At 33.2% G+C, this 71,832-nt stretch overlaps 6 protein-coding genes and 1 long non-coding RNA gene across 11 annotated transcripts; 5 read left to right on the plus strand and 2 right to left on the minus strand.

Annotated features, from left to right (window-relative positions):
* Positions 1–23,089: 23,089 nt before the first annotated feature.
* Positions 23,090–28,021, plus strand: LOC105782709 (casein kinase 1-like protein HD16). The gene is made up of 16 exons (XM_012607632.2): positions 23,090–23,786; positions 24,186–24,296; positions 24,384–24,457; positions 24,571–24,640; positions 24,739–24,794; positions 24,884–24,955; positions 25,189–25,283; positions 25,372–25,438; positions 25,585–25,714; positions 25,793–26,011; positions 26,119–26,261; positions 26,343–26,517; positions 26,621–26,711; positions 26,803–26,960; positions 27,057–27,245; positions 27,332–28,021. Exons 1-16 carry the CDS (start codon positions 23,700–23,702, stop codon positions 27,389–27,391), a joined length of 1,797 nt encoding a protein of 598 aa, XP_012463086.1. The 5' UTR covers positions 23,090–23,699; the 3' UTR covers positions 27,392–28,021.
* Positions 28,022–28,858: 837 nt separating this feature from the next.
* LOC105782711 (protein SAWADEE HOMEODOMAIN HOMOLOG 2) lies at positions 28,859–32,432 on the minus strand. Of its 4 annotated transcripts, XM_052626263.1 has the most exons (10): positions 31,870–32,431; positions 31,488–31,595; positions 31,004–31,089; positions 30,860–30,905; positions 30,579–30,762; positions 30,003–30,084; positions 29,868–29,919; positions 29,489–29,632; positions 29,283–29,402; positions 28,859–29,185 (listed from the first exon to the last, which is right to left on the minus strand). In XM_052626263.1, exons 3-10 carry the CDS (start codon positions 31,078–31,080, stop codon positions 29,144–29,146), a joined length of 747 nt encoding a protein of 248 aa, XP_052482223.1. In that variant the 5' UTR covers positions 31,081–31,089; positions 31,488–31,595; positions 31,870–32,431; the 3' UTR covers positions 28,859–29,143. The 4 variants fall into 4 exon arrangements, with proteins under 4 accessions (XP_052482223.1, XP_052482222.1, XP_012463090.1 ...); XM_052626262.1 differs by lacking the exon at positions 31,488–31,595 and having other exon boundaries at positions 28,859–29,178; positions 31,870–32,432; XM_012607636.2 differs by lacking the exon at positions 31,488–31,595.
* Positions 32,433–34,216: 1,784 nt separating this feature from the next.
* LOC105782003 (auxin-responsive protein IAA26) lies at positions 34,217–34,644 on the plus strand. The gene is made up of 2 exons (XM_012606509.2): positions 34,217–34,454; positions 34,535–34,644. The coding sequence occupies exons 1-2, from the start codon at positions 34,217–34,219 to the stop codon at positions 34,642–34,644; spliced, it is 348 nt and encodes a 115-aa protein (XP_012461963.2).
* Positions 34,645–34,737: 93 nt separating this feature from the next.
* Positions 34,738–35,207, plus strand: LOC128035905 (uncharacterized). Its single transcript, XR_008192470.1, has 2 exons — positions 34,738–34,806; positions 34,942–35,207. It is a non-coding gene; the product is annotated as an uncharacterized LOC128035905 (long non-coding RNA).
* Positions 35,208–36,352: 1,145 nt separating this feature from the next.
* On the plus strand, positions 36,353–37,938 carry LOC105782451 (mitochondrial import inner membrane translocase subunit TIM17-2). 2 transcript variants are annotated; one of them, XM_012607193.2, is made up of 2 exons: positions 36,353–36,502; positions 36,991–37,938. In XM_012607193.2, exon 2 carries the CDS (start codon positions 37,055–37,057, stop codon positions 37,727–37,729), a length of 675 nt encoding a protein of 224 aa, XP_012462647.1. In that variant the 5' UTR covers positions 36,353–36,502; positions 36,991–37,054; the 3' UTR covers positions 37,730–37,938. The 2 variants fall into 2 exon arrangements, with proteins under 2 accessions (XP_012462647.1, XP_052482842.1); XM_052626882.1 differs by having other exon boundaries at positions 36,377–36,478.
* A 485-nt stretch (positions 37,939–38,423) lies between these two features.
* Positions 38,424–49,901, minus strand: LOC105782450 (uncharacterized). Its single transcript, XM_012607192.2, has 22 exons — positions 48,815–49,901; positions 48,419–48,534; positions 47,780–47,988; positions 47,341–47,460; positions 46,755–46,883; positions 46,535–46,660; positions 45,813–45,868; positions 45,628–45,727; positions 45,425–45,542; positions 44,972–45,181; positions 44,255–44,591; positions 43,443–43,536; positions 42,923–43,031; positions 41,740–42,011; positions 41,439–41,566; positions 41,070–41,304; positions 40,511–40,699; positions 40,123–40,412; positions 39,715–39,928; positions 39,375–39,617; positions 38,966–39,057; positions 38,424–38,891 (listed from the first exon to the last, which is right to left on the minus strand). The coding sequence occupies exons 1-22, from the start codon at positions 49,636–49,638 to the stop codon at positions 38,744–38,746; spliced, it is 4,359 nt and encodes a 1,452-aa protein (XP_012462646.1). The 5' UTR covers positions 49,639–49,901; the 3' UTR covers positions 38,424–38,743.
* Positions 49,902–68,945: 19,044 nt separating this feature from the next.
* LOC105783360 (uncharacterized) lies at positions 68,946–71,340 on the plus strand. Its single transcript, XM_052626910.1, has 3 exons — positions 68,946–69,146; positions 70,809–70,922; positions 71,012–71,340. Exons 1-3 carry the CDS (start codon positions 68,960–68,962, stop codon positions 71,092–71,094), a joined length of 384 nt encoding a protein of 127 aa, XP_052482870.1. The 5' UTR covers positions 68,946–68,959; the 3' UTR covers positions 71,095–71,340.
* The last annotated feature ends 492 nt before the right edge of the window (positions 71,341–71,832 follow it).

A 71,832-nucleotide genomic window follows, 5' to 3' on the forward strand; every position in this document is an offset into this window, starting at 1 on the left:
GCCGAGAGGAAAACCCCCAAAAGCCGCCATCCCCGTCCATTTTCGGTGACCCGAAGGACTCTGGCGACAACTCAAACGCTGCGTTCAGGTAAGTTTCGTTTATTACTTTAAGCCTATTAACCGTGAAAGAAAAGAAAGAGCGAAAACAGAATCGAATCGAAGGAAAAAAAAAGTCTAAAAATATCACCTTTAAACTGATTTTTTCTTTTCTATTTCTTCAATATTGTTTCCAAAAAAAACCGAACCCTTTTTACAAAGATTTTTGGTGGCTTTATAGCCGATTTTCCATGCGTTTTTCTAATCTATTTCTATTTGCTGATGTTTCCTTTCTGTCATTGCAGGTATGGACGCAAGTGGGTGGAGGTGACAGTGGCGGTGGTGGTGGTTCTTTGGCAGAAAGGTGTGGGCGAAGGCCAAAGGTCAGAAGACCCTAGGAGCGGCACTTAGGGTTCTTCTGTTTTCTGCTAGGTTTTTTGTTTTGGGTTTAGTGGGCTGCTGGACTATAATTTGGGCCTGTATTTTGAGTTTAATTGGGCCCCGGGCAGAATGGCCTGCAACAAGTAAAATAAATATTTTTATGAATTTACAATTATATTATAATATGTTTGTTATTTATTTAAGAAATTATTTGTAGATTGTCTGATATGTCTGGTAATGCCTCATAACCTTGTTTCGGCGACGGAATAGGGTTAGGGGGTGTTACATAGGGGTAAGCAACCCATACTTCTCCAACAATTTCTCTCTTAGCCGAACATTTTCTGTGTATCACCCTATCAAATAGTTGTCCGTCCTGTCTTAAATAAAACGAACCACCCATTTCCATTACTTACTTTCCTGTGTATTTTTTTTGTAAATTTAATATTTTTAAATATAAAAAGAGTCATTACAAAAAGTAAAATTGAATTTATATACATTGAAAGTATTGCATATATATTTCTTAAATAAATATGCTTAACTCGATCAAATAAAAATAATATAACTCCATGTGAAATTTGATATATTGACTTAATTTTTAATTTATTTTTATGATAATTATTTTGTTCATTGTGGAGTAAAAATAAAATCTACGAGTAGATTTAAGATGATGTCAAATATGTATATTAAATAACATGATCCTAGATAGAGGATTTTTTTATTAAATTATTATATGGGGCTTGTACTGGTTTAGGCCCTGAACTTGGCAATTGTGCTCATATCAATGCTTGAACTAGGCAATTATTCTCATATTGGGGATTGAACTTCTTTTTTGTCCAAGTCAGTCCATGAACTTGGCATTTGTTCTCATATTAGAGCATGTATTTTGTAATTGTTCCCACATTGGGCCTGAACTTTAGGGTTTTCAAGGAAATATGAGAGGTCAATTTAGATAAAAATAAAAGTTTATGTAGCACCCTTTACCGATTCGATCAACGAGTTCGGTTACAAGATGTAACATCATACTTACATGACTAAGACCACCAACGAAGTATTTTATAATCATACTTAACTTATTTCGAATATTATCGGCAACAATCGTATCATTTTTGACTAGCTGATTTGGCAAACTAAAACGTTGGAGTTATAAATTCCTAGTTTAAATTATTAACATGCAAACTTAAGAAAATATTAACAATAATGGCTTTACAATGTTTAAATGATTACTCATCATTGAATATAATATACCAGGTTGATCCGTAGTTACAATAATTTAGACATTAAGGTTCACCCTTTAGGTCACCCCATTATTTGCATGTTATAGATAAGAACACCAGTTTGCCTAAGCTTGAACGAATTCTGACTTGATCCCTCTTTAGCTCCTTATAGAAACCATTATACCTGAGAAACATAACAAAGGCTAAGTAAGTTCAAATGAGCTTAGTGAGTTACTAATATAACATACCACTTATAAATTTATAAATTAGAATTTCATGGTTCTGATATCCTATTTGACGTCACTTTCACAAGTGCAGTTTATACATCTTCGTGACATACTCTTGTCCTCCTTTGCATTGGTTCAACTTAAAAATTTATACGCTTTCTGTATTGACACAATATTCCATTTTTATTGTTTATGTTATCAGTTACCATGTGGAGTCTCCTCAACAGTTATTATCATTGCGGATTAACGTACGGTGGGTTGATTCCAAAAAACTCATGCACTAAGATTCACACTTAGCGAGTTTTTACATGCAGATTTACACATAAAGTCTTATCTACGTGGATTCGACCTTGGTGTAAACATACTTGTAGACCAATAGATATGATCATGAGTTTAATCGAATTTTGCTCACCCTAACTAAGGCTTTCTTTGGATGCAGAATCAGCCATGGTGAGATGGAATTTTGGAGGAATATTCTTTTTCCCTGCACTGTGTTGGTGTTTGGAGAAACAATGGTGAGGTGCAGTTGAAGATTTGAACCTCATTGCCAGCCTCATTTCCAACCGGAGGTAAAAGTTCCAGCTTAAACACAGCGGGCAGTCTAACTTTTGTTGCAGACAAAAATGCCCATATTTTCATTTATTATTTTACCATTTTATCCTTGAAAGTTGAAGTATTTTCTTTGCCAACCTTATTTGTTTTCAGATTTGGGAAAATCTTCACAGATGTTTTCTTTTTCATTGAGGTTAGATTCCCTCAATTCTATGCCAGAAATTTACTTCTCCTTACTTCCTCACCAAGAACAAAGATAAATCCTTTGAATCTAAGGTAACCCATCTAAATATTCTCCCAAGATTCAAACTTTTTCTATCTTTGCTTCTATCGTTCATTGATTTTAACTCAATGCTTCCACCAGTTGTTTGAATTATTATTTTCTGTTTACATGATTATCGTGCCTAGATCTGTTTTAAAAGTTTTATTTTATTTATCCCAACTGAAGAGTTGGAGTTATTCAGTTATCTATTGTATTGATTGGGTTCTTGTGATTTGCTGTGTTCTACTTGATTTTATTTCATCGTTTTTAGCTTGAAAGCTAGGATATTTGGGTGAATAAAGACTTGAATTTGAGCATTGAGCTTGGTTTTTAGATATGAAACAACATTGGGTTGCTTAGACCAAAGTTCAATCTGAAATATGAAAAAGAAATTTCGCTTGAATCCGATACATGTCACACCAAAAGTGTGCTGTTGTTACTTGGGACATGAATTTAAATTGCATGTTTTTACCATTTTTGTTTTATCGATTTGATTTTTTAATTCATCCATCAGACTGAATTTCCTGAATCTAGATTCTTTTTTATGTAGTGTAATTGTGGGAACTAAATTTGGTGAAATTTGCTCCATTTTTTGTTTATTTTAAGATGCAAACCAATAGAGCAAATTGGAACACAAAATCGAAAATCTAACAAGCTGTTCAATCTTCCTTATTTTCTTCTTACTGAAATGTCTTTATAAAGGATTTGGGTGTGAATATCAAATCTTCTGGAGTTGGTTCAGTTTCTTTTCTAAATTTTTATCAAGGGAAAAAGGAAATATAAGGTTACAATAGGGATTGTTAGCAATCACACTTAAAGGCTGATTGCATCCACAATATTATCATATCTTGGATGTATAAAATATATTTTCATGGCTATAATAGGTACTAATATAGTCATTAATTTAGTTTTCACATTTAGCAATTTAAGTTAACATTGCATCTCCTCAAGCTTTTGATACTATTATTACATTGGGCGTCACCTTTGCCTCAAACATGTAATGAACATTTCATGGGATTGAAATGGTATGTTCTGTCTGTTCTTTTTTCCATGCTTATGGTAAGTTATCTAACAAGTGGTTTTGTAAGTTTACCAGTCAGAAACTGCAAGTGTAAAAGTCCCAGAACTTGATTTGGAGCTAGCTAGTGGCACACTTGGTGGGTTGTTACAATGGTTGAAGGTTTGATTACCAAAATTAGTGAAAGTGAGTACTTTATTACTCATTTAGTATTTCCATGTGAAACTCTGTTTGATTGTTGATTCTGTTATTTATAGTTCTTTTTCCTTCATTGTTTCTTTTCTAAAGAATTGAAAAGTCTAAATCAGTCCTAATAAAGCATATATAGAGACTCAATTTTCTTTGAATTAGTATTTCATGGTATACTAACAAAACATGTTTATGGTAAATTATTATTTTACTATTTTAGCCTTAGATGTTGGTTAGAGCTCCCCCAAGGTTTTAAAACTAAAACTACAGGTGATGCAAGCAACTAATAACATAGTAACATACTATAAATGCATCCTTCAAGACTAAAGCTTTTCGATAGTAAAAAGATAAGGTTCCTGGTTAAAGCAAAGATATGAATCTTTCAAGTTTCAATCCATTTCCTCAAAATAACACTTCCCAAATTCTACATTTGCTCATAATCCTACAAGGTTGAATATTTCTAATTAAGGAGGGCAGCTGGCCTCAGTCTGAACCCCAGACTCCCCAATCCCAACAAATATCCATAAAACAATAATATAAAGTATGCAATAAAACATTTTAGGATTGAAACACTAAATCAACATATGAATCTCACATTAGAAACAAATTTAAGAGAGCTGAATAGTAAGTCTGAAAAGTATCAATTAAACTAGAATGATAAAAAGAGAGTATCTCACACATTCTAAACTCAAAAAAACAGTAAATAAATTCACTTCGAAGTCAACTCAACAATGAACGGCACTATTGCATGGAACTAAGCAAAAATATAACGAACCATCTAGGTGTTTGTAGCCCTAGTGTAAATCTGCTTTCTTGAATGGGCAGACACCAACCTAATCAATCCTCTTGCCATCAGTTCCCTAATAGCCTTCCTTGCAAGTGATCCATTTATCTGTGAAATGAATACAATACCATGTTAGGTATATTACCGGTAGTGTGGCTTTCATTTAATAGAGCTCAGGCAAGCATCTCCAAGCAGACACATACAAAAAAAGGGTACCATGACACGAGACCAACATACTACCCCATACAGTACAAACATTAATCAGACAACATTAGCCTATGAAAATAGCATTTCATATTGCCACTCAATGCTTTTAGCTACCCTATGAGGCGTCATTCTATTCCTACTAGCTATTAGAAGCCATTCAATAACCAAACACCAGGATAAATCCATGGCAAAAAATTCCCACCATCCAATTCCAAGTTTCAAAGTAAGGGACCCAATTGTGTCTATTCACGGAACAAGTAGCAACTAAAGCCTAATTTTAAGACAATGAGCAGTGCATGGCAACAAAAACATAATAAGTAAAAGTAAAACAACATAGAATTCCCATATCCGGACCTCCATTACCAGAAATAGCTATCTCCCCAATGATATTCGAATTGTCATGCACGAACCTAATAAAGGAACACTGCTGATCCAATTTAGTAAGACTAATGATCTCAGCAGCCTCTAATTTTATTACAAAATGATTGAATAAAAAAACAATACACAAACTTCATATTTCATTTCTTTAAAATTATGTATTTATATAAACAAAAATAACACATTAGTTAGAAAAACATTTTTATGTTCCAATTAATCGTATTTCGTTTCTATTAAATAAACCTGAAGACTACAACTATTGACTTAGGTTTCATATAGGTAAAGTTTTGCCTTCTAATTTTCGTTCTTCTAACTGGACCGGTATGCATTTCTAGCAGACATTGATCCAGACAAGAGAGAACAAATATCGAACTAAAATCTAACGGGAATGTTTAAAACTATACCTTGATAAACAGATTTTTTGTGATCGAAATTTCAAACCCATGGTCAGCTAAGGGAATGTTTAAAACTATACCTTGATAAACAGATTTTTTGTGATGATAGCGAAATTTTCCAGTGTCAAGCATATTTAAAACTCCATTTTCGGACTCCGAAACTTTCTCAAATAGGACCTGCAATTCTTTGATTACCTCAGAAGCACTTTGTTTACGACTTCGATTTTTGGGTTCATTTATGTCAGCCTTCTTTTGAACCTTGTCAATATGCGATGAATCTGCTTTCTTCCCATTCTCTGCATCACCTTCTTAACTGGAACAGCTATTCCCCTCGGATTTTCTCTTTTTTCTTTAATACAATTTGCACTAGATTTCTTTAGTGTTCATCTTATAGCTTTCAACCATTCGTGGTGTATTATTTTTATTTTTTTATGAAACTATATTATTATATCTAATTATATATTTATGGTTTTATGTCTGTTGACATTTAAAATCAAAATAATAATAGATGGTAAAGATACGAAATTTTGTGGAGGGAGATAGTTGTAACAACTCGGTTTTGACCCTAATCGGAATAGTGGTTTCGGGACCACAAATCCGAATTAGAAAAATATTTTAATATTATTTTTAGTGTCTATTATATGTTAAGTTATAGGTGTGAAAAATTCGTGTGGAAATTTAATCGTTTGAATGTTCAATTTGATAAAAAGGGTTTAATTGCGTAAAATAAAAATTTAGGGGTTAAATCTAAAAATACCTAATTATTGTTGTCTTTTAAAAATGGGGTCTTAAATGTCAATTAGACCATTTGAAATGATAGTGGGTGGCTATGGACAATTATATCCTTATGTTATATGAAATATAAATAGTTTACTAAAGGTTAATAAGGTAAATAAATAAAACAAACTAATATATGTTAATTAAAAACAAAACAAAGAAAAAAAATTCAAGGTTATCATCTTCATTAGCCGAAAGTAAACAAAAGAAAAAAAGAAAGAAAACCTAGCTACATTCGGTCATATAAAAGCTTGATTGAGGTTAGTTCTTTGTTCGGTTTTTAATAATTTTTACGTTTTTTAGATCGTTGCTTTGTGTTCTTCAAAACCCATGTTTTAATTTTGTAAATTGTTGATCATTTTGAAATGTGCCACTGATGAATGCTTAGACTTTGTGATAGTTGGTGAAAAATGAAAGATATGTGATAGATTGATATGTTTTGTATTGGAATTTTTAGTGAAATTGAGTAAATAGGGCTAAATTGTGAAATTAAATTTTTGGGAGACTAAAATGTGAAATAAATGCAATGTGTGGACTTGTATGAGAACCATGAATATTCGGCCCTTGTGTGGTATGGGCAAATTTTGTGTAAATTGTGTTTTATGCAATAGGGAGTAAATTGCAAAAAGTGTAAATATTAGGGGCAAAATAGTAATTTGCCAAATTATGTGTTTTTGGACTAAATTGAATGTGTTAATAAATAAATTATCTTATTTTGAATATATTTAGATCGAGAACCAAAGAAATCGGAGTTAGATAGGGGAAAAGCCAAATTAGTCGAATAATCGTCCGACTTCGATTTTCCATCGTCCGGGGTAAGTCTATTAGCAATTAAAAGTTATTAAGTTAATATTTATACAAAGTATATTAATCGTATTTTGTGTTGAGCTATAATTAAAAGTTTATTGATTGAATAAATTTTGAAGTATGGATGATATTTATATATATATATATATAGCATGTTCAAATATACAGTATAATCTTGTATAGATTTATGGGTTGAAATGAAGGTAAGAAATGTGTATAAGTATAGTAGATATTCGAATAAGAATATACATAAATATATATATATATATGTAAATCTTTTGTATTGAATTTAGGTAAGAAAGTTATATATGCATATGTTAAATTGAATATAAATATGTAAATACATGAACAAGTCTTGAATTTAGATAAAGGTGTGAGTAAGTATATATATATGTATATAATGCTCGAATATATATACATATATATAAAAGTTATTGAATTTAGTTAAAGTATGAATGTTGTATATGTATAAATTCTTGATTTTAATCAAAGGTATGTATAATATATATATATATATATATTAGGTTCGAACATATATATATAGGTATATACATGTATAAACTCTTGGATTTTATTAAAGATATGTAACCCATGATTGTATGTGTAGTTTGAATAGGTATGTATATGTGAGTTGTAATTTATATGTATATGCTATATTTGAATGAGCATGTTCACATATATGTATATGTTCTTGTAATGAATTTTAAGTTTGAGTGTTATATATATATATGCATAAATGAAGTTCGAATATGTATATATATATATGTACATTTATTGTATATTTGATGAGCTATAATTAAAAGTATATGAATTGAAATTAATTAAGTATGAATATTACATATATGCATATGTGTGAGGTTCGAATATATAGTTATGTGTATATATATAAGTTTTTGAAATAAATGTAAAGTATGGACTTTACATATGCATGTGTGTGGTTCGAATAGATACAAATACTTGAGTTGGATTAAAAGTATAAATTGTAAATGCTTGTATGATTTGAACATGGATTACCAATTTTCTTGTGATAAAGTTGAGGTTGTGAATTATACATAAATTTTATGAACGTGTGTTGCTATTAAGAAATATACGAGAAATCATCTTTGTATCTGTGAAATTGAAATTTTCAGGCTAAGCGCCTAGCAGGCTTAATGCCAATGAATTAATTCAGACTTTAAGTCTAGTAGGCTAAGTGCCGGTGATCTGAACCAGGTTATAAACCTAGCAGGCTATGTGTCGGTGATCTGAACCAGGTTATAAACCTAGCAGGCTATGTGCCGGTGATCTGAACCAGGTTATGAACCTAGCAGGCTATGTGCCGGTGATCTGAACCAGGTTATAAACCTAGCAGGCTATGTGCCGGTGATCTGAATCAGGCTATAAGCCTAGCAGGCTAAGTGCGGGTGAATACGTTAATTTAAGTGATTACAGGCATTTGATATATATATATAAATGATTTTGGATTATATATAATGAATAAGTATATGAATATTTATTTATACGTATTCGATGAGCTTATAAATGTTTTGATCTATGAGTTTAGTGAATAGGCACATATATTGGTTGATATGAAAATTGTTGAATATACATGTATGCAATCGGCACATGTGGATTAGAAGTATAAATGTGCATTTGATTCATGTAGTTGATAAGTAAAAATATAAGCTTTTGACATATGTATTTGAAAGATCATAGACATGCATTCAATGAAATGCAAATGATAAGTATATTTGGAAATTTCATATGCAATTAATGATTATGTATGTAACTTGATTTTAAGCATATAATGATTATACATATGTTAGTTTATATGTATTTTAAATATGCTATAAACTTACTAAGCTATAAAAGCTTACTTTGATTGTTTTTGTCCGTTTGTTTTATAGATTTTGGAGACGCGTTACGAACTCGGGGATCATCAGCATAATCTATCACACTATCGACTTCTTTTGGTATTTTGTTAAAAATTTGAACTCGATCTTATGGCATGTATAGGTTTGAGTATGATTTTGGTTAGATTTGGATTGTAAAATATAAATAGCCATGCGAAAATGGTTTAATTTCCATGTTTGTGATCAGTTTGCTTTTAAAAATGGTTGTGTTTGTTTGGTAATGCCTCGTAACCCTAATTCGGCGACGGATACGGGTTAGGGGTGTTACATTTTATTGGTATCAGAGCTACGATTTAGTCGATTCTCGGACTAATGTAATGTGTATGAGTCTAGCTATACATGCCATATTTTTATACTGAGATAGTGTGATGACTACTGACATCTAAAAATGTGTTTTCGTATAGTAATGGATCCCGAACGAGCCGTAGCCGATGATGTTGAGAGTATAGCGCCTGCTCCCGTACAAGGGACAGAACCGGTGGACTCTCGACCGATCTCGAGTAACCAGGAGGGAGAGGCTAAACAAGCCTTTTACCAAATGATGAATGACTGGTTTACTCAATATGCCTGAACTAATCCGGTTGCATAACAACCTCCACCCCCGACTAATCTATCTTTTGTTCATGTTATACCTTAAGTAAGTGATCCGATGAGATTACTTAAACCTCCTGTTGATAAAATTCGAAAACACGGAGCCGAAGAGTTTAGAGCTACTGATGATGATGATGCTGAGCGAGCTGAATTCTGGCTCGATAATACTATTCGAGCATTTGATGAGTTATCTTGCACCCCTGATGAGTGCTTGAAATTTGCCATATCTTTGCTACGGGACACTGCATATCACTGGTGGAATACACTAGTATCGGTGGTTCCGAAAGAGCGAGTGACTGGGAATTCTTTCGATCGAGTTCGTAAGAAATACATCAGTCAGAGATTCATTAATCAGAAACGTAAGGAATTTCTTGAATTGAAACAGGGTCAGATGACAGTGACAGAATATGAGCGGAAATTTGTGAGACTCAGTAGATATGCTCGAGAGTGTGTTTCGACTGAAGCTATTATGTGTAAAAGATTTGAAGATGGGCTGAACGAAGATATTAAACTATTAGTTGGCATACTTGAGATAAAAGAGTTCGTAGTACTTGTTGAACGAGCTTGTAAAGCCGAGGAGCTCGGGAAAGAGAAGAGAAAAGCTGACTATGAAGCTCGAGATTCCCGTAAACGATCATTTAGTAAATCGTTCCAGTCAGCCTCAAGGAAATCCAGAGAGGATCATAGCCATTCTAAAGCTACTGCAGGGTTTCCTAAGCATGATTGAGATCGACCCCCTGTGAGTTCACGAGTTACTTCAGTTGCTAGCGTTGGTAGCGTTCGACAAAATAGATCAGAGTTCAAGCATTGTGGGAAATGGCATCCTGGAGATTGCAGATTACATGATCGGTCTTGCTTTAAGTGTGGTTCAAAGGATCATTTCATTCGAGAGTGTCCGATGGTAGCTGAGCAAAACACTATGTAGAATACCAGACCGAGTAATGTGTCAGTACGAGGTAGACCGCCAAGGCATTTGGGTAATGTAAGTGGCAGTCAGAGAGGGACAAAGGACACGACAATTCGATCTGAGGCCCGTGCGCCTGCCAGAGCATATGCCATCCGTGCTCGAGAGGAGGCTTCTTCTTCAGATGTTATTACTGGTACTTTCACTCTTTATGATACTAATGTTATTGCGTTGATTGATCCTGGTTCGACTCATTCTTATGTGTGTGAGACCTTAGTATTCAATAAGGCTCTACCTGTTGAGCCTATTGAGTTTATAATTAAAGTATCGAACCCCCTGGGCCGGTGTGTTTTGGTTAACAAAGTGTGTAAGAATTGTCCCTTGATGATTCGAGATTCGTGCTTTCCCACTGATTTGATGTTGTTACCATTTGATGAGTTCGATATAATTCTGGGTATGGACTGGTTGACTTTTCACGATGCGGTGGTTAACTGCAAAAGAAAGACTATCGATTTAAGGTGCCTGAATGACGAGATTATTCAGATTGAATCTAATGATCTGAATGGTTTACCAGCAGTGATATCCTCGATGTTGGTTCAAAAGTATATGAAGAAAGGGAGTGAAGCTTATCTTACATATGTTCTTGATAGTAAAGTGACCGAAAAGAAAATTGAATCTCTGTCAGTTGTGTGTGAGTATTCAGATGTGTTTCCCGAAGAATTGCCGGGTTTGCCACCTATCCGAGAGGTAGAATTTGGAATTGAGCTAGTACCGGGGATGATTCCGATTTCAATAGCTCCGTACCGTATGGCACCAACTGAATTAAAAGAATTGAAGACACAATTGCAAGAATTGACAGATAGAGGTTTCGCATGACCGAGTTTTTCTCCCTGGAGTGCACCAGTTCTATTTGTGAAAAAGAAAGACGGAACGATGAGAATGTGTATTGATTACCGGCAGCTCAATAAGGTGACTATAAAGAATAAATATCCGTTGCCAAGTATTGATGATCTGTTCGATCAGCTAAAAGGGGCTATCAGTTGCGAGTTAAAGACTCTGATGTGCCAAAAATAGCTTTCCGAACGAGGTACGGACATTACGAGTTCCTGGTTATGCCTTTCGGACTTACTAATGCACCTGCTGTTTTCATGGATTTGATGAATTGGATCTTTAGACAGTATCTGGATCAGTTTGTGGTAGTATTTATAGATGACATTTTGATCTACTCGATTTAAACCGAGCATGCCGAACATCTGAGACTTGTGTTACAAACTTTGCGAGATAAACAGTTGTATGCAAAGTTTAGTAAATGTGAGTTCTGGTTACGTGAAGTTAGTTTTCTGGGCCATGTTGTATCAGCATCGGGTATTCGGGTTGATCCGAGTAAAATTTCAGCTATACTTGATTGGAAACCTCCGAAAAATGTGTCAGAAGTTCGAAGCTTTCTGGGGCTCGCTGGTTATTATAGACGGTTCGTGAAAGGGTTCTCTATGATTGCGACCCCGATGACAAAGTTATTACAAAAAGATGTTAAGTTCGAGTGGTCAGAAAAGTGTCAGAAAAGTTTTGATCAGTTGAAAGTTCTTTTGACCGAAGCTCTAGTCTTAGTTCAGCCAGAATCGGGGAAAGAGTTTGTGGTTTATAGTGATGCATCCTTAAATGGTTTGGGCTGTGTTTTGATGCAAGAAGGCAAAGTTATAGCCTATGCCTCGAGACAGTTAAAGCTGCACGAAAAGAACTATCCGACTCACGATCTGGAATTGGCCGTTATTGTATTTGCGTTAAAAATATGGCGTCACTATCTGTTTGGCGAAAAATGTCATGTTTATTCAGATCACAAAAGCCTGAAGTATTTGATGACTCAGAAAGATTTGAATTTGAGACAGCGCCGATGGTTAGAATTGCTAAAAGATTATGAGCTTGTGATTGACTATCATCCGGGAAAGGCTAATGTTGTTGCTGATGCCCTAAGTCGAAAATCATTGTTTGCTTTGCGTGCAATGAACGCGCATATGGCTATGTCAGATGATGGAGCGATAGTAGTTGAGTTGAAAGCAAAACCATTATTTGTTCAACAGATTTGTGAAGCTCAGAAAGCCGATGATGATTTAATTGCAAAACGAACTCAGTGTGACTTAAATGTTGATTCAGAGTTTCTAGTTGATGCTGAGGATTGTTTGAGATTCAGAAACCGATTATGTGTTCCGAAAAATCCAGAGTTAATTCAGATGATTTTGAATGAAGCCCATAACAATCGATTTTCTGTTCATCCGGGTAGCACGAAAATATATAATGATCTGAAACAACACTATTGGTGGCATGGTATGAAACAAGACATTTCTGACTTTGCTTCGAAATGTTTAATATGTCAGCAAGTAAAAGCCAAGCATCAGGTACCTTCTAGATTGCTTCAGCCGATCATGATACCTGAATGGAAATGGGATAGAGTTACGATGGATTTTGTACCCAGTTTACCATTGACACCGAACAAGAAAGATGCAATCTGGGTTATTGTTGATAGGTTGACAAAATCGGCACACTTTATGTCGATTCGCACAAATTTCCCGCTCGATAAACTTGCTGAATTGTATGTTTCTCAAATTGTGAGATTGCATGGTGTGCCTATTTCTATCGTTTCAGATAGAGATCCGAGATTCACATCGCGATTTTGGAAGAAACTACAAGATGCTTTAGGTACAAAACTACATTTTAGCACAGCTTTTCATCCACAAACAGATGGTCAATCCGAGCGAATCATTCAGATACTTGAGGATATGTTGAGATGTTGCATTCTCGAGTTTGAAGGTACGTGGGAACAATACTTATCTTTGATTGAATTTGCTTATAATAATAGCTTTCAATCTAGTATCAAAATGGCACCTTATGAGACTTTGTACGGTCGTAAATGTCGTACACCATTGTATTGGACCGAGCTCAGTGAAAATAAGATACACGGGGTTGATTTGATTAAAGAGACTGAACAGAAAGTGAAAGTGATTCGGGATAGTCTGAAATCAGCATCGGATCGTAAGAAATCTTATACGGATTTGAAAAGAAAGGATATAGAATTTCAGATCGGGGATAAAGTGTTTTTGAAAGTCTCACCGTGGAAGAAAATACTCAGATTCGGTCGTAAAGGCAAATTGAGTCCGAGATTCATTGGACCGTATGAGATTGTAGAGCGTGTTGGACCGGTTGCTTATAGATTGATGTTACCGCCTGAGTTAGAAAAGATTCATAATGTATTCCATGTATCGATGCTCCGTAGATACCGATCTGATCCTTCACATGTGATTAGTCCGACGGAGATTGAAATTAACTCTGATATGTCATATGAAGAAGAACCGATTAACATTCTGGCTCGTGAGATCAAAGAATTACGAAATAAGAAAATTCCATTAGTTAAAGTATTGTGGCATAAACACGGAGTTGAAGAAGCAACTTGGGAGTCAAAAGATACGATGAAATAGCGTTATCCAAACCTATTCACCGGTAAGAATTTTCGGGGACGAAAATCCCTAAAGGGGGGAGAGTTGTAACAACCTGGTTTTGACCCTAATCAGAATAGTGGTTTCGGGACCACAAATTCGAATTAGAAAAATATTTTAATATTATTTTTAGTGTCTATTATATGTTAAGTTATAGGTGTGAAAAATTCGTGTGGAAATTTAATCGTTTGAATGTTCAATTTGATAAAAAGGGTTTAATTGCGTAAAATAAAAATTTAGGGGTTAAATCTAAAAATACCTAATTGTTGTTGTCTTTTAAAAATGGGGGTCTTAAATGTCAATTAGACCATTTGAAATGATAGTGGGTGGCTATGGACAATTATATCCTTATGTTATATGAAATATAAATAGTTTATTAAAAGTTAATAAGGTAAATAAATAAAACAAACTAATATATGTTAATTAAAAACAAAACAAAGAAAAAAAAATTCAAGGTTATCATCTTCATTAGCCGAAAGTAAACAAAAGAAAAAAAGAAAGAAAACCTAGCTACATTCGGTCATATAAAAGCTTGATTGAGGTTAGTTCTTTGTTCGGTTTTTAATAATTTTTACGTTTTTGAGATCGTTGCTTTGTGTTCTTCAAAACCCATGTTTTAATTTTGTGAATTGTTGATCATTTTGAAATGTGCCATTGATGAATGCTTAGACTTTGTGATAGTTGGTGAAAAATGAAAGGTATGTGGTAGATTGATATGTTTTGTATTGGAATTTTTAGTGAAATTGAGTAAATAGGGCTAAATTGTGAAATTAAATTTTTGGGGGACTAAAATGTGAAATAAATGCAATGTGTGGACTTGTATGAGAACCACGAATATTCGACCCTTGTGTGGTATGGGCAAATTTTGTGTAAATTGTGTTTTATGCAATAGGGAGTAAATTGCAAAAAGTGTAAATATTAGGGGCAAAATAGTAATTTGCCAAATTATGTGTTTTTGGACTAAATTGAATGTGTTAATAAATAAATTATCTTATTTTGAATATATTTAGATCGAGAACCAAAGAAATCGGAGTTAGATTCGGGAAAAGCCAAATTAGTTGAATAATCGTCCGACTTCGATTTTCCATCGTCCGGGGTAAGTCTATTAGCAATTAAAAGTTATTAAGTTAATATTTATACAAAGTATATTAATCGTATTTTGTGTTGAGCTATAATTAAAAGTATATTGATTGAATAAATTTTGAAGTATGGATGATATTTATATATATATAGCATGTTCAAATATACAAGTATAATCTTGTATAGATTTATGGGTTGAAATGAAGGTAAGAAATGTGTATAAGTATAGTTGATATTGAATAAGAATATACATAAATATATATATATATATGTAAATCTTTTGTATTGAATTTAGGTAAGAAAGTTATATATGCATATGTTAAATTGAATATAAATATGTAAATACATGAACAAGTCTTGAATTTAGATAAAGGTATGAGTAAGTATATATATATGTATATAATGCTCGAATATATATACATATATATAAAAGTTATTGAATTTAGTTAAAGTATGAATGTTGTATATGTATAAATTCTTGATTTTAATCAAAGGTATGTATAATATATATATATATATTAGGTTCGAACATATATATATATAGGTATATACATGTATAAACTCTTGGATTTTATTAAAGATATGTAACCCATGATTGTATGTGTAGTTTGAATAGGTATGTATATGTGAGTTGTAATTTATATGTATATGTTATATTTGAATGAGCATGTTCACATATATGTATATGTTCTTGTAATGAATTTTAAGTATGAGTGTTATATATATATATGCATAAATGAAGTTCGAATATGTATATATATATGTACATCTATTGTATATTTGATGAGCTATAATTAAAAGTATATGAATTGAAATTAATTAAGTATGAATATTACATATATGCATATGTGTGAGGTTCGAATATATAGTTATGTGTATATATATAAGTTTTTGAAATAAATGTAAAGTATGGACTTTACATATGCATGTGTGTGGTTCGAATAGATACAAATACTTGAGTTGGATTAAAAGTATAAATTGTAAATGCTTGTATGATTTGAACATGGATTACCAATTTTCTTGGGATAAAGTTGAGGTTGTGAATTATACATAAATTTTATGAACGTGTGTTGCTATTAAGAAATATACGAGAAATCATCTTTGTATCTGTGAAATTGAAATTTTCAGGCTAAGCGCCTAGCAGGCTTAATGCCAGTGAATTAATTCGGACTTTAAGTCTAGCAGGCTAAGTGCCGGTGATTTGAACCAGGTTATAAACCTAGTAGGCTATGTACCGGTGATCTGAACCAGGTTATAAACCTAGCAGGCTATGTGCCGGTGATCTGAACCAGGTTATAAACCTAGCAGGCTATGTGCCGGTAATCTGAACCAGGTTATAAACCTAGCAGGCTATGTGCCGGTGATCTGAATCAGGCTATAAGCCTAGCAGGCTAAGTGCGGGTGAATACGTTAATTTAAGTGATTACAGGCATTTGATATATATATATAAATGATTTTGGATTATATATAGTGAATAAGTATATGAATATTTATTTATACGTATTCGATGAGCTTATAAATGTTTCGATCTATGAGTTTAGTGAATAGGCACATATATTGGTTGATATGAAAATTGTTGAATATACAGGTATGCAATCGGCACATGTGGATTAGAAGTATAAATGTGCATTTGATTCATGTAGTTGATAAGTAAAAATATAAGCTTTTGGCATATGTATTTGAAAGATCATAGACATGCATTCAATGAAATGCAAATGATAAGTATATTTGGAAATTTCATATCCAATTAATGATTATGTATGTAACTTGATTTTAAGCATATAATGATTATACATATGTTAGTTTATATGTATTTTAAATATGCTATAAACTTACTAAGCTATAAAAGCTTACTTTGATTGTTTTTGTCCGTTTGTTTTATAGATTTTGGAGACGCGTTACGAACTCGGGGATCATCAGCATAGTCTATCACACTATCGACTTCTTTTGGTATTTTGTTAAAAATTTGAACTCGATCTTATGGCATTTATAGGTTTGGGTATGATTTTGGTTAGATTTGGATTGTAAAATATAAATAGCCATGCGAAAATGGTTTAATTTCCATGTTTGTGATCAGTTTGCTTTTAAAAATGGTTGTATTTGTTTGGTAGTACCTCGTAACCCTAATTCGACGACGGATACGGGTTAGGGGTGTTACAATAGTACCTTAGCAACAAAAGTTGTTTGGGATGATGAGTTGACGTTGATATTTTGTGAACTTTGCGAGAATGAAGTCAATGCTGGCAATAGACCGACAACTCATATAAACTCAAAAGGATGGGAAAATGTCATCGCTCTTTTTCAAGCAAAAACACAAAAAAATATGGAAAACCTCAATTGAAAAATAAGTGGGATACATTAAAAAAGGAATGGAGGTTATGGAGGGAGTTGCTTAAGGAATCTACAGGTATTGGATGGTGTCCATCTAAAAAGACGGTCGATGCTACCGAAGAATGGTGGGCTGAAAAAATACAGGTTAGTGTTAACTTTATCATTATTTTAATGCATAAAGTTTATTGAAATTAATAATTTACAATTATAAAAATCTTAGTATAACATTTAACGTTTAACATATTATGTAGGAAAATCTTGATTTTAAAGGATTTAAGAAGAAAGGAATTGAACCGCGATTGAATGAGTTAATGTGACAAATGTTTGGTGGCATTGTAGCCACTGGAGAGAACGCATGGGCACCTTCGTCTGGTGTTATTCCAAGTGGGGTTCCTATGGGAGATGATGCACCTAATGAGGGATTTGATGATTCAGATGAATATAGTAACGAGAATGATGGTATTCTTCTTGATGAGGTACCATCAAACCCTTCTCATGAAATTCCTAATCGAAGAAAACAAACACTTGGGGTTGTACACGGTAAAGGAAAAAAAATCAAGTTCAAGTAGAAAATCATCAAGAAATACATTAACTACTCAGATTGAGAAATTGTGTGAGAGTATGGCTAGTCGAAGGAAGTCAGTGAATGAAATTATTTTTCCTCATTCTCAATATACCATTTCAAATGCAATGGATGCTTTGTGTGCTTTGGGAGATGAAATTCCAAAAAAAGATGAACTGTACTATTTTGCCACCAAAATGTTCCAAATACCGGTGAAACGAGAAGTGTTTTTAAACTTAGATCTAGATGATAGAGTTTGGTGGCTTTGACGTGAGTATGCTGAACAAAATCCAATTGCATCATTTTCATCCTTGGTAGCAACATCCTCATTTCCCTTCCAACCATACCATCAACCACCTCTACCATAAGCTCCTTAGAATTATTATTGTAATATAACTACACTACTTTTTTATATGTAAAACTAATGTATGATACTTTTTATGTTTGGTATTTTTATGCTATGCTTTTAATCAAGTTTCTGTGTTGTATAGAATGTCACGAGATTTTAAAGGATTTATTTTCATTTTATTACTTTTTCAGATTATGAATGAATTTAACAATATGTATAATTGTTTTGATATAAATTATGATACCCCTGAATTAAGTGAAGAAGCTCAACGAAGAATAGCCACAATTGTTACCCAAGTTGAGCACAACAATTATCATGAAGAGGAAGAATATGTGTTAAGCAGTGTATTGGTACACCATGAAACTTATTTCACTATGCAACCGCGTATGGATTCAAGTTATACAGGTCAAATGTGGGTGGACAAAGTATTAAATGGGCACGATAATCGTTGCATGAATAGTTTTAGGATGCCAAAAGATATATTTCACAGCTTGTTGCATGATTTGCAAACAAATTATGGCTTAAAGAATGGGAAAGTATCGGCGATGGAGAAGTTAGCATTATCATTGTACATTCTTGGAAATAGAGAATCAAATTCAAATACAACAGAGCGATTTCAACGATCTGGAGAAACTGTTAATCGAATTTTTACTGATATGTTGCATATATTTGCTCGAATGGGAATAGACACGATTAAACCCACTGAAGGTCAATTCGAGGAAGTACCGAACCATATTCGACATGATACAAGATATTGGCCTCACTTTAAGGTAAAAATTACACAATCATTATATTTTTAAAATATAAATTATTTCTAACTTTTATCTCATTACTTGTATTTATTTTAAAGGATTGTATTGGGGCCATAGATGGAACACACATAAAAGTATGCATTTCGCCTTCTTGTCAAATACCTTATATCGGACGAAAAGGTGAACCAACTCAAAATATTATGGCAGTTTGTGACTTCAACATGTGCTTTATTTTTGCATTTCCTGGTTGGGAAGGAACATCACATGATAGTAGAATTTATTTGCAAGCACTTAGAAAACAAGAGTTGAAGTTTCCACACCCTCCACCAGGTTGAACTTTAATTTTTTAATTACTTTTTACATAAAAAATTAAAAATTTTAATTTATTTTTAAACTTAATATTATGTTTTACTTTTTTGTAGGAAAATATTATCTTGTGGATTCAGGATATCCACAAATGGCAGGTTTTCTAGGTCTATATAGGGGGGAACGATATCATTTGCCTGATTTTCATCGAGGTAATCATCAAGCATCTGGAAAAAAAGTAATCTTTAATCATGCCCATTCTTCGTTATGCTCTGTGATTGAACGAACATTTGGAGTGTGGAAAAAAAATGGCCAATATTAAGAGATATTCCAAGTTATTCATTCAACAAGCAAGTTTTAATAGTTATTGCAACAATGGTTTTGCATAATTACATTCGAAGACATGCTTGGTCAAATGATGAGGATTTTCGAGAATTTGAGAATATACCGATATGCCGTCTCTTCAAGCCGCTTTTGAGAGGTGAATCGAGTTCTTCTAATGAGAAAGTGACCTTGAAATCACGATGTTAAGGGAAACCATTGCAACTAGTTTAATGAATCCATATTTCTAAAAACATTTTGTATCATAACCTAATTTCTAGTAATAATAAAACTTGTTATGTATGTTACTATATATTTTTTATTAAAAATCATTCGTTTAGATACTTTAAAATTTGATCAAAGTATAATGTTACTATTTGTGAAAATAATATTTACCATTGTTATAAAAAAAATTTAACTGTAAAAATTAAAAATAATTATCATTTTATCTAATAAATAATTTAAATTAATTATATAATTCATTAAAATATTGGAAGATACATTTTAATATCTTATTAAATGAATTTATAAATTCACATATTTTAATAATTTTAAAAAATTAAAATAATTTAAAAAACTTCTATTATATATCAATTTTAATCTGATGTCCTTAATAGTTATTTTTTATTCTCACCTCACCGCTACAGCTGCGTTTGAATCGAAACACACACTCCACCATTGTTTCTAATCTCACCGCTATAGTAACTAATCTCACTGCCACCGCTGTTTTTAACCTCACCGGAGGTAAACACACCGCTCATCCAAACTAGCCCTAAGTGTAATGAAGCAGAAAACCCATGAAGAAAAATGGGTTTTAGTCGAAAATCAAAACTAGTAGTTGAACTCATTAGTAAAGATGATTGTGAAGCAAAAAGTTTGAAGTGGTTTGAAGGCTTCTGGCTTTGTGTTTATATATAAATGAGACTAAAAAAGAAAGACCAAGAAAAATACTTGGAGAAGAGAAATGCGTGGAGAGCAAGACTGGAAGTGAAGAGAGTAGAAGGGAAACGCACTGAAACTCAGAAAAAGACATACAAAAAGGAAGTTGGAGGGGCATTCGGGGGAAGACGTGATTTTATACTTTGAAAACATAAAATATAACATTAATCATCAAAGTTTTTTTTACTTTAGTGTCAGTTTTCCACAAGTAATAAAATACTAAGGCTTCCTTTGGTTTGACTTTTAATACCAGTGAGGTGCAGTTGGTGGGGGAAAATATGGTGCCAATCTCACTGGTATGCTATTTGGTTCAGCAGGTCAGTCCAGTGAGAAGGCATCTCCACCACGTTGGTCAGCTGGAAGTCAGCTGGAGATTTTAGTAGCAATGGAGATTTCAGCTGTTGGTATTTTTAACAGAAAAAAATACCCTTACTCTTCTGCCTCCAATATTTTACCCTCTTTCCATAGGCTATGCAGCAAAATATTACAAGTATTAGGGACACAACCATTTCTCATCATCTCATTTACAATAGCATTTGCTTCAGATAACTTCCCTTTACAACAGTAGCCGTGCAGTAAAGTGCTAAATTCATTCGACAAGCAACCTTTCTCAGGCATTTTATCAAACAACTCTCGGGCAAGCATTTAGAGACTAGCAAATACTAACAATATTCAGAAGCACAATAATAAAATGTATTTATCACCCAATGCCGGGGTAGGATCGCATTCACTCACTGCAGCTTTTTCTTCTATCTTCTCTTTTCTACATTCAAAAAATTTTGCAACAAAAATTAGCATATATATGCTTCAAATAGGAAAGGTCAAAGAAATTGCATGGTGTTTCTGCATAAGAAATAAGTGGGGTACTTGGCAAAAATTAGTGGTGAGTAATGATAATAAAGTAGGTTGTAAACTTTTAAATTTGTAAAATCTAATAAATAAGTTAACTATAAAAAATTAAAAATAATTATTATTTTATCTAATAAATAATTTAAATTGATTATATAATTCATTAAAATATTAGAAGATAAATTTTAATATTTTATTAAATGAATTTATAAATTCACATATTTTAATAATTTTAAAAAAGTAAAATAATTTTAAAAAATTCTATTATATATCAATTTTAATCTGATGTCCTTAATAGTCATTTTTTATTTTCACATCACCGCTACAGCTGCGTTTGAATCCAAACACACACTCCACCATTGTTTCTAATCTTACTTCTACAATATTCAATCTCACCGCCACCGCTGTTTTTAACTTCACTGGAGGTAAACACACCGCCCATCCAAACTAGCCCTAAGTTCATGACTTAAACAAAAAAACCAAACTTCAATATGAAAATATTTACCAAGTTTAAGTTTCCAAAAATGATTTAATCGTTTTGAATGTTTTTAATAAACAAGCATATGACAAATTTTTAAAGCATTTACATTTAAAAAGTATAGAATATCTGTATTAGATTAGAAACTTCGATTTTAAGTATTATATATGAGGTTCCCTTAAGATACGGATTAAAATGCCTAAATTAATGCTATTACACCTTATATTTTATAGTTTTATTTTTGCTTGACTACCATTTGGCTGATAGCTGACTAACAAGTGACATTATTATTATTATTTTATTATCTGGTCTTGGCTTCGCTTTGTTAAGATAAACTAAAAACAAGACAAAATCATTTATGATGTTTTTTATCATAATTTTGCTTCGTTAAATACAAGGAACACATTAAATTTTTAAAAGAAATATCATAATAATGAAAAAATACAACTGATTTATTTATTTATTTTAAAACAATCAGCTTTGCTTACTGCTTAAAAAAAACTGAAATAACCCCAAGATAATTCCCTCATTTGAAAGGTACACATGTGAGGCAGGAAAAAAAACAGGGAAAAAGTGAAATAAATAAATATATTGTGAGATTCTGATAGATATTATTTTCATGGATTTAAGTAAAAGTATTATGGGTAGATTCTGAGAGTTATATTATATTATATTATTAAAAGAAGAATAAATTAATTTTTGTAGGTGAGATCAAAATGTAAATTAGTGATTTTGGTAAAGTTTTATTATTTTTATTGTTAAAATAAGTCTTTATACATTAATATGAGATACAAGTGACTAAATCACGTGTCAACGTAATTAAATTATTTTTAAGAATACAAATAGATAATTTTTTAATAAAAATATCTATTCTTTGTATAAAAGTTGGTATGTTGCTCATGGATTTTCAGTTAAAAAGAAATTTATAGTCGGATAAATTAAGTAATTATTATTTTTGATGAAAGAATATTTTTACATTTAAATATATTTTATAAATGAAAAAGAGTATGCATGAGGAATTCTAAACGTTTTGATTAGGAAAACAAAATAGAAAGAAAAAGAAAGATAATCAATGGAGCATTGCTTTGTAAAATAAAGGAAAATACCCATATTTTCATTTCCCTCCACAGATCTCCAAATTTCCCACACGCCAAACCCTAATTTCATCACTCCCTATATAAAATTTCCAAATTTTCTTCACCTAATCTGTTTTTTTTGGCGGTTTAGCCCAATCTCTCAAAGCCAGAGATCGAATATATCAGCCGATGATTCAAGAATATTCATGGATTTTCACCACGCTATCTTCCTTCATGGACGAACATAACACTTGCGATGCCAGAGCTGCATAGCCAGGGGCATCCATTAACGCAAACCCGACTGGTAGACTCCCCCGACCTGATTCCAACAAGTGTACTGTTCGCACACGCCCGTGGAGAACCGCACAGAATAGGAAACCAAAAGACGCGTTCCTTGCTGCCGTTGATGGTAACAAGTTCAACGACAAAGATAACGAACACAATAATATCGTGAGTGGTGCTGGTTTTGAAACGCTGCCGTTTGCGAGGAAGGAAGGAAGACGAGGATATTAAAGAGCTTAGGGTTTTCGGAGAAGAGGTTGCCGTGAAAAAAGATGGACGAGTTCGATAGCGGCGGCCGTAGCGGTGATAAGGGCCCCGGGGCTGAAGATGAAGGAAGCACCGCTCCGCTTCCCGAGAAGGTAGTCTTTAGTTTTTCGAATTAAAAATATTTTTGCTTTTAGTTATATGTATGTGTGTATACATATTAAAATTTTCTATTAAGGAATCCATAGAAGGAAAGTTTTACTTAGGGAGACTTATTTATTGTCTCTCTCTGAGTTTTTGCTTTTAGTGCGTTTTTTGTTTTGGGTTCTTTAGACTATTGTATGGTTTGCCGCTACAAACTTCATTAACATTAGCATTTTAAAACAAGTTTTGGCTTTTGTAGAATTGGTCCTAGTATTAGGTTTCATTGAACGCAAGTAGCAATATGAAGAAAGACCACATAATGTTGAAACTAATATTTTCCAATTTTTATTTCATTATGTTAGTTTGAACTCTGAAGTTTGGATTCTTACTCTTTCTTTTTGTTGTAACAGGTTCAGGTAGGCTGTTCCCCAATGTATAGAATAGAAAGAAAACTGGGGAAAGGAGGCTTCGGACAAGTATATGTTGGTCGACGAATTGGCGCTGGTCCTGGAGCTTTAGAGGTTCCACATTATTTTATAGTGGATTCTATTGCATACACTATTGGTTCACTTCCGCAATGTGCTAAATGTGTTATGTTTGAATTGTAGGTAGCTTTAAAATTTGAACACAAAAGCAGCAAAGGATGTAATTATGGGCCACCATACGAGTGGCAAGTTTACCAGTGAGATTCCTATGATTTCATTTTATGAATAGTTATATTTGTTTATAGGCTCATTAAGTAGGCCGTAATGTCATTTGAGGTTTTAACTGTGGCTTTCATTGCTTTTTGTGCAGTGCACTTGGTGGTAGCCATGGTGTCCCTCGAGTTCATTATAAGGGCCGGCAAAGTGACTACTATGTTATGGTACGCATTTGCTTTAATGCAGTCTCTAAGTTTTGTGAAACTTATGTATTGGATTTTGGAGTTTGACTCTGAGATGTTTATTGGAATGTTTTTAACAGGTTATGGATATGCTTGGACCTAGTTTATGGGATGTTTGGAATAATAACTCGCACACGTATGTTCTTTGTGAATTTACATGGTGGATTTTACTTAATTTATCCTCAGATTGGCTGTTTAATGATTGCTTTATATTTTCAATTTCAGGATGTCCATTGAAATGGTTGCATGTATAGCCATTGAGGCCATCTCAATCTTGGAGAAGATACACTCCAGAGGGTGATGCTTCTTTATTTATTTATTTTGCCTATGATTTGCTTTTCTTTGGCACCTAAGTGTTAAGAAAGTTGATGCACTTGGACTGATAAATATTTTGTAATCTATCAATTAGTTGGGGCGTCCATCATTGCTTTTGGGTGGAAAGGGTTGTGATTCTTCCTGCTATACAAGTGTGTTTTTTTGTCATTAGAACACATTTTTCACTTTAACACTGATGCTTCTATACGTTGCAGATATGTTCATGGAGATGTGAAACCTGAGAATTTCTTGCTTGGTACTCCAGGAACTCCGGATGAGAAAAAACTTTTTCTTGTTGACCTAGGATTAGGTAAGCTGAAGTTTCCTTATTTTAAGATATATTTTATATGCATATTGAAATAATTTTTAAAAGTTTTGTCTCTGTTTTGGCTTGACAGCAACCAGGTGGCGAGATAGTTCAAGTGGTCAACATGTTGAGTACGATCAACGTCCAGATGTTTTCAGGTGATATTCATTACCTTTGCATTCTTTTCTGTTCCTCTGTGTGGTGCAGAAATAGATTTTCTTATCAATCTCATTATCTTGGGGATTCTTTTGCCTTTTCTATTTTTAAGGTTGTGTATCTGTTATTAATTATTCCTATACTGCAGGGGAACTGTACGCTATGCTAGTGTGCATGCTCATCTCGGTAGAACTGGTAGCAGGAGAGATGATCTGGAGTCTCTGGCCTACACACTTATTTTTCTCCTCCGTGGTCGTTTACCTTGGCAAGGATATCAGGTTTGCATTTCCTTAATATAAATTTCTGTATGTTTGTATTTATCATCTATTACCTTTCTGATCCAAATGTTATTTTAGGGTGAAAACAAAGGCTTTCTTGTTTGTAAGAAGAAGATGGCAACTTCCCCAGAAACTTTGTGTTGCTTTTGCCCTTTGCCTTTCAGACAGTTTGTTGAGTATGTGGTGAATTTGAAATTTGATGAGGAGCCAAATTATGCAAGATATATCTCTCTTTTCGACGGGATTGTTGGTCCAAACCCAGATATTAGACCAATAAATACTGATGGTGCTCAGAAGGTACTTTTTGCTTCTTGTTTCTCCATTATTATTTAACATATCAAGAGGAAGACTATATTTTTCTTCTTTGGAATTCATTTGACATATAAATTTTTGTTGTCTTGAAGCTTATATATCAAGTAGGACAAAAGAGAGGAAGGTTAACAATGGAGGAGGAAGAGGATGAGCAGCCAAAGAAGAAGGTTCGAATGGGAATGCCTGCAACACAATGGATTAGTGTGTACAATGCTCGTAGGCCCATGAAGCAAAGGTGTCTATCTTAAACTTACGATCAAGCTTTTCAAGTTCATGACCAAGAAAAGATGTTGATAGTTTTTATCTCCAATTGTAGATATCATTACAATGTGGCAGATGTGAGGCTTCCCCAACATATCGAGAAAGGTAATGAAGATGGATTATTTATCAGCAGTGTGGCCTCTTGTTCAAACCTATGGGCTCTTATTATGGATGCTGGCACCGGCTTCACTGCTCAAGTTTATCAACTCTCACCATACTTTCTTCACAAGGTTTATTGTATTCCTTTTGATTTTGAGGCTTTGTCTATAGCTCATAATTTGTGGTCTGGCACAAGTATTAATCTATTCTTTTTTTCTTTTTTACTTCCTGAAGGAATGGATTATGGAGCAATGGGAAAAGAATTACTACATCAGTGCTATTGCAGGAGCAAATAATGGGAGTTCATTAGTTGTAATGTCTAAGGGTTAGTTTAGCTATCCCTGAAGTATCTAGAAGAAATTTCAGTTTTTATATTTATACGGTCTATCTTATTTCATTTGCCGTATTGAATGTAGGGACCCAGTATTTACAGCAATCCTACAAAGTCAGTGATTCATTTCCCTTTAAGTGGATCAACAAAAAATGGAGGGAGGGTTTTTATGTGACTGCCATGGCCACTGCTGGAAGCAGATGGGCAATTGTCATGTCACGTGGTGTTCCATTTTCTGACCAGGTTTTTATTTGATTTCAACATTAACTGTTCAATGGCACTCAATTGTCGTGAAATGAAAGAACTTACACCCTACCAATATCCTTGGTGCACTTGCAGGTTGTAGAGTTAGATTTTCTCTATCCTAGTGAAGGTATTCACAGGAGGTGGGACGGTGCATATCGCATCACTTCAACTGCTGCAACTTGGGATCAAGCTGCTTTTGTTCTTAGCGTTCCTAGAAGAAAACCTGCAGATGAAACTCAGGAGACCCTTCGAACTTCTGCTTTTCCTAGCACTCATGTAAAGGTATTTATTCAACTTCAATTACTTGCTTATTTCTTCCCTTTTCCCCCCTAGAAGTGTAGATGTTTACATAGTTTGGTTTTCTCCAGGAGAAATGGGCGAAGAATCTCTATATTGCATCAGTTTGTTATGGTCGAACTGTTTCATGACCTGGCAAAGTTTTGTTCAGATGCCATTCATTTTGTTTGCTCAACAAGGGACAGATCTACTGCTTCACTTTTAGGGAACTAAGCTCTTTAGTCAAGATTGATTGATCACAGCATTTGGGAGTTGATGTATGCACAATTCAACTTTTTTGCCACGATCATGTGGCATCTATTTAAAAACCTGTGCACTGTCATTCAATCAAGTCAGAATCTCTGTGAGCTAATTTCTGATCTTTTGTACCATTCGGTGCAACATATGTTCTTATTTGTATAGTTTTGAAATCATAATTTCTTGGTTGAAGGCTAGTGCACAGGTTAAGTTCTAATTGTTGATGGGTGTTTGAGGAAATATCAATGGCGATTTTATGCTGGACTCTTAAGTGCTTTGGGTCATATGATCTGTATTATGTTTAGTGTCTAGCCTTGTTTTCTGGACTAGAAGATCATTATGATCTTTCACCCTGTTCATGGATGTCTGATTTGATCCTAAAGAAGAGAAAAATGTTACTTATTTTGTATATTTTGAAGCAACAGTTTGTAATGGGATATCACATCACTTGTGCTATAGATGAACCTTGTATTCTCGTTTCTCTAAAATCTAATTCAGGACACGCGGCTCATGATTCTATTGAATTTCTTGTGGATGGTTGGAGCAAACAAGCGCCTAGAATTGGATCCATCCATTTGCCAAACGCTCCTTATTTTGAAGTACTTTTCTTGGATGTTTTCATTCCATTATTTCTTTTCTTCATAAGTGGGGATCCCATGCTTTTGTTTTGACTAGGTGCATGGTAAAGGTGTTGCATTTTGATATTTGAATGTACCAGTATCTTGTACCCTACTAGCCTTTGAATCCAATGGTGGTAAATTTGGAATTGTTTGCTGATGTAGTCTGATAATGCAATGTGCAATTTAGTTCATAAAGCTGTACTCTGGAATTTAGACTTTAATGTTATGCATTGATTAGTCCAAGGCTCAAAATTGTGAGCCTGTGAGGTGCTTCTTGTATTATTAGCAGAGGTCAAGCTCCATGCCCGAGAAATGCAGCTGATGCCCTCTTGTAAGGAACTGCTACCGAGTACAGAGACCAGCCAACAGTTGATTTGGTAAGGAACTTTCGGTTGTCAACTTGATGCATAATTTTTGGTTTAGACTAGTTGCATTCCTTGACTCTGGCTTTTGTGCATATCGAGTGTTATTTCTATCTGCAATATATTTTCAGGTACAGCTTCAGGTTAATTCCTCCTTGAATGTTTAAACCATCTGTTTTTCATGTCCGTTAAAAGGGGTAAGCACCGTATGCTTTTTGCCTTCTCCAGCAATTTGCACAAGCCACTTTTTACCTTTCATGGCACCTCACTTCCCTAGGTCAATTGCTTAGAGGCTTGGAATTTGCGACTTTTATTCTTGCATATGAACTTGAATACTGATCTCAGAATTGTTTTTAACAGGCTGGGACCATATAGCATATTGAGGTAAGCGAAATGAGTTGCTTGAGAAGATGACAATGATTTTCCAACAAAAAGAAACAAACAAAAAAAAAATCCTGTTATGACTGGCAAATAAGCTGAATGATCCTTTTGTGGAATATTGTGTTTTTGACTTGAAATCTACTGTTATTTTATTAAGAACAAATTTGACTTGAAAAGAGGTGCTTGTGATTCCTTCCTTTGTTCAGTAAACCACGCACCCATACAAGTGCAAAATTGAAACTGGATGATTCAAAAGCAAGCATGGTGCAAGCTATCTGAATTTTCAACCTAGAATTCGACAAAGTCTCCTCAAGCGAACTGTCTCCTAGCAAAAGGTGAAAAGTAGAAAGATCAGTATTGAAAGCTTCAAATGGCACAATGGTTTATAATCTAAGAGTTAAAAGCAAGATAACAATGCTTGCCTCAGAGTTGTCGTGATCATATCGGATAAAAAACAGACACCTGCAACCTCTTATGTCATGAGTTTTCCGTTCTATCTCCAAGACATGAGCATCGTAGTAGATTGATTGGTCTCTTCTCTCCTGAATATTGAGCCAGAAATTGCAAATTAAGTAACAAAAGAGTTAAGAGGATTATTAAGGACAATGAGTGGAGTTTATATAGTCACCTGCAAGCATAATACAAGACCTCCAACCATCACCTTACAACATTCGGAATGTTCAAATGGGATGGATCGTCCTCGTACTGCCTTTTTTATGTTAACCCATTCATCCTCCTCAGCTCCAAATCCGACAAATCTAACACGAACTTCCTTTAGGAAACAATACATTTTATCAAATAACTTGTAAAATAGAACACTCAGAATCATTACAATAAACTCCTTTTTAAGAACTCTAAGATCTAGCTTTGGTGCAAACCGCCTACAGGTAAATTTCGACTCAATCTCACTCGCAATATGATTGATAGCAACAAAGAACAGTTTAATGTTAGCTCAGGATGAGCATCAGTCTAGGCAGTGATCAGAATAATATGATCTATGCACTTACAGTTTCACCGGAACTGGTAACTCGGTGAGACAGAAACATATCAACATCATACCTGCACATAACAAATGCGTGTTATTATGCATAACAATAGAAAGCCTAAGGTACGCTATTGAGTTTAAATACTCGTGTGTTTACCATGCTCCATCTGTTGAGGACTTTGCCTCAAATTCGAGTTTTGATAGATCCGAAACTTTTTCTCCCACTTTTGAAACCAAACCTAGAAAGCAGAAAAAAAAATTGGCGACCGGATACATGCTTTTCCACAAACATGATGCTTCAGCTAAGTAATAAAAGTTATAAGTTGCTTTTTATTTCTAGATCACAAAGCAAAAGCAAAGATGACCAAGAAACGCGTGTAAGATTTCTACAGTTTAGAATATAAGAGTAAAAAAGAGCATCAGCAAACAAATGTATACTGGTAGAAGTTCTACTCTACAAGTAAAAAGGAAACCCGATTCTTTACCTTGTTTCTCGAAGACAGACAAAGATGCCATTTTATGATTTATTGTTACACAGGCAAGGCTAATCAAAAACCAAATTTTAAGGCCTGGTGAACTTTTAGCTTATATCTAACATTACATGCAAATACAAAGTCAGGGGCTCCTAAATGCTTATAGAGCTTTTATATTTCTGAATCAGGTCACTGCACTAGAGTAAGTAGCAAATTGAACATTTCTTTTTTTTTTTTCAAACTCCCAAAAAGAGACGCACCTTTAAGAATCTGACAACTTTGATCTCCATCATTTAGAAGGCAAGTTTGAGGGAGTCCGGACTCATCTTTGTATGTATTTGTCACTGAAGGAACTTTCACTTTGCTTTCTTGCTGCCTAGTTGTGAACCAGTTTTGTACCTGAGAAACAAATGTTGGACTAGGGATAATAGGAGAGTTCCTAAACTGTTAAATAAAAACAACATAAGCAAAATCGAACGAAAATAGGAGAAATAATAAGAAAACTAATGCAGAAAATGAAAGAAAGAGAGTAAAGAATGACCTCGTTCCATTTAACGATGGGCTTACCAGCACGACCTGAGGATGAACTACAAAGACAACATGCATCTAAGTGCCATCTAATTCATATGGTTAAAATAAAAAGGGGGGGGGGGTTCTAAGAAGAGATACATGAAATTCAACTAACCTAAAATTTCTTGCAAGTTTTTGAAAAAACTCTTTACTCTGCAGCAGCTCTCTTGATTCCATGAACAATTTCTCCATTTTTTCAATCTGTGCATAAAGAGGTAACAAAATGGAAAAATATCTGTTTCATGATCCCATCAAAGCATAATAGCTTTTCAGAAACAAGCTACATGAGGCATCTAAGAGCTATACAGAAACTCAGTACAATGGATGCATTGGTCAACATTCGAATTTAAAACCATGTGTACATTACCACTATGTCAAAACAAGAAAGATGCCAAGCAAAAGGACCTGGCAATTAATCGAAACTATCATACACGTGAAACAGAAACTAGACAACTGCTGTAACTTCAAGATGCTAATGAATTATGAAAAAACATTAACGATGTATTCAAGATAGTAAGAAGCAAGAACAAAGGAAACATTAAGATGTAGGAAGCTTTCCACACTGAGAAATCTGAATATATGTAATAATTCCATGGCACCTTTGGTTCCGCAATTTAGACACCATAATTTGGACCGGGATTTCTGAAACTATTCATTCATAAAGACAACTACTAATGATAATATCACATGTTGCCATGCTGAGAAACCTGAAAGTATGTAAAAATTCCATATCACCATTTGTTGTAGATTCTAGACACCATGATTTGGAGCTAATTTCTAAAACAATTCATTCATAAAGAAAACTAATATTGATAATATCATATGAATACAGCAACGTGAAAAAAAAAATCTTTAAAAAGAACCATGAATATAAGCGAAAACTAAGAGCTAAAACTGCACATTTGTTAAGAAATTAAGAAGCTCGTAAAATACCCAGATAAAGAAATGCCATTTGAAAAAGAAACGAAAGAATTTTATTACCTCAGCTTTTGTAAACCCAGAGAAGACCGGCCTCTGTCTTGGGCGTAGACGATCCATCAAACACCGGAAACAGTTAGTGGGGTAACTGGGATCATACAATTGGAGATTAAGAATGCCTAAATTTATATAATTTTGAAAACCCTAAAGCCTTTAAGTTTCAAAAACAGGGTATATCCAATGCCAGTTTAAGCGCCTTTTTGTAGTTTTTGATTCAATTCTATATGATTGTCTTTCACCTTTTCTTCTTTTTTGCTAACTAGAGTTGCAGAAAAGATTCTTCGCTCAAATATGAATTTTCCATTTTAACATATGAAAAATTCCCATCTAAACAGAAAATATTGTTGTGAATCATATATATCCATCGGTGGAGTTCTCAGCATTTGGGCCTTGATCTGGCCTGGGTTACCAATTATAAACTTTAATGAACTCTGATCTACAACAAAAAATGAATTCGGTTCATGCCTCTGATTGACAAAATTGCTGGGGAAATAAATCCCTCCTTTCAAGATTATGGATTTGGAAATCTTGGGCTTTGGTTGTTTGAAATGCATTCGCAGATTTCTACTTGAATCACAATTATAACTTTCATATAAATAACACCATATTTAAAATTACCTATAATCCACATTAATCTATAAATAGTAACATAATGTGTTTCAGCGTATTCGAAGTTACGTATTTCTTCACCGACAAATAATATTTATGTGAATCGAGCTAAGATTCAGTCGGTTAAATAAGATAACTTTTTTCGCCTTCTCTTTTATTTTTGTTTCATTTACAATCGTAAATGATATAATTGAGAAGGTAATAAGACAGCCTCAGAGTTGGCTGCCTAATATAGCAGACATAGATAAACTGATAACTCAAATGTTTTAAGATAATAATATAATTGAGAAGGTGTGACGGCTAATGAAGATTAAGGCTGCTGTTCATGGTAATAGATTGTGACCACATTTATAATGCAAGTAGATCCCAATTTAAAAAGTCCAAAAGGGCTCCTCTAAAAGTGAAAAAGGCAGTGATGGATGATATGTAAATGGATAAGGGTTTATTCTTCTGCTATGATAATGATGATCTGCACTTTAGTGTGTATATATAGTACACTATACTGGTAATTAACTTGATAAAACAACTTCACTGCTGTAAATGCCAAACCCCCATCAAAAGAAAAGGTAGGCTTTCTCCACCGATCCATGAAACGTGGATGGCAGAAAGCATGACTTCAAGAGTCAACGTTTATAATGATAGTGACTGCTTCTATCAAGGAGATTATTTTTAGTTCTCAATTCAACACTTGTTTGAAATATTTCCTTTATTCTTGAAATATGGGAAGAGTTCATCATTATATTACAGTGAAAGGTTAACTATAGTTGCAGTCTTGCAGATATTATAAGTAGTTTGCTAAGCTTACATTGTTATAGTATAAATTCTTTATAATTTGGATAATTAAGTGCAAGATAGATGAATTTACTTATTAAGTTTATATATACATACATATGGTATTTGGTCAAATATCGAGATGAATCAAGAGTGTTTACTTGTAGAATTCATCCAGATTTGAGCTTTCGAGAGAATAAATGATAGATTTTTATTTAGATAATTCTTTTATATATATATATATATGCTATATAAATATATCCCTAAATAGTGTATAAATACTAACGATAAATGATGTCATCATTTGCTATGTTTATGTGCCTAGCCAAGCCTAGGTCCTGGGTATGTTGTGCTGCCTGTCTCATCTAATGTCCTATTTTCCATTTCTAGTGTTGTGGGGAGTAACGAAATCTCTCTCTACAGTTTCCTTTTTCTGCTCTACTTAGTCTCAAGAGTAAACTTGAAAGAAAGTCAGAAGGACCACAACTATACCAGACACAAATCCTTGAAAAAATGCCAAAAAATTTGAACATATCCTTATCGAACACACTGGAGTATCATGTGTATGGTTGTCCTTTTCCTTGGTAACCAGCAAAATTCATATAAAATCTGGAATTCAAGTTCTTTAACTATAATACAAGCAGCAATTAGTATTTTTCCTCTAATCCCCACCCTTAGCCTCCATTCAACTAAAAGAACCAAAACATAGTTTTCTTTCTGCAACAGATACGGAGGAATATCCTCAGTTGCTGAATCTAAATCTTATGAACAAAGAATGTCTTGTAATAAATCATGACAGAAATTTGGAGTTGAGTCTTGGTCCTCCAGGAGAATTCTCACCAATCAGAGACAATGCCTCAAATAAAAGGTTGTCATGTTTTTTAAATTTATGATACTTGTTCTTGTAGTATTTGCAGCAAAAAATTTTCATGCTTTAATTCGTCTTACCTGATCTTAAAACTGTCTGAAAATGACCAGAATTGCAAGTTCCCCAGTTGTTGGTTGGCCTTCAATTAGGTCATGCAGGAAAAACCTTGTAATCAACAGCTTGTCAAAATCAAAGGAAAATGGAGGAAAACCAGAAAATCCCTTTGTAAAGATCAAAATGGAAGGGATCCCTATTGGAAGGAAAGTGAATCTCAATGCCTATGGTAGCTATGAAGAACTCTCATTTGCCATAGATAAACTATTCAGTTGTCTACTTGCAGGTTTGTTTTTACAAACACCCTCAATTATTTTTTCTTACATTTTCTTAACTTGACTGGTTTATTATAATATTATCTAAAAGCTCAAAGAGATACATCTGCAACTCAAAATGGAAACAAGATTGAGAGTTCATTAGCTAGAAATGGGGAATATACTTTAGTTTATGACGATGATGAAGGAGATGTTCCATGACAGTAAGCAAAATTTTCTCCATCATTGGTCTTTAAAAATGAAACCTGTGGCATACATTTGACCCAAGATTTTATAACAACTGTTCTTGTTTTGGCAGCATGTTTGTTTCTACTGCAAAGAGGCTTCATGCATTGAAAAGTTCTGAACTTTCAACTCTACAAAGTAAGTTATATACGTTTTTTTTTTCTTTTTGGCATTAAAAGTTATAGAACTGAAAATTGTGTATTTATGTTAGCCAACTTTGTAAGTAATTTGGGGGAAACTTTATTGCTTCTTCTTCTTCTTTTTTTTTTTCAGTTGGTGAGAGTGAGAAAGAAAAGACATCACTTAATCCTGCTGTTCTTATTTGAAAGGGATGAGAGTTGCAGTTAAATGGGGAAATCTTTTTTGGTTATGTTCAAGTGGAGAAGTGAAGTTCTGGTGGCACAAAATTCTTCAAGTCTGTCATTTTGTAATCCTTTCATGAAAAGTTGATGAATTATTTGGGATTATTTGTTCCGAGTTACGAGCTATGAAGGGGTTCATACAGTGGGGCTGCCCGGCCCTAAAATGAATTTTTTTTATTCTGTTGTTTTATAATTTATAAAATTTTAAATTAGTAATAATAAAATTATATTTTCTTTTAATAAATATAAAAAATTAATTTAATTTTTTAAAAATTATAAAAATATAAATTATTAAAATAATAAAATTATATTTTACTATCATAAAAATATATTATTTAATTTCCGCCCCAAAATTTTTATGACTTCACCACTAGATTAATAGAATAGCTGTGAGAATGATGTATTTGCACTTTGTTTTTCCGTCTATTTAGCTCTTTTATAGGTAAAAACTAGTTATTTTGCATTATTTGGAAATGGAAACTTGATGGTACATAAAATGATGATATCTTATAGATGTTGTTTTCAAATATAATTAAGACGCAATATAATATGATTTATTTTCATATGATGATATTTTGAGTATTGATTCGAGATCTATCACGTGTAATTATATGTGTAGGTCTCTGAATCCCATTATGATTAAAAATTCAGTTTGTTGGCTTTAATTTGAATTGTATCGGTTCTTAATTTATTTGTTTGTAATGATTTCATTCTATTTTATGATTACTCGGACATATATTTGAATTTGTACTTGTTAAACTTGAAAAAATCATCATATATCCTTAATTAATATTTAAATGTGTAATTATTCTTTACCCTTTTAGCATGAGTAGAGTTTTTAGACTTGAGATAGTGACATATGTGACGTATTTTTTTATGTATTTGAATTATTTTACTATATCCTACACCTACATGTCATTCTTCCAACTTTAGGCCTACAACTCGACTAATCATTATGGAATAATTTTCTTTAAAAAATGAGACATTTATGATTTTTAACACACTTGCAAACAAAATTTTCACTATAGTGTATCAAATGATAAATCTTATTATATATAGAGTTAGCATACCATTTGTATCTGAGTTTAGCTTTAATGTTAAATTTAGTATCCATACCAATGAATATTTGACCCATGCTCTTTTTGAAAAAAAATATAGCTACTTAATTTGGAAGAAAATAACTCAGATACTAAATTGAGAGAACCAGGTACCAAATTGAATGTTGAAACGAAAATTCGGTGCCAGATAGTGTATTAACCCATATATATGAAAATCATTAAGAAGAAGCCCAAAAGCAAAGGCCATTTTATATAAAACAAACAGAGAAAACCCAAATCCAAAATGAAAATTATTTTCTAGGGTTTTACTCATAAACAATCTAAATTTTATGAAATAAACCCCTCCTTTTTCTAGTCAGGCCTCAAGTTTTCTCGCAGATCGCCACCGAGGTTTTTTTTCTTTTTTCTTTAAAGGTATTCTATAATTTCATGTATGCTAAAAGATAAAGTTATTTCTCTTCTTTTTCTCAGTGATTTCTGGGTTTCGTAGACACTGGTTATTCACCATCTGAAAATTGGTTTTATTTTGTTACTGGGGTTTAATTTTGCTCTCGTCACGGTTTTAGCTTGAATCGCTTTTATGATCGTTTTCTTTGATATTTTTTTCCATTTATATAACTTGCAATTAGCTGGCTTGTTTAGAAAAGAAAATTTTGTGTAAAAAACATATGTGGAAATTTGTCTCCTGGAAATATTTACATTTATTAGGTTCATATGTTTTTCATGTTGGTTTTTTGTGGGTTTTTTAGGTCAAATAACGTTTATTTGTTGCGATCAAACTAGATTAACGGTCGGTTGAAATTTTTTGGTTTGGTCAGTCCTAAGTTTTTAGTTTATTTCAGAATAATTCTTGTTTCTGGAAATTTGAGCTAATTTTTTCTCTTCAACGGTGCATTTTGCAGGGAATTTTGAAACTTGGGGGGCTGTTTTTCATAGGAAGGCAATAACATACTGTCTTTGTGAACCATGGGGACCCCAGAAACTTCTCGAGAGCCATGCCCTGATCGGATCCTCGATGATCTTGGTGGTGCTTTCGGTATGGGCGCTGTCGGAGGTGCTGCCTTCCATTTCTTGAAAGCCACAAACAACTCCCCTAGCGGTTCTAGGTTGATCGGAGGAACTCAAGCAGTGCGGATGAATGCCCCTCGTGTTGGTGGTAGTTTTGCTGTTTGGGGTGGCCTGTTTTCGACCTTTGATTGCACCATGGTATATGTTCGACAGAAAGAAGATCCGTGGAACTCGATTATAGCCGGTGCTGCCACCGGAGGGTTCCTTTCTATGCGTCAAGGACTTGGTGCTGCTTCAAGATCGGCATTGTTTGGTGGGGTATTGCTTGCTTTAATAGAAGGTGCCGGGATCATGTTGAATAAATTTCTCAGTCAACCACAGATGCCAATTATGATCGAAGAAGCGGCACCGAATGTGGCCGGTATGCCTGGATATCCAATGGGGCAACTGCCGAACCAAGCCCCTGCATTGGTCGACAGTTCGACACAGGGTTCACCAGAGTCTTCCTCCTCATGGTTCGGTGGAGTTTTTGGTGGTGGAAAGAAGCAGGAACCGGCAGTGGGTAATGGAAATAAGACGGAGGTTTTGGAGAGCTTTGATGCTCCTGCGGTGCCATCATTTGAATACAAATGAAGTGATAGATAAAGCCATATGTTAAGCAATTTGAAATTGTGTTTTCAACTTATTGAAAGCCTGCACTTAATGGAATATATTGAAAGCAATATTTAGGTATTTGTGATTTATTCGTTTTCCCCTAGTTATAAACGTACATGTTATTTATAAATGTTTTATATTCATCCCCTGTAATTTTATATTGATTTATGTACTAAATTTTGATTGCATATTGCCTCGTGAGCCCACTCCTCGTGTGCCGTTATTATTTAGACTTTATATATAACAACCCATATTGAAGATAATATATTTATAGCCGACACTTCGAGAATTATAAGAAAAAACCTAAAAGCTTACAGAACTAGGAATAAGGACCGAGCCAATTACCCCACTTTCAACTATCTTAACTCTCTTACAGCTCTACTTTACTGCTAAATGTTGACATCATTACAGCATAGCTTACATTCCCAAGTAGGTATCAACAAAATTATTTTATGCAGTAAAACATTACTATATTCAATCAAGTACTGTGAAATGTATGCAAAATCAAAATGTCTCTTTTGAGTAAACGAAAAACTTCAACTACTCTTTAAAACATATAATTATTAGCCAGTCTGCTCTGCTCTAATGGATGCTTGTCAATTATGTTACCTTCACCAGCTTTGTAATCTCTCTTTGCTATGAATGAAATGAATTTTCCAGGAAAAATGAAAGAGAGCAAAGAAAAGTTCAATCCCTACAATTAACTTAGAACCAAATTACATATACAAATGAATTCTCTTTAAAACATATTAGCAATATCCCAATTTGTTATTTGCATTGCAACTCCAAAAAACAATAAAACTTGACAAACTTACATGAATGAATGCTGACCCTTCTCACTCTAATAATTTTCTTTTCAACTTTTTTTTTCTCTGTTTTCTATTTCTACTTGTTACTCTCAAACTACATACAAAAATAGGACAGCAAAAAGAACTAAACAAAATAACCCTCGTTAACGTGTAAGTCTGTATCTCTTTTTAGACAGGGTGTGTCTCATGACTGCCAAAATAGGTCAAAATCATTACTATACAATGAACGGTCTTGAATCTCTAGATTCGCAACATGCCAGTTTATGAGTTGTGATTGGAAAAGCTTACACAAAACCAGTCCAGCAGGAAAAATCCACCATTCACTTTCATCCCTGCACATCCAAAACCAGACCGATTATATAGTATTACAATAAAGTTTACTTTGCACCTAAGAACATCAACTTACATGTTAATATTCCATGGTTGAAGGTTGGGGATCTGTTTACTAGATGATGACTGACTCTTATAGTGAATATACCCACAAAGAAATGCAACACCCTGTTGAAAGCCGAGGTGATGATTAACATAATTGAAGCCAAAAAAAAAAAAGAGAAAACAGAAGAATCAATGGATATCAAAGTAAAAATATGAGAAATTGTACACGTAAAAAACTATATCGCCTTGCCATCAAATACTCCTCGACAGGAGGGCAAGAAGCAGCAATGGAAGGTACAAATTTAGTACCGAAGGGATAGGGGAGGGGAGAACAATGCTATTCACATCCACCGTTATCAACCCTTCTCCGTGCTTATTTACTTTCCAGAAGAAAAGCATGTTTATTAAGTGAATAGAGATTGAAAGTTTGAGGAACTTACGACATTAACCAAGGATGTTATGTTCCACAAAGCATAGAAACGTGCGAGACCTGCAGAACGCCTTGGTCCATGACTGAATAAAGCATTTATGCCAGCAGGAAAAGGAAGAAGAACGCCAAGAGGTAAAATAAATAACACCAGAAAGACATCCAACAATGATATTGAATACAACAGAAGGAACGTGAGTAACACTAAGCTAAAATCTCCTAAAAGTAGCATTGATATGACCAAGCCAACAAGATCCTGCAATCACATAAACAAGGTGTCAAGTGAAAGATTTAAATCCGTAGATAATTTACAAGTAAGAAATAATATAACCCCTTAAATTCATGTGAGCTACCTGGTGACCAACGGGTTTAGTATTGTGGACTATGAAAGAGAGAAGATAAAACATATCTCTCTTCTCTTCAAGCATTTGTAAGTTGTTAGTATCTATAAGACTTCCATAACTCCTCCTCCGCCTAGCAAAACCATCACTGCTTTCGTGACCTTCGGTTAAAAGCACATCTTCTCCTAGGTGACCAGATTGATTTTGCATGTATGTGGTCCTCACGCTGAAGCAAACAAGAAAATAACAAAGCTAAATTCTATACAATTAAGGAATCAAATGATTCGAGTATATGCATGCACAAAAATGTATGATCTTTAAAACATTCAACAATTTGAATTTATTCCATCATAAAAGCACAATATAACTAAATGTCCAAGTTTCGGACAAATATTGATGCCCATGTCACATTCGTATCACCTTGAAAGTAGTGCAGTTTGGACTCCTCCATCGGTATTTCCCGAGGATACAGGTTCGCTTTCCTCTTCAACAGAAGACACCAAAAGTCCATACTGGTGATAACCGTTAGGTGCAGCCTGAAACCAGGCAAGACCAATGAATACGCCATAGATTCTCAAAGCAGGATTAGCATGGGTTTCAAGCCATCGCAGGACAGGTCGAAATGTTACTCTCAGCTGTCCACGACGAACCAAGCGTAATTGTGCATTCAAACCAGCCACCAGTCGATACCAAGTAGTGGGGGGCACTAACTATAAGAGTTACAACAATTAAAAGAGTTTGTTATAACAGAAATTTGAACATGAACACATGCTTTCACCAATTACATGGTTAAAATATGAGAACTGACCTGACTCATAAGACTGGTAAGAATGTTATCATTTTGAAGGGAAAATGGTGCCATATAACTTCCGTCACCTCCAAAAATTATAACCATAGGAAACCTTTGTGGGAGGCGAGGAGGAAGGTCTGTTCTCTTTTCATCTCCACCAAGGAAGAAGTCCATATAAGCAAGCATTAAATCAGAAGTTGCAGATACCTACAGTGAACAAATATAAGAATACAAGTTTGAAGCTACATCCAAGAATTATGCTTGGAAACCAATTGTATAAAGTTTAAAAAACCATTCAAATCAGTAAATACAGAACTAAGTTTAAAGTGTAAGACCTGCTTTCATATGTCCCATTAGATTTTTAGCTCTTTCTACTCAAAGCAACTTTTTTGTTTAAACTAGAAAGAGCTCAACAAATGAAGGAATCTATCTCAATCCTAAGACGTGTACATAGCAGGAGCAAAATTTTAGCTTAAATTAACTTTCAGATTGACCCAAAAGCCAACTACTAAATGCAAATCAGGTAAAATAAAAACATTATAGCAAAATTAAACCAAGGCTAGAAGTAAACAGAAACCTTAAGCCCCTCATAGAGAGCCCGTGAACGGCAAGAACGTAAGCAAGCATGGTCATACTCCGATCGCACGAACTCACGTAACCGTTGCAATCTCATTCTTCGCCGCCATTGCTGCCATGACCAAGCAAGGGGATATGCAAGAATAGAAAGAATTGTGTAAATTGCACCTTCCCACCACTGGTAAGCAGCTATTGCATTAATCTCATCCACAAACATGTTGTATGCACCCTCATATCTGCCAGGTTAAGCACATCAAATCAATGTGCAATAATAATGATTAATGTTAATGTAGTCCAGTACTCAGCACAATTAGGGATTACATAGTTTTGTATGAGAAGCATTCAACAGAAAAGGTAGCCATGTACTCACACAATCTCTTTTATTTCTTCTGGAGGCGTGTGGGGCAGATGCCAAGGTTCACTGAAAGTATTAGGACCCATAAAATACATTCTGTGCACATGACTCTGTGATTCCTCAACTCTGTTCGTTTCCAATACCTGAAAGAACAAAATGGCACAATTGAAGTCAAGCCATAGGGGGTAATGGGAAAAAGAAGGGAATGATATCCTAGCCAAGGCAAAATGATATCTTAAAGTATATAAATTATCAGTATAGATGACCAACAATCTATAAAATAATAAAAAGAAACAACACAAAAATTTTATATGACCTCATTTAATGACTCCAGAAATGGAAAAGAATGATCTATTTGAGAGCCATGCTGAGTGGGAGCTGGGCCTGGTAATTCATCAACTCCAACAAATTTCATTCGTGCAACGCTTAGCACTAGTGCTAAGAGGATGAGAAGACCCACAAGAAGAAGACAAAATAACCATGGTCCCCCAAATGTGTATATTAACTCTTCAAGTGCTGTGTAACAGTTTGGCATGTGATATCTGTCTGAGATGCATTTGTAAGGACAAGGGGTTTCAGCAATACCACCTGTGATGAAAGGAGAGGAAGTTTTCAATATAAATTTACCAAAATGAAGAAAAAAATTGAAATTAATTTATGTTAAACAGGACAAGAAATCACAAGAAAAATATCCTTCAACAAAGGCAAAACCAGATATTTTATTTTGTAGGAACCGTTGGATACAAACATGGTCAACTTAAAAGTAAAAAAATTTACTCCGGTGACCGTTCACGTAAATACGACATCAATCATTTTGACTTGTAAATGTGCATTTCATATAAATATTCAAGGATTTAAAAAAAACTAAAGAAAAACTTACTGCACAATAATTTCTGCATAAAGATAATAATGATGCAACTTTATTTAATTAATTTTCTATTATTACCATAAAAGGAAAATATTATCTGTCACCACATAATTGATATCAATATTTGTCTTGATAGCCAACATCCTCTCGGCCTAGTGGCAAGATCATTTGTTGTGTGGCATGAGAGCTTGGGTTCAATCCCTAACAACCCCAACCCTTACCCCTAATTATTAAAAAATTCTTGATGAACTAAAAAAAAGTTCTTAATTAAGGAAGGAAATATTAAGTATAATAGCGTTTAATTAAGTAAAGAATTAGAGAGAACCAAATTAATAATGACATAAGATTTAAAATTGATAGAAAATTAATCATATTGATGTACAAATTTAGAAAGAGGTTGCTGAAGCTAAATAGGTTGGGGGACCAAACTAGAGCTTCACCTTTTTTTTTTTCTTAGTTTTGTAAAGTTAATATTAATTGGGTTTTCAATTACTCAGGTGGGGCCAAGGCCCTACCAACCCCGCCTTCAACTCACCCATCCTTCATGACAAAAAATCCATAAACTGCAGTAAAAGAGCAGTATGTCATTTAGATCTCATATAAGATATAATCTAGTCAATAATGAGTGTACCTCGAACAGCAATATAAATGGCACGATGGGGAAGCTCCCAAGCAGGGCAAGGTTGACAGAGGGAACTATCAGATCCACTAACATTCTTGTAAGTACCAACAGGACATTCCTGTAAAAAAAAAAAAGAAATGGTAACAAACTGTAGCAGCTGAAAGTGAATAATCAATTTGTATTGGTTCAAAAGAATAAAGAAAAAGGATTCTTACAAACTAGTAAAAAGAGATGAATGACAGACTTCTCCTATGTTAATTTACACAACTATTAGAACAAAATTTACTTCCTCCAAAAGTTCATTCATATAAAATGCCCCTGTAAATTCAGTCAAATCATTTGATTGGATAGATTTTTCCCCCTTAAACTGAAGTCAGTCAAGCATTTACATGAAGAATTCATGTTAATTTGGTTATTGTATAATTTTCAATTTCCAAGTGCTTCATATAAAAGTATAGCATCAACTACCAAATTCCTTATTCTATAAGAATCTGAAAATTTTTAGAAAGCAACAAAATTGCCAACTTACCACACAAAATGTCCCATACAGCCCTTTTGGACAAGCTTTACCAGTCACTGTTCCATTTTCTCCAGAACCACTCTCATCTCTACCTAATCCTCCCCTTCAAAAATTATCAAAAAGTCATTAGGATATCAAAAGGATATACTCTTTAAACAAGCATCCATGACAAGAATTAAATCGCAAGCATAAACTACAAGGCAATGACACAGTTCCTAATTAAATGAAACAGCAAATAAGCACTTTTGGCAAGTATCATGGCATTGGTTGTAAAAATAACCTGTAGTACACACAGCTTAAAGTTCCAGGTAGGTGCTTCAAAGCAATGAAATAATATAAGGATCAACTACTCATTAATGCAACCAAAGTGCCAGGTAAATTCAAAAAATTAACATGCTTCACCATGTGATCACAGCATCAAGATAGATCTAAGCATACTATAAAATAACAATTTAAGTTACCACCCAAAAAAGCCCCAAAAACAAACTTTATAAAACAATATTCGCAGTTTAAGTCTTCAATTTAGAATATTCTCAGATACCAAAAAGCAAAAAACCATCAGGTTTCTAACATATCCATAAAACATTCACCATGCAATAATATTTGGGACTTGACACTTCACAGTTAAAAAAAAGAGCATGCTTTGATGAATTTCTAAATTCTTTTTCTTATGTGATCAATTTCTAAATTCACTAATGGCTTCAAACAAACAAAAAAGATAAAACTTTGTGATAGAGGATGTGCCATATCCTAGGTGGGAAAGTTTCTTAGCAGTTATCGTACAATACCATTTAGAAAAAAGAGTTACATTGGAAACTAACCTAGCATAGATGCTTCCCTTCACTCTAGCAATAGGCTGGTACACATCTCCAGTGGGAATGTTTGACCAATGAAAATGAATCCTTCCACCTCCTCCACCACCACCCCCTTTGGGACTACCATATCCTCCTACACTTGAAAGAATGGCAGATTCACCAAGAGTCATCGTATGTAGAAACAGAAGCACAGTACCACCAGAGCCACCCCCCGGAGCTATGCTTGAAACATTGGAAAGAAAATTCTCATATTGCCAGACAGTTTCTGCAAAACCTTCTCCATCAGCCCTCACAGAACCCTCAACAGACAAACTTGATAATGGATGCTCCACAGAACCCATCACTGTTCAGACATAACATCTCATGAAAAACTTACAAACATAAATACCAGCAGTATTCACTAAGGCTATGTTTGGTAGTAAGGGTTTAAGACAATACAGCAACTGAAATAAGGCTCATGATCCCCCCCCCCATTTTCACATATAACAGAATTAGTTAAACCTTTTAACATTACTAACTTACATTTTAAGCTAAAACAATGACACTAAAGTTCTAGCAGCCTAACATGATCAACAAAATCTCACCTGGTTATATAACCATTTCAGAGGAAACAAACACTATTGTAAAAAATGGCACTGAACTTACCCTTGCTAAGACTTGCAATGAAAAAAAAAAGAGAGATAAATATATGCCCTTGGAAAAAAAAAGACCCCAAAGCCTTACCTATAATACCACCGCCTGCAATTGAATCAGCTGAGCTCTCATTTCCACTTCCACTACCAAGTTCACAGGGCAACTTGGAATTTCCATATGAATTACCACCCCCAACACAACTACTATTATAACATCCAAGGCCTCCTTTACCACCATGGCCACCACCACTGCCAATACCATTGTCTAAAAAGTTCCCTTTGCCAACACCACCTATGCATCCTGCACAAGAACAAAGGTAAGTCCCCCAGGTTAACAAGCTCAGCTGTATTTTGTTCAATTTTCTTCAAGGCAAATAAGAGATAATTAGAAGCTATAAAAGACCTTTATGATGGATGGAGAAGATTTCTGAGCATGGATATGTTTGTATGTGCAGGTATGGTTGCATGTACACAACAGGGTGTATATATAGAGAGAGAAAGAAATTGAAGAAAATATAACCTAAACCACAACATAGAAACTTACCCATCCCAGAAGCACTAATTATTCCAGAAGACTGCACAGATATCGTTCTAGCCCGATGGAAATGAACAACAGACCCCTTAATAAGACCTTCGACAGTGATGTCCTCAACTCGGCATATCTACAAACCAAACTAATAAAACGGTTAAATAAGCTAAATAAAGCATATTTCTCTGTTCACTATGCACAACTATATTGATAAACACCTGGAGAGTAAAAGACAGAGATGAATTCACATTGCAATCTTCAGGTGGATGAAGTAGTTCAATGGGGCAATCTTGGAGCTCACAATAAAGCTTTGGTGTACTGCCAAACAGAGAGTAACAGGATATATTATAAAAAGGGTAGAAACCTTCAACACAAGGGAGATACAACCAAATTAAAGACTTACATAGCATAAGATGATGCATCCTCTAGGGGACCACGTAAAACAGATCCAGGTCCAACCTTCATGCAAAACAGATATAGTTAATTTATTAATTATATGGCACAACTAATTCATACATATGTAAATCTGGCATAAAGAATTTGTCACAACTGGTGACTAGCATTCATAAGTTACCACACACAGTCATGAATGCATGTCATACCTTTCTACTTAACTCTTATGATAATTAACTCATGCAATGATGGTGAAAGAAGTCCAATTTACCAGAATGAAAATGAATATGGCATCAAGGAGGAGAATTACAAAGGACATCAAATTTACATTGCTGTAGCCTCCAATGGAAAGATAACAGTCGGCTAGTCAAACTCATGCTTCCATCCAGAAAAAGGGTTCCATAAAATAAATAGAAAATTTTATACTGTGGAATTACAATGAAATCATTGTCCTCAAAACAACTGAAGATAGCCATGGTTCACAAATAAAATGCAAGCTAGGAAGAGCAATAAAACTTAATGGGTGGTCCACTAGAGAACTAGAAAAGAATCCTTATCACCCATAACTGTCGAACCATTAACGCATAACCATTCCTACACCTTACCCTCCTGATCAGAATGTTCTTGGCAAACTTAATTTACTTTTAACCATATAAATCAAAATATTTCAACCCAAATGCATAAAATTTGAACCTAGAACCAATCCAATTACCACATTAAATCATCACTTACGTGAATACTGTAAAATAGTGATAGGACCAAACGTTGTGCCTGAATTTTATCTCCTGATCCAGATAAATTCAATAAACCTTGTCCATGTACTCCCAGGTTTGCATTTGATTGTATAACTGATGATTCCTAGGTATGAAAAAGAGAGGGGACAGAGTTGTCAAGCATCATTACATCCCGAGAAAATGCAATAGAAACATCGAAGCTGTATCAGGTTAAACACCTTGAGAACGACTAAATTACTAGCCTCGAGCCATGAAGTTGCAACAGTTGAATCTTCACCACCATCTATTAGCATTTTCGAATTCCACATCAAGAATATTTTCACAGTCATGCGTAAAGCCCCATAGACCTGTTATGCATTAAACAGGGAGATCATAGAGTATTAAAAGCATATTATAAATATGAAGGAGAAAAGGAAATAAACAGTCAGCTGAAGCAGAAATAAATAGAAGGAAGCTAAGACAGCTGATACATAATACCCTCATTAGATCTGCTGCTTAAGGATATTTCAAAACTTACAAAGACATGTTAAGAACACAAAAATGCATCGAATGAAGTGGAAATAAATATCCACAATGATACAACAGATAGATAAAACTTCAACTAAAACAAAATCAGCTACTTCAAAAAGGGTATTCGGTTGGGTAAACCACTTTAACAACTTAGCAATATGATGATGATAAGACGTCAGAAGAAAAGTAGAAAACTGAATAGTAAATATGGAGAACATTGACTCGCATAATGATTAAAAGGAAAAGGGAATAACAGACTTAATAATTCAAGTTCATAAGACGATGTATCATTACCTTGATTATAGAATCACTCATTAACAGTTCTTCTGCCAATAGTTCAAACTCTGAAGTTGCATAATGTGCTAGCCCAAAGCTCAGAACCCCCCCACATAGAAGACTTATCTGTCCTTGCACCTGTATAAGGATCAAAACTAGAATTAGATTCATTTTGCCAAACTCAATTTTATATATTACAAGCATAATCATAAAACATTAATGCGGAATGCGGTGATAGCAGAGGCAGCAACTCCAAACGACCTTAAAGAGAAATTTCATTAGATAGAGGTAAGTAAACTTATTATTAGCTCAGAAGCCTAAAGGAGAAAATTAAAACAAAGAAAAAACACTTTGAAACAATCAAAGCAATGAGAACTAAAACCCAGTAATAATCATGTGTTGGGGGATATCTACATTACTTAGTATCTCATTACGAAAAGAACTGAAGTTCTCAAACCTGAACACGACTCCAAAGCAATGGAACACTGGCCCTGGCACAATTTCGAATATAGACATTAGTCCAAAGTGGCTGATAAGGAAACTCTAGAAGAAGCGTTTCTGTATCTGTTGACAAATTATAATTGTTAACATTAAGACTTCGAGGCACAGCATCATAAAGGGTTCCAGCAGCACCAGCATTCTTAGAGCAGCCACGGCTAATTCCTCCTGAAAGATAATTATTAAATGATTACCAAGCAGTCACCATAAATGGACTGAGTGGGAGCAAAAAAGAACAAATACAAAATATTGAATAATGAAATCACAAAGCCTCAAAGATAAGTATTTTTCCAAGCTTGTCAGCCAACAATAGTTTACGATATGAGAGCAATTCATTTATATCACTATCAAAAGGCATCCAATATTCCAAATTACTATAATCATAAAAAAACTTTAAAAAACCTAGCAATCTTTTCGCTCATTGGTTGTGACTCATGTGCATATTGCCCATTCTTTTAGCAAGTTGAAAGTAATCAGGTACCCAAAAAGATGTTATATAACAAGAGTATGCTCTAATTTCTTAATAATCTTAACAAATATTGAGCCTTTTCCTATGATCCATCATAATGAACAATGGCAAAAACAAGAAGCATCTTACCATGCACATATATTGTTGGTTCATCATGCCTGCTGAAAACATCAACCGCAACTCTTCCACCACCTCCACCAGCAAAACCATTACCTCCGCTAGCACTTATCCTGCCACCTCCAGTCCTGCTCTTCACAGAACCACATATTCAATGCTTTAAAACAAGTAATTAACTTCAAAATATGATTTACTCTCAAATTTATAGTTAGCAGCACGGCAACATAAACAGCCACTTACGTACCTAATTTTCTGCAACCTGGTAATCATTTATTCTCATTATTTCCAAATTCCCGTTTCCACTTACCAAACGAACACAAAATAACCATACAACTATGGAAACTAAATAAACCAAAGTATCACTAAAAATAATTCTTAAGAAACAAAGTAACAAGAGAGAAGCATTACATTTTATGAGCTTTGATATAGACGGAACCACCTGAACCACCACCTCCTTTACTCCCTCCATCACCCCCCTCAGCCAACAAGCTCCCATTCACATCCAGAAACTCTTTAATATCCATTCTTACCCGGCCACCACCTCCTCCTCCGTAATCCACTTCCTTACTCGTCGACCCTCCCTTACTACCATAACTCGAAGGGTTCTGCAATGATGACCACGAATAAGCATCTCCACCCCATACATCCTCCGGCAGCTTCCCTTCCTCCACTAAACAACTCGCACCTCGGCCCCCATGACCTCCGCCCGCTCCCTCTACACCCTGAGGTGTCCCACTCGTCTGCGGCGGCGGGTCCCCTGCCCATCCCGTAGTGTTCACGGCCGAGCCATTGAAAAAACTAGCGTTATAAGCCGCGAGCTCGAAAGTACCAGCAACTATAGTTGAATTTTCGCCTAAGGAAAAGTTCCCGCTGATGTTTAGGGTTATGGAACAGCCCAAAATGGGGCAATGGAATCGAACTCCGGGGAGTATGTAAAAATTACCCTTTCCCGCTATGTAAACATCACGAGTGAGGTTCAAATCGGCCACAATCTTACACGTGGAATCGAGAGAACCTACCCCACCGAGATCGTCAGTACAAGACACTGACGGTGCGTGAGGAGGCGGTGGAGGAGGTGCTGGAGGAGAGTAGTCTTGGTGGAACAAAAGACCTTCCGAATCCGAATCGGTTATCCAAAAATCCGATTCGATGCTAGAAGACGAAAGACAGATGACGAAGGTGGTGCAGAAGAAGGTGAAGAAATGAAGCAACCGAGAATGAAAACGAGCCATTCACTGCTGCTGAAAGTCATCACAATGGAGGGTTAAGATCTTGTTTCGGAGGTAAATTCGTCGATTCGAAAACATTCGGGCACCACAACCATTGAAAACACCATTAAAAACAAGCAAATTTCACAATGATGCGAATATAATATTTTTGCGACACTTATGAAAGAAGACAAAGGAATTTAAAAACCCTAGTAATTGGGTTTCCGTGTAACTCTCTGAAAAAAATATATATAATTATAATAATTAACAATATGAGTTGCTCTTTTCACAGGGAGGAAGTAAAAAGGATGGGAACCGCTTTATTGGGGGAGAAGAAGATGAGGAGAAAAATAATCAAGTACGGTATCGCTTATGTAGGTTTTTTTGTTTTTTGAATCTTGATTGGTTAGTTGGCAACTTTTTCATTCTGAAAGCCAGTGATACATTGACATGTAATCGGGTTATGCTAAGCTTGGATGCTCTAGATCATTTATGAGAAGTTAATGCTCTATTTAACCTTTTGTTAAAAGACCGTTTAAGCTACTTTAAACGTCGTCGTAGAATGGGGAGATTTAGAAAAGGTTTTTGACCTTAATTAATTGTCTGGCACTGGCAGTGAAGCTTATGGGCAGGGTAGGTAGAACGAACGAGTCAATTTTAAAATTTTATTAAATTGAAAATGATATTTTTTTTTCAAAATTATGTCTTATTATATTTTAAAAAAAATTTAAATAATTTTCCTTAATTCATGGTCACATTTTATTATTACACTAAATATACTAAATAATACATTATGTATAAGAAATTAAGAATTAAGTAACCTTATTGAGTATTTTTCTTTTATCTCCCTCAAATAGTGGTATCTGTATATTTATATGTATTTAAACACGTATTATACTCTAGGCTCAGCAAGCGCTTATATAATCTTATGTATGTGTAACCTCGTAGGAGAATAAACTTGGCCCATGAGTTCATTAGAATCCGGTCTAAATTCGTTCAAATTTTAGGTCGGTGATGGTAATTATCCTAACAAACTTTTTTTAAAGTGAGTGAGATTTAGATTCTTTTTAATTTATATATTATGTAAAATATTTAAAAGTGTGGGTAGTTTTTTCATAAGAAAAAGACATGCAGAAAAGTTGGTATTATTTAATTTATGATGTTAAATTGGAATATTATTTTAATACAGTAAACATGAATTGTATTAATTGTGTTTATATATTTCTATTATCTTGTCATACTTGTTAAACCAAATGATAATAAATACTAAAAAGTTAATTATTTGATTCAAAAGCAGGTTAAAAAATATAATGTATTTTTATTGATATTTAAAAAGGTTAATATTTTGTTTTTTTTATATTTCACAACTAGCTTAAAATTTTATTATGTATCTTTTAAAATATATATTACTATATACTTATAAAATACTTGTCAACCTCCGATCCTATTTGTAGAATCTAAAAACTTCACTTTGAAAGTGTATCGAATATTTTTCCTTAAATTAAATATTTTCTATAAAAATATTAATATTAAATAACTTCTTTAACTTATCCTAGCTTACATAATTAAAATAACTCAAACATCAATATAACATATTAAATAATAATCAAATACTAAAACTAATAAAAGAAAGTTGATTGAGTCTTAACTCAATTGGTACCAGCATTGTTATCAATGCAGATGGACATAGATTCAAGTGCTTTAAAGCGCATTATCCTCCTATGTAAAAATATATTAATTTATTTAGTTTTAAAAGAAAGAGTAATAAACACAAATTTATTTAATTTTAAGGGAAAAGACATTGTTTAAAGTACTAACATATATTATTAAGCTTTAAAACTCGTGGCTAGCATTTACCGGTTTAATGGCCTACAGAATGCAGAAGATTAGTTATTGGATTCGCTCAAGTAGATACCTTGAGAAATAAATAATATATATTATTAATATTATTTAAAATTTTAATTATTATAATTTAATTTATGTAACATCCAATTCAACCAAACTTGATATTGGTGCCGTAAATATAAATTATATTAATTGTACGTAGATATATCATATCAGTTAATTATATTTAAACTTTTAATTGGATTTGTGTCGCAGGTCAGACAAATATTAGCTCAATAAAAATAATTAAAATATCCATAAATTATAAGGGTATTTTTTATATTTTATATTTTTGGTAGAATACCTACAACTACTTATAGCTCCTCTCCAACCCTTAAATAAGAGAATAATACGCTTTAGAGCACTCGAACCACATCCTAATGCAATGACAACCGATGCCAATCAAACTAAGACTCAATCAACAACTCACACATAATTATAATTGAAGCATATAGTGAATTTTAAATTTTTTTTTGTTAAAATGAATTATAAATCCTTATTTTACCATTTTTAATAAATACATTATCACACAATTTTTTAATGAAAATAATAAGCGTATGATAATCTCGTATTTAATATAAACAAAATGATAATAAATATCAAAATTAACCCAAAGAAATAGAACATTTTTAACAGAAAGTGAAAAAAATTGAATCTCATATAATGATTTAATAGTTAAGAGTATTTATCATTTCAAGTGTGACTTAAGTTCGAATCGTATTAATTATATTAGTTGTTAAAACTTGTCGTGTGAAAGCTTCAGTTTTCCGGGAAATTAATTTCGAAACATTCATACATAAGAATCTAACAATTCTTACTCGTACCTTTTTACAGGCTTTTGCTTTTGCAAAGATATGTGTGATTCCTTTCCCCACCAACTCAACTACTGTTTTGGAAACACTAAATCAAATAATATTTTGAATTCCCTCAAGTTTCTTTTTCTAATATTTGATAGAAATATTCAAATTTTTCTTTTTTCTTTTTTTATGAATTAGAAGATCTTTAAACATAATAATTTTATACCTTTATTTAGAATTTGATATTTGATTATTGCATTTCAAAAATTAAAACTTCAATCCTTCTACTTTTTCATTTTGAAAATCCTAGTCTAATAATTTCTATCAAAATTTATCAATTTAACATGTTTATTTGTTATCAACTTCGACAAAAAATACTTTTGATTTTAATGACGGAATTGATATTTTTAAATAAAAAAGTAGAACCTCTATTTAGAATCAAACCACATTACGGTATTTTCTTTAAGTATCTTGTAGGATATTGTTGTTCCAGCCACATTTCTCTTTTCGCTCTATTAGTAATTTAATTGGAGCTTGAACCCGAGTTTTGATGAGTTTGGATCTACTTTTTTCATTTTACCTTCCTTGTTTATTTTATCTAATTCTTATCTAATTCTAGAAAAAAAACTAAAAACTAAAATAAAAAAGGCTTAGATTTGACCTTTTGGTCTAAATATCAATTTTGTCAATGTACGAGGATTAACAACATAATTTAACCTTTTATCTTTTTACAAAATAAGTTTGTTTAAAACGAATTAAAATTAAAATTTTAAGTGATTTAATTTTTAAGCACACAATAAAAATAATGGATAGAATTTTTCTTCAATGAAAAAATGTAAAAAATGATAAATAGATGGAGTTACTTAATGTAAAGATTATTACATTGTTTTTATTTTTCTAGCATTATCCTTTAAATATATTACATTTTAAATTTTAAATTTGCATTTGACAAATAATTTAATGATATTTTAAAATTGTAAAATTTTGACTGTCACAACCTTCCTACATCTTTACCAATCTCCAAGTCTTGTATGGCTACCGAATTTCAAAGACAATTAAACTGTTGGATTGAAGTCAGAAATTTTTGTAAGCGCACAAAATTAAATTTTAAAATTTTAAAACATCAAAATATAATTTTATCATGTATTAATTTATAATTTAATCATTTTTAAGGGATTAAATAATTTTTTTTATATTTAAGGGGATTACTTCTAAAAGAACTAAAGTACAATTATTTTATTTTTAGGAGGTCAAGGCCTCCGTCAACCCTCAACTTCGCCTCCTAGTGGAATGCATAGTAAATTTCTTAAAGCATTCACATTTTGACTCAAGCTAAACTTTTATCTAATAATCTTTCATCATATATGTTATCTCTTCAAGTTACATCCATTCACCTAATCCGATCCATTTCTACCTCGTGATCGCCATTATATATTCCACAATAAAATTGATCATTACTTAAATCATTTGTCGAATGCAAATAATGCATGAACATATTTTATTAGTCAATAAAATGAAATAAATTCCCCTTTTACCATACAACGATTCTATGTAAGTGATGTCATACTATCTTGACAGCATAGATTTTCAATTATTAAAATTCAACCCATTACCTTGAAATAAAAGGTTCTCAATATATAAACAGATATAGAATGAATTTAACCAAGGTCCTATTTGACTTATTATTAGTTCAAACAATCATTTTATACTTCTATTTTTGAAAGTCAATCCAATTTTAATTATCTCTCAAATTGAATTATTCAACAACATATTGTCCTAACATGAGTCAGTTACTCAATCCGACTTAATAGACAACTATTAATATAGATTGTCTTATTGCATTACAATCCATAACGCAATTTAGCGTTAGCTAAACCTTAATTAATCAACCAAACTTAATATTATTTAAACAATAAGCCAATATTTACTTCTACATTTTACCTTACATGCAAAATCCATTGAAAATAGGCATAAAAATTAAATAATAATGTAAAATATTTATTTATTTGAAAATTACAAATAAACAATGAAAAATTAACTAAATATTAAAAAAATTAAAATATCAAAATCTTATCTAAATACTGACCAGAATATATTGAAATGATCGAAATACACTGAAGAAATTTGAGTCGGAAATGTAAACTTTACGGTTCCAATTTAACCAGAATGGCATGTATCAACCAGCATAGACAATAATGAAACGAAATTGGCAACAATGACATGTATACATAAATATGCAAATGCCTCAAAAAAAAAAAAATCTTTTGAGATGACATATAAACATATCAAAATTTAGACGAGGTGGTGTATTCAAGGGGCAAGACCAAATCTGATGTAATGATGGAAATAGTGAAATATAACATGACAAAAGATTTGTGATGTTTCTTTGGGGGTTAGTACTGGTGTGATAATATAATACGCTAATTAGAAGGGTGAAAGCATCTAGAAGGTCCTTGTATTTTAGGGTTTAGATTAAATTAGTCCCTTTATTATTAAATGGATAATTTAGTTCTCATTGTCGAAATCTTTTTTTTAAATAGACATTTTATTTAAAAACGAAAATAGTAGTCGCCACCAATCCTTTTTTATGAGGTGTGATCGGTCACCTCGTAAATTGATCGTTTTAATAAACAGTTTGATTTACTAAAGCAAAGATTTTTTGTCTACAAAATTCAGGAAACGAGTTCGGGAGTTGGTTACGCACGAGGAATAATTAACACCATCGCAACGCCTCAAAATTTGTACCTAGTTGATTAATTAAAGTCTTAATGCCGAAAATTAAAAATTTGAAGAGATTTAAAATATGATTTTTTGTTAAAATATCACTAAATTAATTTTTATGAAAAATGTCTTATTTCAAGTTAATCGAGAAGAAAAGATATCATGTCTGTTGTGCAGAAGCGTGTAAAAGAGTAAAATTATTGTACTAAAAAATCACACTAAGTTCAATTCCCAGGAAATATAGGTTCACAAGGATTGCTTAAGTACCAAGTTTTTCCTAGCCAGAATATCCCTCAATCCTAATTTAATAGCACAATAAATCACTACAATCACACTCACAAAATATGTAAAATAATACCATAAAGAACACAAGAATTTTAACGATGTCCAGCAAATTTTGCCTACGTCCTCGGGCACTACCAAATATATTTCACTCCAAAATACAAGTGAAGATTTACAAAGAGAGAGAGAACAATGCCTTAAGTAGAGAATGGCAAATATAGGATACAATGAATGAGAGATGATTAGGTCTATTTATAGTTGAGGTTCAGGGATCAACTTGCAAAGTCACTATACAATCAGGGACAAAATATTACAAATATCTCAGATTTCTTATGCCAATATTTCGATACCCATATCTTTGACTTTCCAATATTTGATTGTAACAACCCGGTTTTGACCCTAATCGGAATAGTGGTTTCGGGACCACAAATCCGAACTAGAAAAAAAAAATATTTTAAATATTATTTTGTGTGTTTATTATGTGTGAATTTAATTGTGTGAAATTTTCGTGTTTTAATTTTGTCATTTGAGTGTCCGATTAAATAAAAGGATTAAATCGCTTAAAATAAAAATTTAGGGGTTAAATCTAAAAGTACCTAATTGTTGTTGTCTTTTTAAAATGGGGGATTAATGATGCAATTAGACTAAAACATAGATAGTGGGTGGCTAAGTACTAAAATAACATTATTATATATGTTTTGTTTATTTATTTTTAAAGGTTAAATTAGTGAATTAATAAATAATGTATAGTATAATGAAATAAAACATAAAATAAGCCATTGTCATCATCTTTTTACACCGAAACTAAAGAAAGAAAAAGAGAAGAAAGCTTGGCTAGGTTTCGGCACTTGTTCTTCTTGATTAAGGTTAGTTTTTGTTTCGATTTTTAATAATTTTTACGTTTTTGAGATTGTTGCTTCGTGTTCTTCAAAACCCATGTCTTAATTTTATGAATTGATGAATATTTTGAGTTATGCCATTGATGAATATTTGTGTTTTGTGATGTTTGATGATGAATAATGGAATATATGTCTTAGATTAACATGTTTTGTATTGGTATTTTTGATGAATTTGAGTATTTAAGGCTAAATTGTGAAAATAAATTTTTGAGGGACTAAAATGTGAAACAAATGCAATGTGTGGACTTATATGAGAACCATGAATATTCGGCCCTTGTGTGGTATGGGCAAATTTTGTGTATTTTGTGTTTTGTGCAAAAAGGACTAAATTGCAAAAAGTGTAAAATGTTGGGGGTAAAATAGTAATTTTCCCATTTATGTATTGTTGGACTAAATTGAATGTTTTGATGAATAAAAAGGTTAAATTTGATTATGTTTAGATCAAGGAACGAAGAAAACGAATTTGGATCGGGGAAAGTCGAAAGTAATCGAATAGTCGATCGTGTTTGTTGATATCCGAGGTAAGTCTATTAGCTATTAAATGTTATTAAATTAGTATATATGTATGTATATGTATTTTATTTTTACTGAACGATAATTTAAAGTATATTTATTTAATATTGTATAAATGATTTATATACAAGTATTTCTAATGTTCGAACAAATAAGTTTATACTTATATAAATATTTGCAAATGGTTAAGGTATGAAAGGTATATAAGTACATAAATATATATATATATATATATATATATATGTTTTTGAACATGGTTGAAGTATGAGGGTTTCATATGTATATACAATATTCAAATTCACGTATGTATATACATGTATGAATTATTGATTAAATCAAAGGTATAGATACCATAAATATATATACAAAAGGTTCGAATGAATTTATATGTATATACATGGTAAACTTTTGGATTTGATATATGATATGTATGTTTTAAAAGTATATGATAAATTGAATAAGCATGTATATACATTTTCACATTAAATTTAAGTATGAAATTATATACGTATAGGTTAGGTTCGAATATGTATATATATGTACATGTATAAGCTATTATATTGAAATTAGATATGAAGTTATATATATGAGTATGATGTTCGATTAGGTATGAATATATATATATATATATAAGTATAGGTTTTGAGTTAAAAATTAAAAAAATTAAGAGGTGTAATACATTATACGAAAATGTATGAGGTTGAAATAGTTGTATGTGTATGTATAAATTCTTGAAATGAATTTAATGCATGAACTATGTATTATTGAATGAGTGTGGTTTGAATGAGTATAAACGTATGTACAATTATATGTATTGAACTAAAAGTATGGATTGTAAGTACAGATTGTAACCGGGCTATGGTTTGCCAATTTCTTGAAAGTGTGGTTATAGCTATATGAATTATGTATATATGTTTAAAACATGTGTAATGCCAGTAAGATTTATATTAGAAATTATTCTCGTATTTGTGATATTCAGGTTCTGTACCTAGCGTGCTTAATCTTGGTGAAGTAATTCAGACTTTACGTCTAGCGTGCTTAATGCTAGGTGATACATTTCAGACTATATGTCTAGCAGGCTAAGTGCCGGTGTACTAAATCAGGCTTTGATCCTAGCAGGCTAAATGCCGGTGAATCTGTTTAAATTGTGTGAGAATATGCAATTGATATATCTATGATTTTGATTATATGAAATCGATGAATACATATGTACATTAGATATATGTGGTTGTTAAACATATATATGTTGAGCTTATGTGTTTGATAATTAATCATGTATGCATTTGATATATATATATTTATATACGTGTACTCAATATATATATATTCAAATGTATGTGTTAGCTATGTATTCAGTATAAATTCATAATGAGTATATTTATATACAAACAAATATAAAATGTGATTGATGTATATATATATGTGTTAGATTTGAATTGATTTAGAGCTTACCATGAGATGAGTGTACATATACAATCGGTTTGATATGTGTATAATATATATTAAATTGAATTCATCCGACAAGTATACATATCTGACTATAAATGAAATGGTCTGAGTACAATAATGTATGAATGTTAGTTGGTCGTGTTAGTTGAAATTTCATAAAATAGATTAAAAGGTTATGTTATGTTATGTTATTTATATATATATTTGATATCGCTTGTAGACTTACTAAGCTATAAAAGCTTACTTCGTTTGGTTTTATTCATTTGTTTTATAGATTTTGGAGCGCGTTACGAGCTCGGGGATCGTCAGCAAAGTTCATCACTCTATCTACTATTTCAGTACTTAAATATTTGAACTCAACTTATGGCATGTATAGGCTGGACGAGGTTTTGAATGTTACATTATAAATTCTGTATATGAAATTAATAGTCATGTGAAAATGACTTATTTCCTATGATTGAATTTGGTTTCGTTGCATTTGTTAAAAAAAAAAAGAGTTGTATTTGTTTGGTAATGCCTCGTAACCCTAATTCGGTGACGGAGACGGGTTAGGGGTGTTACATTGATACCCATATATTTGACTTTCCATAATATGGATGATTGCCAATAATCTCCACCTTAAAGATTTGATTTGAATAATCTTATCTTCATACAATTCTCTCTGGCTTTGTCAACAACACTTGATAGTGCCTTCTTCAATTGTTAAACATGCAGAATATTGATCAAGTTCTAACAATAATTTCTGAAGGTGAATTTTCCCCTTATCAAGTTTTAACAATAAGTTCTAACAACAACACTTGGTCATCATATCTGCAGGATTATCTGCAGTCTTAATCTTCTGAAGGTGAATTTTCCCCTCATCAATAATTTCCCGCACAAAATAGAAACGTACTGCTTTGTATGTGCATGATAGACTTGATTCTTTGCTAAATGAATAACACTTTGACTATCACAATACACGTTAATATGCTCCTGAACCAATCCCAAGGTTTTAACCATACATTGTAACCAAATAGCTTCCTTTACAGCCTCTGTTACAGCCATGTATTCGACTTTTATGGTTGACACTGCAGTGTAGACTTCTAACTTATTGGTCCTTCAGCAAGTGTAAACACATAACCGGTGGTTGATCTTCGTTTGTCCAAATAACTGGCATAATCAGAATCAACGTACCCAATAACACATTTACCAAGTGTAGTATCCTGTTGAACAATAATCCAATATCCATGGTCTTCTGAATATACCGTAGAATCCATTTCACAGCTTGCCAATGTCCTTTTCCAGGATTATGCATATACCTGCTCACTATACTAACTGCCTGTGTAATGTCAGGTCTTGTACGCACCATTGCATACATCAAGCTACTTACTGCATTAGAATATGAAACCTGTAACAAGTATTCTTGTTCCGTATTCGTCGAAGGAGATAGTTGTACAGAAAGCTTGAAATGAGAAGCCAACAGGGTACTTATAGTTTTTGTCTGCTCGTCCATGCCAAACTTCTGTAGTACCTTCTTCAAATATTGCTTCTGAGACAAACTAACTCTGCCACGAGCTCTATCTCTACACATTTCCATCCAAGAATCTTCTTAGCTTCACCTAGATCTTTTATCTCAAACTCAAGGTCGAGTTGAGTCTTCAATATCTCAATTTCAACTTTACTCTTAGATGCTATCAACATGTCTTCAACATATAAGAGCAAGTATATAAAAATTCCTTATTGTAGCTTTTGAAAATACACGCAATGATCAAATTTACTTCTTGTGTACCTTTGCCCTTTCATGAACTGATCAAATCGCTTGTACCACTTCCTCAGAGATTGTTTCAATCCATAAAGCGACTTTATCAGTTTGCAAACCCAATTTTCTTTGTTAGCAACCTTGAATCTATCAGGCTGAGTCATATAAATTTTCTCTTCCAAATCACCGTGTAAAAACGCAGTCTTCACATCGAGCTGAACTAGTTCAAGATCATATTGCGCAACCAAGGCTAGAAAAATACGAATAGACGAATGATTCACAAATAGAGAAAACACTTCATTGTAGTCTATTCCGTCTATCTAAGCATAACCATTTACTACCAATCTAGCATTGTATCAAACTTTATTTTTACCAGGAAATCCTTCATTCTTTGCATATACCCATTTGCATCCAATTGCCTTCTTTCCTTTGGGCAGTGTCACCAACTCTCAAGTCCTATTTTTATGAAGAGACTGTATTTCTTCATTCATAACTTGCTTCCACTTTACACCATCAATGTTACTTTTTACTTCTGTGTAAGTAAAAGGAACATCATCATCTGCAATTGGAAGTGCATAGGCCACCATATCATCAAAGCAAGCAGGCATACAAATATTTCTTCTTAGCCTCATATATGCAATTGAATCTTATTGCTGTAGAAGTTCTTGGGTCGAAACTTCATCATCATTTGTTCCTTCAAAATTAGTTGGATCATCATTAACCTTTTTAAGCTCCACCTGCTGTAAAGTACTATTGGTTTTGTCATCTTTTTGTGAATCCTTGTTCTTCATCATGGTTGATTCATCAAAAGTCACATCTCTATTGAAAATAATCTTCCTTGTATCAGGATACCAGAGACGGTATCCTATTACTCCACCAGTTATACCCACGAATAATGTTTTCTTTGCTCTTGGATCTAACTTAGATTTTTTTACATGATAATATGCAGTGGAACCAAAAACATGTAAAAAATCATAATCAGTTGTAGGTTTACCAGTCCATCTCTTTATAGGAGTTTTTTCATTTATTGTAGCTAATGGCAACCGGTTAATTATATGGCACACATATGTAACTGCCTCAGCCCAAAATTCCTTACCCAATCCAGTATTGGACAACATACATCGAACTTTCTTCAGTATAGTCTGATTCATACGTTCTGCCACCCCATTCTGTTGTGGTGTATCCCAAACAGCGAAGTGTCGCACAATGCCCTCATCTTGACATACTTGTAGAAATATATCATTCTTATACTCTGTACCATTGTCTGATCGAAGTTATTTGACCTTTCGACCAGTCTGGGTCTCTACCATCTTCTTCCATTTCAGAAATGCATCCAAAACTTTATTTTTCCTTTTAGATACACTCATACTTTTCTTAAATAATCATCAACAAAAGTAAAAAAAATAGTGCATACCTCCCAAAGAAGCCACTTTAGTAGGTCCCCACACATCACTGTGAACGTAGTCCAGAATTCTTTTTGTATTGTGAATTACTGAACCAAATTTTATCCTCGTCTGCTTGCCCAGAACACAATGTTCACAGAATTCTAATTTGCAAGAATTTGCACATTTCAACAAGCCTTGCTTCGCCAAACTCTGCAAAGCTTTTTCACCAGCATGTCCCAATCGTATATGTCATAACCTGGTAGCATCTGAATCTGCATCTTTCGCAGAAGCTGTCGATGTTGATCCAATAACTGTACTCTATTTAAATAGTACATGTTATTCTTTCTTATGCATTTTATCACCGTCAATACCCAAGCTACTACCTTTAATAATCCATCTCTCAAAGTGATTGTGAGCCTTTTAGATTCTAGGACCCCTAATGAGATAAGTTTTTTCTTCAAGCTAGGTATGTAGCAAACATCTGTCAAGACTTGAATTAAGCTATCGTAATTCTTCAATTGGATTGTACCTACTCCCATTGTCTTACAAGCGTTGTCATTGCCCATAAAAATAACTCCACCTTCTAATTCTTTAAGACTAGGAAACCAGTCCTTATTAGGACACATATAGTAAGTACATCCCGAATTCAAAATCTACTCTTCTGTATGACATGCCATTGCCATGCCAACCAAGCTAAAGTCTGACTCCTCATCATGCTCCGCTACACATGCATCAGAAATAGCCTTGCCCTTTTGTAACTTAGGACAATTCTTTTTCCAATGCCCTTTTCTCACGACAAAAAGCACATTCATCTTTGGCAGGTCTCCCTTTAGACTTACTCCTACCAGATTTGTTGCTGTGCGAACGACCTCTTACTGTTAAGACTTCTGCAGTTGTATCTCTGTGATCTCTTTTATCTTTCTTTCGAGTCTCAGATCTATACAACGCACTACAGACTAGATTAAATGTGAATGTATCCTTCCCATGAAGCAATGTAGTGGTAAGATGATCATATTCATCAGGAAGAGATTTCAACAACAATAATGCCTTGTCTTCATCTTCAAAGTTCTTATCCAAATTTAACAAGTATGCTAAAATTTTATTGAATGAGTTCACATGGTCATTCATCGACATACCGGGTGCATACGTGAATCGATAAAGTTTCTCTTTCATATAAAGCCTATTTTTAAAACTTTTTGTTAGAAACTTTTCTTCCAGTGTATCCCACAATTTCTTCGATGATGTCTCCCTCATGACAGAGTACTTCTGCTTTTTCGCCAAACATAGACAGATTGCTCCACATGCCTGTCTATTGATCTTGGCCCACTCCTTATCATCCATCTTGTCAGATTTTTCTTCAAGGGATATATCCAGCTCTTGCTGACATATGACATCCAGGATCTCACATTGCCACATACAAAAATTATTGGTACCATCAAATTTCTCTACTTCAAATTTTACATTGGTCACAGTAGTCTTTGCTGATGACGATGCCTTTTCTATTTTTCTCCTCAATCCTAACTACTGTACGTAAATAGTACCGTGAACGGTAGTATTTCCCAAGTATGAATCTAGCTCTGATACCAATTATTGTGCGGAAGCGTGTAAAAGAGTAAAATTATTGTACTAAAAAATCACACTAAGTTCAATTCCCAGGAAAGAGAGGTGGATCATAAAGATCGCTTAAGTACCAGGTTTTTCCTAGCCAGAATATCCCTCAATCGTAATTTAATAGCACAATAAATCACTACATCACACTCACAAAATGTACAAAATAATACCATAAAGAACATAAGAATTTTAACGAGGTTCAGCAAATTTTACCTACTTCCTCGGGCACTACCAAATATATTTCACTCCAAAATACAAGTGAAAATTAATAAAGAGAGAGAGAGAGAATAATGCCTTAAGTAGAGAATAGCAAATATGGGATACAATGAATGAGAGATGGTTAGGCCTATTTATAGTTGAGGTTCAGGGATCAACTTGCAAAGTCACTATACAATTAGGGACCAAATATTACAAATATCTCAGATTTCTTATGCCAATATTTCGATACCCATATCTTTGACTTTTCAATAATTGATACCCATATCTTTGACTTTTCATAATATAGATGATAACCAATAATGTCCCGTAAGTTAGGACGCAATACCTTAAATCCTTGTACATTTCACAAAAAATACCTTAAATCCTTGTAAACAAGAACAAGCACTAAATTTTTATTTTTATTTACTTTAAAATAGATATTAAACTATCTCGATTTTAGAAAGAAGGCATATTCCGTAAGTTAGGAACATGACTTTTTTAATTCCAAAATAATGAACATTTACCTTTTAAAAAAATTATGCATCGCACGAAAAAACAAACATGACACTTGAAATAATATGCATTTTACTTATCCGGGCATAATTGAAAAATAGGTAAACGTTTAAATATAATATATGGTATAATGATGATGAAGTGATGTGAAGTAGCTATGTGGGTAGGATATTCATATTAGAATAATAAATAACAAGTAAATAGATAAATACTATGTTAGTAATAAAGTGAATATAGCAATAATTAGAAAATCAATTTATGACATCACAACATAATAAATAAGGTGAAAAAAAATGAAAATGAAAGGTGCTTAATGAATATGAGTAGTGTCCAATTTTAAATATTTAAAAAAATGGTAACTACCAGAGTGCTTGGAATTCGTAGCTCAAATAATCCAGAAAGATATCTAGGATTGCCGAATTTGGTGGGTAGAAGCAAGAAAGTAGCTTTCCAAAGTCTGAAGGACAGATTAAAACAAATAATTTATAATTGGAGCATTAAGCATTTTTCTCAATGAAGGAATGAGGTTTTTATCAAAGTCATTTTACAATCCATTCCAACCTACTCTATGGCTTGCTTTTTGCTTCCTAAGTCTCTATGCAATGAGATAGAGGGTATAATAGCCAAATTTTGGTGGCAGAAAAATCGAGGCAAAAAAGGGATTCATTGGTGTGCTTGGAAGGACATTAGCGTATTAAAAGAAACATGTGGTCTCGATTTTTGAAAACTCGATACATTTAATATTGTATTATTAACTAAACTCGATTTTTGAAAACTCGAATGCGAGTTTTTTAACTGCTCAATTAGGAATCTTACATTCCCTTACCTAGAAGAGCATCTAGTCGGCAAAAGGAGTTCTGGAAGAAGGACTATGTTGGAGAGTTGGCAAGGGGGATCGTATTTCGGTTTAGCTAATAAGACGCATCTGGTCGGCAAAAGGAGTTCTGGAAGAATGACTATGTTGGAGAGTTGGTAAGGGGAAGAGGATCTGGTCGGCAGAAGGAGTTCTGGAAGAAAGACTATGTTTGGATGGATCTTTGGATTTTGGGCAATGAAGAAGACAAATTGCAGTATCAACACAGAAATGGTAATATTGTATTAGTATCGGATCTAATTGATGAAGTAAATAGAATGTGGAAAGCAGACTTAATTGTCAATACCTTCAGAGCGGATTTCGCCAAAAAGATCATGTAGATTTCTTTGGCAAGTTTAGTGCATGAAGATTTCCAAGTTTGGAGAGGAGAACCTTCTGGTAACTTTTCTATTCGAAGTGCCTACAAACTATTACAGGAGGCTACTCTAAATCCTATTAGTATACAGATTGAAACTAAACCTTGTTACAAAAAATTATAGAATTTACAGATTCCCCCGAAAGTTAAAATTACAATATAGAGGATATCTTGGAATTACATCCCAACTTTTGTTAATCTAAAGATAAGAAGAGTAGTTGTTGATGCTCGCTGTCCTCGGTGTAATTAGGATGAGGAGGATAGTAATCATGTATCCTGTCGATGCCCTACAACGACAGAAGTATGGCGGTTTTTAAAGTTTTCTTGGATACTTTATTCTAACATCGACAGTGTATGGAACTGGCTAACTTGGGTTTTCAGCCAAGGGACAAATAAACAGTATCGCCTTTTTTGCTGCGGGCTTTGGATAATTTGGACAAGTCGTAATAAGTTAATATACGAAAATAAATAAACAACAAGCAGGGATATCTTAACACAAATCTCAAGATACATTTAAGAATTAAGAGGAGTTAAGAAGAAGACACTTATCTTAGAGGCAAGCAGGGGTCCTAAGTCTGACAAAAGGAGAACGAGTGTGGCGATTTACTTTGATGTGGCTTTTGATTAACAATTCTTAAGATTGGCCTCGGGGCTGGTAGTTCGAAATATGGGGGGTAAAATATTGGCTTCCAAGTCAGTTATCCATTCCAATATTGCAACTCCATTTGCGGCAAAGGCACATGCAGGGTTACAAGCCGTAAAATTAGAGATCTCTATGGGGTTTAATGTTTTGCAAATAATAGGAGATTCAAGAACGGTGATTACAAAATGCCAAAGTTCAGAATATGACAGATTGACTATCGGAGCAATCATTAGAGATATTCAAAACACAAAAATCCATTTTCAATATCTCAATTTTCATTTTATTCCTAGATAAAAAACACATTCGCTCATTTTGTTACAGTGGATGCACTAAAGAAGGGAGAAGGCCATTACCTAGTTGGAGATATTCCCAGCTCTGCTTGTTGCGCAGTGGAGAGGAAGCGTCCACGACACCCAGATTGAAAGAGAATATACGATTGTTTGAATTTTATAACAGAAGACTAAAAGATTTGTAGAGATATGCTACCATTAAAGCTGTGTCGGTGATTGGAAATGATAATACCTTATGGAGGCCAGCTGTTACTGTCGACTGAAATTCTTAAATTAGGATTCCTTTTATTTATTTGATTTTTTTAGCTTATTTTGGGCCAACCGTTAGAGGCCTAATCTGTTTTCATGCATTTTTTAGGTCTGCTTTATTGGACTCAAGCCGACTTTGCAGTCTTAGCTTAGGTCTTTATTTCAATATAATTCAGTCGATTTCTTCAAAAAAAAACACACACACACACATTATATTGAAGCACTTGAAAAAGTAAAAGAATAAATAAATATATAAATTGATAAATCAAATATAAATAATATTGAATTTAAATGTTTTAAAAGTAAAAGAACAAATAAGTGAATAAATAGATAAAACAAATATAAACAATATTAAATGTAAGCATTTAAAAGTAAAAGAATAATAAAAAATAGATAAAATAAATATACATAATATTCAATTTAAATATTTTAAAAGTAAAAGAATGATAAATAAATAAATTGATAAAACAAATATAAATAATATTACATTTAAATATTTAAAAGATAAAAGAATAATGAACAAATAAGTAAATATAATAGATATGAATAATATTAAATTTAGGTATTTAAAAAAAGAATGATAAATATATAAAACAAATATAAATAATATTAGCTTTAGATATTTAAAAAATGAAGAATAATAAATAAGTTAACATATAAATAATGAAATTAATCAAACAAATGACTGAACTGAAATCAAAACAAAATTGAACGCGCATAAAAGAGGAAGGACTAATTGGGAAATTATTCCCTATCCCTAAAACGACGTTGTTCCCCAGAGGACTAAAATGAAACAAAAATAAAATTATAGGGTAAAGTTAAAAAGAAAAAAATGAAATAGGACTATATTGCAACGAGCCATAAAAAGTGAAAGGACTAAAACATAAATATCCCTTACCAGCGAAAACACGCGGATCCTAGGGGGTGGATCGGGTTGGGTTGCGGGTTGTATCAAAATGACACCGTTTCAGGTGTTTGCCTTTTAAAACGGTCCAATGACCAAATTGAAACAAAAATAAAAATACGTGGCAAAATTTAAAAAACATAAAAAGGGATAGGACCAGATCAAAATAAGCCGCAAAAGCGGAAGAACTAAACGTGCAAATAGACCCTTCATCCAAAAACACGCAGATCCTATGGGGTCTTGGGTCGGATATCTCGGGTCAATGGCCAAAACAATGTCGTTTTGGGGCTGTTGAAGCCAGCCATAAAACGGTGTCGTGTAATGAGTCTATAAAAGTTATATTTTTTTAAAATTTTTATTTTGCCTAGTTTTCTATAAAAAAATTGAGATCCCCTTACTACTCTCTAGCCGTCTCTAAGTCGCCCTTTAGTCAGACATCGAACCTTTATTTGTTGCCACCATCGATCAATGACAAGAACTTAGTCTACTGGTGAGAGGCCGCCTACCGACTACCCGCCCGAAATATGGGAGGGTTTGGGTAAAAATATAGGCCCAAAATATGGGCTTGGGCAAAAAATGAGGCTGGTTTAAAAGAAATGAGCCTCGGCAAAATTTTTTGGGCTGAGGCAAAGGCCTACCTTACCGAATAATATATATTTTTTAATTTTTAAGCACATTTCTTTTTTCCGTGAATGTGAATCCGTCCCCCACTCCCAAACCATTTCCCTATTTCCTCTTCCACAAATCCCTAACCCCCATTTCCTTTTCTCTATCATTGGTCGCAAAGTGCAAACCAACTACATCCATTGTACGATTCTCTCTCACCTTTTGCTTCAAAGCTTCTTTCGGGTATTTTCTAAATCTAATCTAAGCAACATTGTGTTCTTTCTTTGTGTTTGCTCAAAAGTTTTCTTTCTTTTTTTCTTTGTTCTTTCAAGATTTACATCTACAAGTCATTAGTAATGTTGTTGATTCCTTTTTCTTTGTTGAATATCATCATCATTTTGGATCTGTGAATAAAAGATCATATAAAATTAATGAATTTGATTCTGGGAGATGGTGGTGGATCTGGTTTTGGCATTTGATGCATTATTTTTGTAGTTTAGTTGACCGAAAAAAAATACCTTTATAACAAGCTGATTCACATGCAGATTTATTTGATGCCATGTGTATCATATAATAATTTATAGTTTTAGATCTTTAGACTATAATTTCTAGAAATAAAGTTGAGAACTTTTACTTGATGTTCTTATGTTTTCTGGCTAAAATGGTAACATTCATCTATGTTTTAAACATTAAGTTTCTTTCTCCTTATTCTGTTTCTCAGAATCCCTATCATCCCATACACCAAATGTATCTTTAGGGTTTATTAATCGCTTATATTAAAAAGACGTCTTTGATTGTTTTGTTTATTAACACTGCTATATATGCTTACTGCAATTTTAGATTGCCAGCAGTATAATCAATGTCGCGGTTTGTCATTCGCTTAATGAATTTGCAGCTGTCTAAATTTGAGAAATTTTACTTTTAATTTTTCCATTAAAAATTGTTTCCTTGAGGCTTTTGTGTTTCATATATTGTAAACAATACATCGCATAATTAGTTTGATTTTGTTTCTGTGTCAATTCCAAGATACGTATTAGACTTTTTATTACGGTGAATGAAAGTTGTTTCTTGAATTCATTGTGGCTGCTTCCTTTTAGGTGTTTGTGTTTGTTATATTTCCAACAATACGCCACATAATGAATTTAGTTGTTCTCTCTTAAAGCAAAATTGAGAAAATTTACATTTTTCCCCTGTATGTTGATTAGAAACCGTTACTTGAGTCCATTTTAGCTGTTTATATGAGGTTTTTCTGTTTATTATATTGTCTAATCCTTTTAATCAGTAGGAATTTACTGATCTCAGCATTTATAGAATATGGTTATATCGTGAACTTTGCTTACTGTTTTGCACTAGTGACAGTAGGATTAGAATATAATATATTCAATAACTGAGTTATAAATAATATTATTTTTGGATTTCAGGACTTGAATTTTTATGACTATGGCTAGTTCAAACACTCCTACACCTGTGGACGATGGGTTTAATGAGTATGAAAGTGCTATCAAATGTCAAAAGTCTACCACTTCAAAGGTGTGGGATGAAATGACAAAGCTTGAATGCGAGAACAAAAATGAATTGAAGGCACAATGTAATCACTGTAAGACTATCTTCTCTGCTAAGTCTTCTAGTGGAACCTCTCATTTAAGACGTCATTTAAATAGCTGTTTGAAAAAAGTTAACAAGGACATCACTCAATACACCATAGGCATTCAACCATCACCAGAAGGTGTTCCATCTATAAAAAACTACAAGTTTGATGCTGATGAGTGTCGTAAAGCTATTTCTACTTTTCTTGTTTGTGGCAAGCATTCATTTAGGACAGTTGAAGAACGGGATTTAGATACATGATGAGGATTGCTAGTCCTAATTTTAAAAATATAAGTAGATATACAGCTGCTAGGGATGTCCTAATGTATTATGCAAAAGAGAGAGATCGTGTTAAAGAAGAGTTGGCTAAAGCACTGGTTTAATTTGTCTAACCCGATAATTGGAATTGACATACTAATGATGAATATATTTGCGTTCGCTCATTGGGTTGACAAAGATTGGAAGCTACAAAAGAGAATCATAAGGTTTAGAGCTTTATTTCCTCCGTATGATGGTTTGAACATAGCGGATGAACTTGTTTTATGTTTATCTCAATGGGGCATAGATAAGAAAATTTTTAGCATCACTTTAGATAATGCTTCTTATAATGATGTTATGGTTTCTTGTCTTAAAAATCGTTTTCGTGCAAACCGAGCTATTTTGTGTGATGGTGCTTTTTTTCAAGTTAGATGTTGTGCACATATATTGAATCTTATAGTTAAAGCTGGTTTGGAACTTGCTGATGATGTCGTTGGTAAGATTCAAAATGGAATTAGGTACATAAGAAAGTCGGGAATTCGTAGGAAAAGATTTTATAATGTGGCCGATAAAAGTTTTCATTTGAATGTGACCAAAAAGTTACGTCAAGATGTGTGTGTGTGATGGAATTCTACTTATTTGATGCTTGAATCTTCTCTTTACTATAAAGATGTGCTAGATTATTGGGGCCAACGGGATAAAGATTATCAAATGTTTGCACTTTCTAAAGAGGAGTGGACAAATGTTGCTATTCTTTGCAAATTTTTGAAAGTCTTTTATGATGTGACTTGTGTTTTTTCTGGTTCTAATTATCCAACGGCTAATCTTTATTTTAGAGGAGTTTGGAAGGATCACAAGGTCTTGCTTGATACAGTTAAAGGTCCTTATTCGTTTTTAACTCCAATGGTTAAGCAAATGCAAGAGAAATTTAATAAGTATTGGGCTGAGTATTCATTGATATTGTCATGTGCTGCAATTTTAGATCCTCGTTACAAGTTGAATTATGTGCAGTATTGCTTTACTACAATCTATGGTGACCATGCTTCAGATTTTGTTGAGACCATTCTTAGCAATCTTAGACTCTTGTTTGATGAGTATGTTAAGAAATCCAAATCCACGTCTTCCTCTTTGGCTGGGAGTTCTAATGTTTAGGATAAAAATCCTATTGATTCTGGTTTGGATGAACACAATGATAGTAGTGCTGATTTTGGGGGATATTTTGATGAGAGTGATGATTATAAACGGTATTTAAATGGATCTAGCACTAGAAGTGAGAAGTCACAGTTGGACATTTATTTGGAAGAACCGGAGCTTGAGTTGAATAGTCAAATAGATGTTTTAGATTATTGGAGCAAAAGTTCAGTTCGATACAATGAGCTTTCGTTATTGGCTCGTGATCTTTTGGCAATTCCAATATCGACTGTAGCTTCCGAATCAGCTTTTAGCATGGGTAAGAAAGTTATCACACCTTTGAGGAGTTCACTTAAGCCAAAAACGGTTCAAGCCGTTGTTTGCTTGGATGATTGGATGCGAGCTAAGGGATTTTCAGCAGGTAATTATTATTCTCATTTTATTGTTCGAATTTTATATTATTTTTTCATCAATTTGATTATCTAATTATTTATTCTTATTTAATGTTAGAAATTGGTTGCAAAAAGGACGATGACGACGATGACGACGATGAGGACGATGAGGATGATGATGTTTCTTCGGTAGCTTTTTAAGATACTTTCTTTCTAAATGTTTAAAATTTAATTTAGCTTACACTTTATATTTTGTTATGAAATTAAATATGTTGATGGATTAATGTATGAATATTATTATGGTTTGTTGCTTAATTTTTCAAAGTCATTTTGGACTTTGGAGGTATGTGTACTTGTGGGGTTTAACTTATGTTCTTATCTCAAAGATAGTTTGAAGCAAAATTAGAGATTGGGATTTATATAATGACTACAATTAGTGAATGATAAAGCTCAAACTGATTTAATATGATTTAATATGCTTATGGATGTGCTATCTATATGTATATGTGATTTGAAGGGAAAATTTTGAGTTTGCTATCTAATTCGCAAAGAGAAAAAAGTTTGTTGAGCAAATATTTGTATGCTTTGCTTCTCCATTCAATTTCTGAACTTTTTTGCAGCTTAAAAGCAATAACAGAATATTTAATTTAATTATGTTATTATGCATAGATAATATGCTACTTATTGCCTAATGATAATATGTTGCTAGTCCTAATTACTTGTATAATCATTTTATTTTTATTCTTTTTTTAAGAATTGATTGTTACCTAAATGTCACAAATGTGTAATTATATACAAATAAATAACATTTAAATTCAATTAGTTGGTAATTTTAAAACAATTCTAGTGGACATGAGGTTCATTATTTATTAAGAATCAAAACTTAGAATATAATACTACATCAATTCTAACATAAAATTTATAGATAACATGAAAGCT

Source organism: Gossypium raimondii, chromosome 13 (assembly GCF_025698545.1).
Source record: "Gossypium raimondii isolate GPD5lz chromosome 13, ASM2569854v1, whole genome shotgun sequence".
Classification (NCBI taxonomy): domain Eukaryota; kingdom Viridiplantae; phylum Streptophyta; class Magnoliopsida; order Malvales; family Malvaceae; genus Gossypium; species Gossypium raimondii.

Excerpts from the sequence above, each read along its gene's own strand:
- LOC105782451 (XM_012607193.2), top strand. The coding sequence starts at position 37,055 with ATGGGGACCCCAGAAACTTCTCGAGAGCCATGCCCTGATCGGATCCTC.
- LOC105782003 (XM_012606509.2), top strand. The coding sequence starts at position 34,217 with ATGACCAGAATTGCAAGTTCCCCAGTTGTTGGTTGGCCTTCAATTAGG. Across the intron at positions 34,455-34,534 it reads ATTCAGTTGTCTACTTGCAG|CTCAAAGAGATACATCTGCA; the intron begins GTTTGTTTTTAC and ends ATTATCTAAAAG.
- LOC105782711 (XM_012607636.2), bottom strand. The coding sequence starts at position 31,926 with ATGGATCGTCTACGCCCAAGACAGAGGCCGGTCTTCTCTGGGTTTACA. Across the intron at positions 30,763-30,859 it reads CCATCGTTAAATGGAACGAG|TTTAGGAACTCTCCTATTAT; the intron begins GTCATTCTTTAC and ends TTTATTTAACAG. Across the intron at positions 29,920-30,002 it reads TCCTCAACAGATGGAGCATG|GTATGATGTTGATATGTTTC; the intron begins GTAAACACACGA and ends TGTTATGTGCAG.
- LOC105782709 (XM_012607632.2), top strand. The coding sequence starts at position 23,700 with ATGGACGAGTTCGATAGCGGCGGCCGTAGCGGTGATAAGGGCCCCGGG. Across the intron at positions 24,458-24,570 it reads TACGAGTGGCAAGTTTACCA|TGCACTTGGTGGTAGCCATG; the intron begins GTGAGATTCCTA and ends CTTTTTGTGCAG. Across the intron at positions 26,262-26,342 it reads CGTAGGCCCATGAAGCAAAG|ATATCATTACAATGTGGCAG; the intron begins GTGTCTATCTTA and ends CTCCAATTGTAG.
- LOC105783360 (XM_052626910.1), top strand. The coding sequence starts at position 68,960 with ATGACTATGGCTAGTTCAAACACTCCTACACCTGTGGACGATGGGTTT. Across the intron at positions 69,147-70,808 it reads GACTATCTTCTCTGCTAAGT|CTTTTAGCATGGGTAAGAAA; the intron begins CTTCTAGTGGAA and ends CTTCCGAATCAG. Across the intron at positions 70,923-71,011 it reads AGCTAAGGGATTTTCAGCAG|AAATTGGTTGCAAAAAGGAC; the intron begins GTAATTATTATT and ends ATTTAATGTTAG.
- LOC105782450 (XM_012607192.2), bottom strand. The coding sequence starts at position 49,638 with ATGGCTCGTTTTCATTCTCGGTTGCTTCATTTCTTCACCTTCTTCTGC. Across the intron at positions 48,535-48,814 it reads TATATCAAAGCTCATAAAAT|GACTGGAGGTGGCAGGATAA; the intron begins GTAATGCTTCTC and ends TGTGAAGAGCAG. Across the intron at positions 47,461-47,779 it reads TGCTTTGGAGTCGTGTTCAG|GTGCAAGGACAGATAAGTCT; the intron begins GTTTGAGAACTT and ends ATCCTTATACAG.